The sequence below is a fragment of the Phyllobates terribilis genome, unplaced genomic scaffold (genome assembly GCF_046119375.1).
Source record: "Phyllobates terribilis strain yellow unplaced genomic scaffold, ASM4611937v1 Scaffold_3__8_contigs__length_932513732, whole genome shotgun sequence".
Classification (NCBI taxonomy): domain Eukaryota; kingdom Metazoa; phylum Chordata; class Amphibia; order Anura; family Dendrobatidae; genus Phyllobates; species Phyllobates terribilis.
This window is the reverse complement of record NW_027362763.1, coordinates 518,255,904-518,327,992: the sequence shown is the minus strand read 5'-3', so window position 1 is coordinate 518,327,992 and position 72,089 is coordinate 518,255,904.

Genomic DNA, 72,089 nt, shown 5'->3' with positions numbered 1-72,089 from the left:
GGTGCCTTATATATGGGAAGTCCTCCGGCCATTGGCTGGGGACTCCTTAGGACGGTGCGCGCGGACCCTTTAAGAGGGAGGGAGCACGCGCGCCATAAGCACAGTACCCAGGAAGCTGCGCGCGCCGGCAGCGGCAGTGGAGCAGGAAGACGCCGGGGCAGGAGCGCGGCGGTAAGGGGGACAGCGTCTCTGTCTGGCAGAGGGCAGAGACGCCGATGCTACAACGGTGCTATACATAATAAGAGATGCAGGGATTGTCTAACAAACAGGCAATCCCTGCATGTGTTTCAGCTGTGTAACAGCTGCAACACATGCAGCCACGGTGACTCGAACATAGTTGTCGAGCACACCGAAAATACTCGGTCAGTATCTGAGCGTGCTCAGTGAAAGGGTTAACAGCGCGCTTGCTCATCACTAGTTACAACCACTAACAGCTGACTAACTGTCACTATATTTGTGACCATTTGCTAATATTACTACACCTACTACATATTAGGATAGGAACTTAGAGATGAGAATACTCCTTTAATGACTGTGCTATACATAATAAGGGAGTACACTATACAATAAGGGACGGTGCTGTATATAGTAAGGCTACATTTCTGTATCAGTGTGCTGCTCAATTTTCTTTTTCTCTCGAACAGCACACAGACCCACTGAGTAAGTCCTATTCTGATCTTCAAAATCAGATCAGAAACAGGACATGCCCCGAGTCTCGCAGACCTCATTCTCGGATCCATGATTTTCACAGATAAGTGAATGGATCTATGAAACCCTGAGTCCATGTGCCATCCAATAAAAAAATCTGGCAGCTCACAGACATTTCACACAAATGTGAGAAAGTGGCCTAAGCAATTTTACAAAGAACAGTATTACTCCAAGTCATACACACCAGAATAAATACTTACATCTCGTCTGATTAGAGCCATTTTCTGTTGTTTCTTCTCAATCTGGTCAGACCTTCATGTCGACATCTTCCACCCACGACGCGTCTTGTCACACTGATCACCGCAGCCCTGAAAATAATAAGGTCACATATATGTATATATATATATATATATATATATATATATATATATATATATATATATATATATATACACACACACACACACACACATGTCTCCATCACATTGCTCCCCTGAATACAAATATGTATCCCACATATATAATCAGCCACGCACCGTTAAAAATATAAACTGATACGTAATCTAGCTCTGTGCCCCCCCCCATTAACTATAATTTCCGGAGCCCAATAAATAAATATTAGTCAGGGTCTAACATTCCCCCAACTAATTTCAAGGCTATGTGCACATGTTGCATCAAATACGTATCATTTTACTGTACCAGCAAATTGAATGTGAATCCTGAAGTCATGCACACGCTGCCTATTTTTTCCTTACAGATTTGCAGCAGATTCAAATCTGCATAATGTCAATTCTTGCAGCATATTTCACCCATTCCAATGAGTGGAGAAAAATCTGCAACAAAATCGCCTTTTAAAAGCACAGCAAAAAAGCGTATTTTATGCAACGTTTTTCCTGCCAACACATTAGGATTTGCAGTAGAATTTTCTGCTGGAAATCCAGAATGTGTGCACATAGTCTTAGTCCCTGCCCTGCATCCATCCCCCCATTCATTATACATACTGTTCAAAATAATCGCAGTCTAATATGACTAATCAGATTAATCACTGTTTTTGGTATAAATTATATTACCACATATCAAACAATTTACCAGTTGGTGCAGTAGATTCTAAGAAAACCAACAGACTCGGCATTCATGATCTGCATGTTTTTGAGTCTGTGTATTTTAATAATTAATTGAAAGGGGGTGTGCTCAAAATAAATAACATTGTGGAGTTCAATTAGTCAGGTCAATCATTCTGTGAAGAAAAAGGTGTGAATCAGGTGGCCCTTATTTAACCCCTTAAGGACCAGAGCTTTTTCCGTTTTTGCTTTTTCGTTTTTTGCTCCCCTTGTTCCCAAAGCCATAGCGTTTTTATTTTTTGGTCAATATGGCCATGTGAGGGCTTATTTTTTGCGGGACGAGTTGTACTTTTCAACGCCATTACTAGTTTTGCCATATCTTGTACGGGAAAACGGGAAAAAAATTCCAAGTGCAGTAAAATTGCAAAAAAGTGCAATACCACAGATGTTTTTTATTTATTTTTTTACCACGTTCACTGAATGCTAAAACTGACCTGCCGTTCTTATTCTCCAGGTCATTATGAGTTCGTAGACACCAAACATGTATAGGTTCTTTTATATTTAAGTGGTGAAAAAAAATTCCAAAATTTGGTAAAAACAAAAAAATAGCGCCATTTTGTAAGACCTGTAGCATCTCCATTTTTGGGATCTGGGGCTGGGTGAGGGCTTATTTTTTGTGCGACGGGCTGACGTTTGTATTGATAGCATTTTGGGGTAGATCCGATGTTTTGATCGCCCGTTATTGCATTTTATTGCAATTTTGCGGCGACCAAAAATGTAATTCTGGCGTTTAGAATTTTTTCTCGTTACGCCGTTTACCAATCGGATTAATTATTTTTTTATATTGATAGATCGGGCGATTCTTAACGTGGCGATACCAAATATGTCTATGTAGGTTTTTTTTTTAAATATTTTATTTTGAATGGGGCGAAAGGGGGGTGATTTAAACTTTTATATTTTATTAATTTTTTTTATATTTTTAAAAACTTTTTTTTTCACTTTTTGCTTGCTTCAATAGTCTCCATAGGAGACTAGAAGCAGCAACTGTCCGATCGCCTCTCCTACATACAGGGATCAGCAGATCCCCTGCATATAGCAGAATTGGTCCTGTGCTATGAGCGCCGACCACTAGGTGGCACTCATAGCGACCAGCTCATGACAACCACAGGCGTCTGCTGCAGACCCTGAGTTGTCACGCCCACCCATCGGTGACCAGCGATCACGTGACGTGGGTCGCCGATGGGCGGGGCTTAGGACGTGCTTCCTGGAAGTGCGCGTTAAATGCCGCTGTCGGAGATTGACAGCGGCATTTAACATGTTAACAGCCGCGGATGGATCGCGATTCCACCTGCGGCTGTTGCGGGCACATGTCAGCTTTAAGAATCAGCTGACATGTGCTCGGTTCAGTGCGGGCTCAGTGCAGCCGCCCTCACTGAACGGGGGGATTGCAACTTATGCGTACTAAAAGGCCATGGGTTGCAAAGGGGTTAAGGATGAAGCCAGCACATGTTGTACATGCATTTCTCATTGAAAGCCTGAGAAATATGGGTTGTTCGAGACATTGTTCAGAAGAACAGCGTACTTTGATTAAAAAGTTGATTGGAAAGGGTAAAACTTCTAAACAAGTGCAGACAATGATAGGCTGTTCAGCTAAAATGATCTCCAATGGTTTAAAATGGATCGAAGAATAGCCATAATGGCAAAGGCACAGCCAATGATCAGCAAGTTACCTATGAGTACTATGACAGTTAGAAGAGGCTAATCTCTTAGCAAGAAGTCCCTGCAAAGTCCCATTGTTAAGAAAAACACATGTACTGAAACGGATACAATTTGCAAAATAACACATCAACTTGCCTAAAGAGAAATGGAGAAACATTGTCGACTGATGAAAGTAAAATTGTTCTTTTTCCGTCCAATGGCCGCAGACAGTTCGTCAGACGACCTTTAAACTCTGAATTCAAGCTCCCATTCTGCCTCCACATCTCCTCTACATTCTGCCCCCATTTTCTTGCTCCATCCAGCCCCCATGTGTCTCCTCTCCATTTTGCCCCATGTGTCAGCTCCCATTCTGCCCCATGTATCATCTCCCATTCTCCCCCCATGTCATCTCCCATTCTACCCTCATGTCTCATCTCCTATTCTGCCTACCATGTGTTATCTCCCATTCTGCCCCCATGTATCATCTCCCATTCTGCTCGCATGTATCATCTCCCATTCTGCCCCCCATTTCTCATCTCCCATTCTGCCCTCAAGTGTCATCTCCCATTCTGCTTCCATGTCTCAGCTCCCTTTCTGCCCCCCATGTCTCATCTCCCATTCTTCCCCCCTGTCTCAGCTTCCATTCTGCACCCCCATGTGTTAGCTCCCATTCTGACCCCCATGTGTCAGCTCCCATTCTGACCTTCATGTCTCATCTCCCATTCTTCCCCCATGTCTCATCTCCCAATCAGCCCCCATGTCTCATCTCCCATTCTGGCTCCCATTTCTCATCTCCCATTCTGCCACATGTGTCATCTCCCATTCTGCGTACATGTCTCATCTCCCATTCTGCCTTCCATGTGTCATCTCCCATTCTTCCCCCATGTGCCATCTCCCATTCTGCCCCCCATGTCTCATCTCCCCTTCTGCCCCATGTCTCAGCTCCCATTCTGCCTCCACGGCTCCTCTACATTTTGCCCCCATTTTTTTGCTCCATCCAGCCCCCATGTGTCTCCTCTCCATTTTGCCCCATGTGTCAGCTCCCATTCTGCTCCATGTATCATCTCCCAGTCTGTCCCCCATGTCATCTCCCATTCTGCCCCCATATCTCATCTTCCATTATGCCTACCATGTGTCACCTCCCATTCTGCTTCCATGTGTCATCTCCCATTCCGCCCCCCATGTCTCATCTCCCATTCTGCCCCATGTGTCATCTCCCATTCTGCTTACATGTCTCATCTCCCATTCTGCCTTCCATGTGTCATCTCCCATTCTGCCCCTGTCTCATCTCCCATTCTGCCTACCATGTGTCATCTCCCATTCTTCCCCCATGTGTCATCTCCCATTCTGCCCCCCATGTCTCATCTCCCATTCTGCCCAATGTCTCAGCTCCCATTCTGCCTCCACATCTCCTCTACATTCTGCCCCCACTTTTTTTGCTCCATCCAGCTCCCATGTGTCTCCTCTCCATTTTGCCCCATGTGTCAGCTCCCATTCTGCTCCATGTATCATCTCCCATTCTGCCCCCCATGTCATCTCCCATTCTGCCCCCATGTCGCATCTCCCATTCTGCCTACCATGTGTCATCTTCCATTCTGCTTCCATGTGTCATCTCCCATTCTGCCCCGCATGTATCATCTCCCATTCTGCCCCCTATGTCTCATCTCCCATTCTGCTTCAATGTGTCATCTCCCATTCTGCTTCCATGTGTCATCTCCATTCTGCTTACATGTCTCATCTCCCATTCTGACCTCCATGTCTCATCTCCCATTCTGACCTTCATGTCTCATCTCCCAATCTGCCCCAATATGTCAACTCCCATTCTGGCTCTCATGTCTCATCTCCCATTCTGCCCTCATGTCTCATCTCCCATTCTGGCCCCCATGTCTCAGCTGCCATTCTGCCTCCATGTCTCAGCTCCCATTCTGCCCTCATGTCTCAGCTCCCATTCTGCCTCCACGTCTCCTCTACATTCTGCCCCCATTTTTTTGCTCCATCCAGCCCCCTTGTGTCTCCTCCCCATTTTGCCCCATGTGTCAGCTCCCATTCTGCCCCATGTATCATCTCCCATTCTGCCCCCATGTCATCTCCCATTCTGCCCCCATGTCTCATCTCCCATTCTGCCTACCATGTGTCATCTCCCATTTTGCCCCCCATGTATCATCTCCCATTCTGCCCCCCATGTGTCATCTCCCATTCTGCCTCCATGTGTCATCTTCCATTCTGCCCCCATGTCTCATCTCCCACTCTGGCTCCCATGTTTCATCTCCCATTCTGCCCCATGTGTCATCTCTCTTTCTGCTTCCATGTCTCATCTCTCATTCTGCCCCCATGTCTCATCTCCCATTCTGCCCCCATGTCTCATCTCCCATTCTGCCCCCATGCCTCATCTCCCATTCTGCCCCATGTGTCATCTCCATCCTGCCCCCTTGTCTCATCTTCCATCTTGCCCCATGTGTCATCTCCATCCTGCCCCCTTGTCTCATCTCCCATCCTGCCCCATGTCTCATCTCCCACTCTACCCCCATGTGTCATCTCCCGTTCTGCCCCCCATGTGTCATTTCCCATTCTGCCCCCCATGTGTCATCTCTCATTTTGCCCCCATGTCTCATCTCCCATTCTGCCCCATGCCTCATCTCCCATTCTGCCCCATGTGTCATCTCCATCCTGCCCCCTTGTCTCATCTTCCATTCTGCCCCATGTCTCAAGAAAAAAAAAAAGTTCCTACTTACCTTGCTGAAGCTCCATAGCAATAGATTTAAAGTAAACCTGCGTCATAGGATGCAAGTTCAGTTCACTGGGGCCTGGTGAGCAGGTGCGGAGGGCCCGTCCGGGTTCCTATGCTCACCGTGCCCCATAAGCCAGTAAGGGCAGTAATGCCCTGATGATGGCCCTGCTGCATTGTGCCATCTGTAAAGTTTGATGGAGGAGGATAATGCTATGGGGTTGTTTTTCAGAGGTTGGCCTTGGACTCCTAGTTCCAGTGAAGGGGAGTTTTAATTCTTCAGCCTAGAAGACATTATGGACAAATGTATGTTTCCAACATCGTGGGAGCAGTTTGGAGAAGGCCCTTTTCTGTCTCATCACGACTATGCTCCAGTGCAGAAAGAGAGTTTGATGTGGAAGAACCTGTCTGGTTGCACAGACCTCTGACCTCAACCCCATCCAACACCTTTAGAATGAACTAGAATGGAGATTGCTAGCCAGGACTGTAGAACGAGCAAGAAAGCTTGTAAAAGAACTTCAACATGACGTTTCAAGGATGGAGCGAGACTGCCATCTACTGGCCAGAGACAGTCAAGCGGAACCAAAATATACAAGGGAAGTTGCAGGGAGGGCAGATTCAGACGCTGGACCCGATCTGGTGACTTCCAGGAAGGAGTTCAGAGAGATAAGAGGCCAGCGCGCCAAGCCTGAGGGGTCTTTGGCGCCAAGCAGCAGAGAGGAGCAGACGTGCTCCCTGCGTCCTGAGAAACCCCACGTGACAGGCCAAATCCAGAGGCCTGAGAGGTGCTCCAGCCGGGCACCGGTAAAAGAGCTCCGGATCTCTCGCAGTTGTGACTCGAGTGCTGTGCCTGCTGAAGATACTAGGAACCTGATCTCGGTGCTGAGTGAGTTTGCGGAACCCGACGTCGGCCGCTGACAGACGAAGCCTGGACCCCCCTATCCAAGGCTCGAGAGACTGCCTCCAGCGGCCAAGCAGAGAGGAGCTGCATACGTGAGCAGGGCCGTCACTTCCACTGCTCACCCACGGTACCGGGGACAATTGGGTTTAAGTACTCAGGTTGGGAGGGGAACGGTTGGGGCTAAAGTAGCGCAACGTGATTTAATTGAATTCATCCGGAAAGAGACTCACGGCCTAGCAGGATTAACCGGTGACCCCCGCTAGGGCCAAATTTACGGTTAAAGAACTTGTGTGGTGTCTCTCATGCTTGAGGGCATCACCTTACTTTAAGAGACTGCGCCTTATTTTAAGAGACTGCGCCTTATTTTAAGAGACTGTGCCTTACTTTGAGAAATTTCGTATTTTTCTGATATTTCAAACCACTGTTCATTACCCTTGTTGCTAATCCCTTGTTTCAGTATACCTGTTGTATAAAACTGTTTACAAACATCTCTGACTGTTCTCGCCTTGTGTCTCTGTGCGTTGCATTCCGGCACCTGCATTACATTTGGCGTAGTCGGCAGGATGCAACATTCAGACGCAGAGATGGCGGATCAGTCTGTGGCTGGGTCCGGCCGTAGCCATATACCCCTGGGGGCTATGCTCAGCCATCTTCCCAAGTTTACAGGGGATGGCATGTCACTTTGGGACTGGGCAGAAAGACTGAGAAGTATGCTACGTATGTATCCCCTTGACCCTCTGGCCCAGGCGGAGCTGGCCCTCCTAACCCTTGATGGAGAGGCCCGACAGACTGTGTCGTACCGCCCACCTGGGGACCGTGACACCGTAGATAAAGTGATAAAAATTCTAGAGGACATGCACGGTGACACTACAAATTTGGGACACTTGCTCTTACGGTTGTTTCAGCGGGTCCAAGGGGAAAATGAGACTGTAAATCAGTATGTTAATGCATTACAGGAAGTGACAGCCCATATCACTAAGAAAACTCGAGATGGGAACCGAGGACTGGGACCATTGGATGAGGTGTTGCATGACCAACTGATTGCTGGCTTGAAAGACCCTTCCCTGAGGCAGATCCTGAAGGAGCGGCAGCGATTGAGCCCTGATATGGGCTTCCTGGAGGTAGGGGCTGAAGCTAGAGTCCTGGAGAGAGAAGTTCCTGTTCTCAAAGCCACAGTTAGAAGTCATGAGGCAATTGCTCCTGGATCCACCATCCAAGAGCCTGACTGGGTATGGGAAATACGTCAGGAAATTCGAGACATTCGGGGTGAGCTGAATTCTATTAGGAAGACTCCTACTGCCCCCTTGCCGACGGACCGTACTGCTCAATGCGGACGGAGACCAGAACGAGAAAGACGTTCCTCTCCGGCCCCAGCACGACATGTACCCGACCTATCGGCAGAACGAGGACCGGAGTGCTGGACCTGCGGAGGTAGGGGGCATATCTCCAAAGACTGTCCCAACCGAGAAAGGAGGAGGGGACAGCTGTTAAACTAAAATGCCCCACGGTTGTGGAGCATACCGTGTGGTCTCGAGCTTCAGAGAGTAGAAGGGGGAGCTCTGAAGACATTGTCTCCGAGAGGCCCATTATCTGGGCTGAATTCAATGGGCAGCGGATCCGCTGTTTGATGGACACTGGGTCTCAAGTGACCACTATGCCTGAGACATACTTCCAAAGTCACTTTCCTGAAGTCACTCGTTCCTGCCGGGAACCCACTGTCAAACTGTTGGCGGCTAATCAACTACCTATCCCAGGAGCAGGAGTAGTATGGATGTCCATGCGGGCATGTGGAAAGGACCTCGGTTGAAAAGGGATCGTACTGACCACCGGGCCCGGAGGCGATGGGCCCATTGTAACCCTGGGCATGAATGTGCTGAAAGAAGTCGGACAGTTCCTGGCTGAGGGCTGTAGCAAAAACAACTGGACCCGCGCCACTCGAGACCCAGCTAACAAGAGAGTGTTCCAGCACCTTGTGCGGGTCAGTCAGATTCAAAAGTTGCCCACTACCTCCCAGTACCTTGGTAAGGTATCGATACTGCCCGAAGCCACAATGACACTGCCGGTGGGACAGACTGTACTTACTTTGCCGGTGCTGGCACATGTGTCCTTAGAGGGTGTGGACATTCAAGTTGAACCAATGGAGGGAGAAGTAGCGCCCTTTGGACTCCTGATTGCTCGAACTCTGGCCACCGTGCGGCACGGTCGAGTACCCGTGCGCTGCATCAATTTAAGTGGCACCAGTTTACAGTTGTTGCCGCGACAAGAGGTGGCGCAAGTGTGCGTAATGCCAGAGGCCCTTACTAGAGCTGACGCTATAGGGCTGGCACCTGTGGAAGGAAAACCATGGACCCTAGAGGTGTCCTTCAATAGCCAGGAACATGGAAGAGAACCGTTGGCTGGATGCCACCTCCTGGAAGAAATGGAAGCTAACCTGACTGAGTTTTCTGCTGGACAAGTAAGGCAGATCTAACAACTTCTACAGCGATATCAGGGAGTGTTTGCACAGCATGAAGATGATTTTGGGTGCACTCGGGACATTCAGCGCGAAATACCCACCGGAAATACTGCTCCCATCCGAGAGAGATATCGGCAGATCCCGCCTCAAATGTACCAGGAGGTGAAAGAGCTGTTGGCCCACATGTTGCGGAACGGTGTGATCCGTGAAAGCCGTGCTGGTCCGAAAGAAGGACGGTACCCTGAGATTCTGCGTAGACTATCGAAAGCTGAATGCCTGTACAGTACGGCACTCCTATCCACTCCCCCGAATCGAAGAGTCTCTATCTGCACTAGAGAGCACCAAATTCTTCTCCTCCCTCGACCTGGCCAGTGGCTATTGGCAGGTCCCAGTAGCTGAGAAGGATCGTCCGAAGACAGCTTTTGTTCTCCCTATGGGCCTGTTTGAGTTCAATCGAATGCCGTTCGGACTAACAAATGCGCCAGGAACCTTCCAACGGCTGATGGAGAGATGCTTGGGGGGACCTCAACTTTGAAGCCACTTTAATATATCTGGACGATATAATTATCTATTCCGCAACGTTTGAGGATCATCTCCGCCGATTGGAACAAGTGTTCGAACGGCTATAAAGGCACGGCCTGAAAACTAAGCCTCGTAAGTGTCGTCTCTTCAAACGAGAAATTGAATATCTGGGGCTCACTGTGTCCAGTGCAGGGGTGCACCCCACTGCGGAGAAAGTAGCTGCCGTGCAGAAGTGGCCCACACCCGCCAATCTAAGGGAACTAAGGGCATTCCTGGGGCTTGCTGGATACTACCGCAGATTCATTAAAGACCTCGCTAAGATTGCGATCCCGCTCAATGAATTGCTGAGAGGAACAGCCGGGGGAGCCAAGTGGCAGCCCATTCAGTGGGGCCCACGACAAGAAGAGGCATTCCGAGCATTGAAAATGGCGCTAACAGATGCCCCGATTCTGGCCTACGCTGACTTTTCGCAGCCTTTCATGTTGTACACTGATGGAAGCTTGCATGGGCTGGGAGCAGTGCTGGCTCAAGTACAAGGAGGGAAAGAGCGAGTGATCACGCATGCCAGCAGGTCACTCCGAGATACGGAGAAGAATCCGGACAACTACAGTTCGTTTAAGCTAGAACTACTGGCACTGGTGTGGGCCATGACCGAGATATTTGCTGAGTACCTGTCAGGGTCAGAAGTGCAAGTGCGGACAGATAACAACCCTTTGGCCCAGTTGGGAACGCCAAACTGGGCGCGTTAGAACAGCGGTGGGTCGCAAGGATGTCCAAATTCCAGTATAAAATCGCCTATCGGTCCAAGGCCCTGAACACACATGCAGATGCCCTGTCCCGGGTCACTCAGGCAGGGCCGAAGAAGGACAGAGATGAGGAGCTCGAAGGCGACGAGATCCCGGATTTCAGCCAGTTCGCCGCTGCTGTGGTCGACGCCCAAGAGACCAGAGAGGAGCCGAGGCCCACTCAGATTCTGGGCCGGTCAAGAGACGAATGGATACATCTGCAGCAATCTGACCCGGAGCTAGCAAAGTTGAGAGAATGGGTCGCCCTTAATCAGAGACCGGACCAGGAAACCAGAGCCGCTTCACTTCCAACTACCCTACAAATCCTAGGCCAGTGGGAGAGGCTCCTCCTGAAGGACGGCTTGCTATGCCGAAGAATCCAGCTGCCTCGAGAGTTTGATGTTACCTGGCAAGTGGTAGTTCCAGGAGCGCTAGTAACACAGCTAGCCCAAGAAGCTCATAGAAGAGGTGCTCACTTCGGAGTAAAAAAGACCTTCCAGTGGTTGCAACGGCTGGTGTATTGGCCTCAACTGCGACAAGAAGTCGAGGGGGTCTGCCGAACATGTCGCCAGTGTGAGTTGAACAAGCCCCTGGAGCAAAGAGCTCCCATTCAGACCATCCGAACTTCTGCCCCCTTGGAAGTCTTGATGATTGACTACTTGATGGTAGGAACTTCATACAACGGTTATGGACACTGTTTAGTTATGACTGATCACTTCACCAAGTTTGCAGTAGTGACGCCCACTAAAGATCAGACGGCAGAAGCCGCAGCCAAGGCCATCTGTCAAGATTTCATCCGGATTTATGGGTGCCCGAAGCGAATACATTCTGACCAGGGGGCCTGCTTCCAAGGACGAGTGATGGATGAGCTATACCGCATCTATGGGATCGACCGTTCCTGGACAACGCCCTACCACCCGCAAGGGAACGGTGCATGCGAGCGCTTTAACCGAACCCTGTTGAATATGTTGCGAACACTGGAAGCGGACAAAAGGATGAAGTGGCCCGAATTCGTGTCTGAGCTGGTGTGGGTATATAATAATCGAGTTCATGCAACCACCGGCTACCCCCCCTACATGTTGCTGTTTGGAAGAAGTGGCCGAGAAATCACCGAACTGGAGCTAGACTCAGAAGACCCCGGTCCGGACAGTAGCCCAAGTACCTGGATTCGAGAACACCAGCGTCGACTCCATACCGTGAGAAGACTGGTTGCTCAGAAGTTTCAGGAAGTAGAGCATGCAGTTCAGCCCCCGACCACAGGTGGATCGCTTCAGCCAGGAGACCGAGTGCTGGTGAGGGCTGAACGATTTGGGAGTAAGCTGAACCATCGTTGGGAGGCAATACCATATCGGGTGGTGAAGAAGGTTCACCCAGACAACCCCGTCTACGAGGTTAGGTCCGAAGGGGATGACACCGCGACATCCAGGGTGTTGCACCGTAATATGTTGCGACCTTGCTCCTCTGAAGCAGAAGTCTGTAACGGTGCTGGGCCCTCAGACGTGTTGGCTGAAGTGCCACATACAGGAACCTTGGGGGATGAAGAAGGGTGGGCCACAATGCAGTTGGGCCCGTCAGAACCGTTGGTGCCACTCCCGAGTGGAAGTCAGAATGAGTCAGGAAATGATTTGCAATCCCCAGTAGTTGATTCCTCGGATCTCCCGGAGTCTCCTCCGCAAGAAGAGCCCCGCAGAACTGAGCGGGCTAATGCCAGAATTCCTCCTAACCGGTATGCTCAGGAAGAGTTTATCTGGTCTCGAATCCAACAGAAAAAATGCAGGAGTGTGCCCAACTCCTGTCTGAGCTTGCATTGCCTGGAAGGAGGCATCAATTCTGCGAGGAGTCCACTCGCCCGAGGACTGGCGAGCAAAAAGGAAGGAAGAATGTAGAACGAGCAAGAAAGCTTGTAAAAGAACTTCAACATAACGTTTCAAGGATGGAGCGAGACTGCCATCTACTGGCCAGAGAAAGTCAAGCGGAACCAAAATATACAAGGGAAGTTGCAGGGAGGGCAGATTCAGACGCTGGACCCGATCTGGTGACTTCCAGGAAGGAGTTCAGAGAGATAAGAGGCCAGCGCGCCAAGCCTGAGGGGTCTTTGGCGCCAAGCAGCAGAGAGGAGCAGACGTGCTCCCTGCGTCCTGAGAAACCCCGCGTGATAGGCCAAATCCAGAGGCCTGAGAGGTGCTCCAGCCGGGCACCGGTAAAAGAGCTCTGGATCCCTCGCAGTTGTGACTCGAGTGCTGTGCCTGCTGAGGATACTAGGAATCTGATCGCGGTGCTGAGTGAGTTCGCGGAACCCGACGTCGGCCGCCGACAGACGAGGCCTGGACCCCCCTATCCAAGGCTCGAGAGACTGCCCCCAACAGCCAAGCAGAGAGGAGCTGCATACGTGAGCAGGGCCGTCACTTCCACTGCTCACCCACGGTACCGGGGACAATTGGGTTTAAGTACTCAGGTTGGGAGGGGAACGGTTGGGGCTAAAGTAGCACAACGTGATTTAATTGAATTCATCCGGAAAGAGACTCACGGCCTAGCGGGAATAACCGGTGACCCCCGCTAGGGCCAAATTCACGGTTAAAGAACTTGTGTGGTGTCTCTCATGCTTGAGGGCATCACCTTAATTTAAGAGACTGCGCCTTATTTTAAGAGACTGCGCCTTACTTTGAGAAATTTCGTATTTTTCTGATATTTCAAACCACTGTTCATTACCCTTGTTGCTAATCCCTTGTTTCAGTATACTTGTTGTATAAAACTGTTTATAAACATCTCTGACTGTTCTCGCCTTGTGTCTCTGTGCGTTGCATTCCGGCACCTGCATTACAGGACCACCCATGCAGAATCAGTGTATGAAGTCTCAAATGCTCTTCTGAATGAAGGGGCAAAAATTCCCCCATATACCTCCAAAATCTTGCAGAATGGGACCAACTCCAAATGAATGCCTATGAATTTAGAATGGTATGTCATAAAAGTCTGCATCCCTATACTTATGTCCATATGATGTATATGTATAATAACAATATAAGAAAAACATTGGATTGTAAGATGCGTCCATATATATGTTCAAGGTATGTGTGTGTATGTGTTTGTGGAGGGGGGTGTTGTTTCTAACAATTTGCTGTATCCGATTATTTACATACAATTATAAAGCCTCCATAGACTTTATTATATATAATTATATTGAATATCATTGGCTGTAGGGCTTGCAGGGCACATTCTAGAATGTTGTGACGTTACAGGACCGGCGCCATGGTCACCTCTGCCTGGACATTATGACATCATGAAGGTTATATAAGCAGCTGCTCGCCCGGAACTCCTTTGAGGGTTATAGAAGAAGTTCTACAGTGAGTATCTGTGTCTTACACTTCTGTCCTATCCTGTTATTATTTCCCATTTCCTATCTATATAAGTTTCTGATTTCTTATCACAAGCTTCCTCTACTTCCCAATTCTCATATCCCAAATATTTTTAATGAGAAAACTTTATATTTGTTCATTAGTTATGGCAATATGTACTACTAATAAAACTGGGATTTAAGATCAGGATACTTATAAGAAAACCTCTCTATTTGTCCATTTAGGTATTTGTGATTATTATATCTGCTAGAAAAATGTCGAGAAAGCAACGGAGAGCAATTTATGTAAGTCCAAAATAAGAAAAGATATAGATAAAAATGAATTTCTGTTGTCTCACGTCCATTCTTTATGCACTGCCAAATGCCTGGCCCAATCAGGTCAGCATGATTATTACGACACCAAACTTGACTTTGTTTTCTTTAAATGGGATATCCGGGACTTTGAAAAAAAAATGTGCCTACACACTAACAGGCGGCTAGTTGCTCGCTACCTGTCTGTTGTGCCCAGCGCCATGCTTCGCTGGCACATTCAACTGTCGGCCTCTGCTGACGTCACGCTGACAGATTGGCAGTTTCTTCTCTGCTCTGTTGAGGAGGTGTGACTGCCGACATCATGCTGATTGACAGCCGGCCCCCCAGTTAACTAGGAGGTGCCGAGGCAAAAAGAAAACGATATATGGCCCATTGTAATGAAAATATGAAAAAACTTTATTATAAATATCATACAGGAAATTCAGGGTGAAGGAGGGCAGAAAATACATACAGTCATGGCCAAAAGTATTGAGAATGAGACAAATAGTAATTTTTCCAAAGTTTACTGCTTCATTTTTTGTAATGGCAATTTGCATATACTCCTGAATGTCAAAGAGTGATCAGCTTAACAGCAATTACTGTACTTGCAAAGTCAATATTTGCCCAGAAAATGAACTTTAACCCCCAAAACACATTTCAACATCATTGCAGTCCTGCCTTAAAAGGAGCAGCTAGCATCGTTTTAGCGATTTATCCATTAACACAGGTGTGGGTGTTGATGAGGACAGGGCTGGCGATCAATCAGTCATGATTAAGTAAGAATGACATCACTGGACACTTTAAAAGGAGGCTGGTTCTTGGTATCATTGTTTCTCTTCAGTTAACCATGGTTATCTCTAAAGAAACACGTGCAGCCATCATTGCACTGCACAAAAATGGCCTAACAGGGAAGAGTATCGCAGCTACAAAGATTGCACCTCAGTCAACAATCTATCGCATCATCAAGAACTTCAAGGAGAGAGCTTCCATTGTTGTCAAAAAGGCTCCAGGGCGCCCAAGAAAGACCAGCAAGCGCCAGGACCGTATCTTAAAACTGTTTCAGCTGCGGGATCGGACTACCAGCAGTGCCGAGCTTGCTCAGGAATGGCAGCAGGCTGGTGTGAGTGCTTCTGCACGCACTGTGAGGCGGAGACTCTTTCAGCAAGGGCTGGTTTCAAGGAGGGCAGCAAAGAAGCCACTTCTCTCCAGGAAAAACATCAGGGACCGACTGATATTCTGCAAAAGGTACAGGGAGTGGACTGCTGAGGACTGGGGCAAAGTCATTTTCTCTGATGAATCCCCTTTTCGATTGTTTGGGACATCTGGAAAACAGCTTATTCGGAGAAGAAGAGGTGAGCGCTACCACCAGTCTTGTCTCATGCCAACTGTAAAGCATCCTGAAACCATTCATGTGTGGGGTTGCTTCTCAGCCAAGGGAATCGGCTCACTCACAGTCTTGCCTAAAAACACAGCCATGAATAAAGAATGATACCAGAATGTCCTCCAAGAGCAACTTCTCCCAACCGTCCAAGAGCAGTTTGGCGCCCAACAATGCCTTTTCCAGCATGATGGAGCACCTTGCCATAAATCAAAGGTGATAACTAAATGGCTCATGGAACAAAACATAGAGATTTTGGGTCCATGGCCTGGAAACTCCCCAGATCTTAATCCCATTGAGAACTTGTGGTCAATCATCAAGAGACGGGTGGACAAACAAACACCAATAAATTCTGGCAAAATGCAAGCATTGATTATGCAAGAATGGACTGCTATCAGTCAGGATTTGGTCCAAAAGTTGATTGAGAGCATGCCAGGGAGAATTACAGAGGTCTTGAAGAAGAAGGGGCAACACTGCAAATATTGACTTGCTGCATTAACTCATTCTAACTGTCAATATAACCTATTGGTACTTATAATATGATTGCAATTATATTTCTGTATGTGATATAAACATCAGACAAACACTAATAAAAACCAGAGGCCAGCAGATCATGTGTAAATATAATTTTGGTGTCATTCTCAAAACTTTTGGCCATGACTGTACATTTGCATTAAAAATTCCTTAAAAACAAACAGGTAACATGTCAGATGCAGGTATAGCACCTCTCTAGGATCATGCTATGCCACAACTATAGTGCAGTAAAGAAGCTGCTACCAGCAGAGAAGAGGAGACATATGCACATGATATATACCATCTAATTACATTATTTATCTATATCGATGTCCCTCATATCCTATATGGCCACCATCGGCCGTCATAACCTTAATAGAAGAAGTGGAACCTGCACCACATGTCTTTCACCACACGTCTTTGGAGACTGCCCTGAGTTGTCAGCAGAGACCGCCCTGAGTTGTCAGCAGATACCGCCCTGAGTTGTCAGCAGATGCTGCCCTGAGTTGTCTGCAGATGCTGCCCTGAGTTGTCAGCAGATGCTGCCCTGAGTTGTCAGCAGAGACCGTCCTGAGTTGTCAGCAGAGACCGCCCTGAGTTGTCTGCAGTTGCCGCCCTGAGTTGTCTGCAGTTGCCGCCCTGAGTTGTCTGCAGATGCCGCCCTGAGTTGTCAGCAGATGCCGCCCTGAGTTGTCTGCAGATGCCGCCCTGAGTTGTCAGCAGAGACCGCCCTGAGTTGTCAGCAGATGCCGCCCTGAGTTGTCTGCAGATGCCGCCCTGAGTTGTCAGCAGATGCTGCCCTGAGTTGTCAGCAGAGACCGCCCTGACTTGTCAGCAGAGACCGCCCTGAGTTTTCTGCACATGCCGCCCTGAGTTGTCAGCAGAGTCCTCCCTGAGTTGTTCTCACATGCCACCCTGAGTTTTCAGCAGAGACCGCCCTGAGTTGTCTGCAGATGCCACCCTGAGTTTTCAGCAGAGACCGCCCTGAGTTGTCAGCAGAGACCGCCCTGAGTTGTCTGCACATGCCGCCTGAGTTGTCTGCACATGCCGCCTGAGTTGTCTGCAGATGCCGCCCTGAGTTGTTCTCAGATGCCACCCTGAGTTGTCTGCAGATGCCGTGTTCTCTTACCAGGCGTGCTCTTTATGATCTATATGAATGCTGCCTGGGGCACGGACTGGCACTTTGCTCATAGACTGTACTAGTATTAATATATTTATTTTGTGCAATAATTTAAAACCCTTTCATTATCCGGTGTAATAGAAGCTTATGAGCATGTGATGTACAATGTAAGAAGCTGAAATATTTCATGGTCTTTATACATTTCTCTGTTTTACTATTACAGGTTGCAGTGAACAACATCCCACGTAAGTATTAACATTCTCACATGCAATTATAGCATTTATATCTCGCGGTGTTCCCTTAGCGCCCTGCTCTGGTCTGTGCAGCCTGGGGCCTGAGGCTTTGCACAGCAGGTGCTATCTAGTGACGTAATGGCGCCTGCTGAGCTGAGTCTCAGAGACACAGGGGCAGGCTGAATGGTGGAACAGGAACAGTTAAATAGTGATGATGGATGGGTGATGGGGGAACAGAGCCAGCGCTCCCTAAGACTCCCGGGCCGTGTGGTCTGCCGCTATGGATGCAACACCCCTGCACACCAGTAGTTACAGTACAGTCGAAACCTGAATGTCAGATCAGATGGATCCGATTTTAAGGAAGTCTCTGTGCAATAACGTTGGAAAGGAACGGCTCATTCACATATTTGTTCTTGCACCAGATGTGCTGCCAGTATTTTTCACTGGTCCTTATATTCTGTGGAGCTAGTAACATGTCAGCTTTGGGGCGAATTATGCACCAAACTCACCCATTGACTGACTACTAGGAGAAACTTAGGAAGCTTCCTTCAGCTTTTTTTCTGCATACAAGAGAAATGGATGAGATACTAATAGTAAAAATTAACACATAGACCAAAAAAAAGATGAACATTGCATGCAGGAAACTAATGAAAATTAGTTGGTTTGGTTTTGTGCAGATGAGAAAAAAAATGACATGTGAACACGGCCTAAAATAAGTCATCTACTGCAAATGAGCTTTTATTAAATAGTTCAATAAATCTAATTGTAAATTGTTGCTTGTTTTTCAGCTGCAGCTCCAGACCCCAGGTAAAGTCTTTCTTCTCATTGTATAGTGGTGTGCATGCGAGACCTCGGCTCCATCCTACAGGGCATTTCAGAGCCGGAAGTTCCAGCGGACGGATCCCCAGCAATCAGCAGCTTATTCCCTATACTGTGGGACATCTTTTTTAATCAGGATCCAAGGGGTAACCTTTCTCCTTGTGGTGAGGGACATGCCAAGGTGAGGAAACTTTTAAGCAATGCATTCACCTCTGGGAAATTAAATATGCAAATTGCCTCTTCAGAAAGGTAGAGGACTATAACTCTAGTGCCACCTATTGGAAGCAGCAATCCTAAATGTCAATATCGACCCTTTAACGAGCCTTGTCATATGACTTGGGGTAAAAGCCAAAAGCCAGTCAGATGACTCTCACCCAGCCAAACCAGATCTCACACTTTGCACCCCGAAACACAGTGTCTGCAAACTGAGATTCTGGTTTGGCTTTTATTCTAAGTCATGTGAAAAGCCTTGTTAATGAGTTGATATTGACTTTTAGGATTGCTACTTCCAATATGTGGCACCAGAGTTCTAGTCCTCTCTGAAGAGGCAATTTGCATATTTACTTTTCATGAAGAGCATTGCAAGGCTTAAAAGTTTCCTAACCTTGGTATGTCACTCTCGACATGTCACTCTCCACAAGGAGAAACATTACCCCTTGGATTCTGAACAGACCAGATCTCACATTTTGCACTGAAGAGTGGCGACACATTGAAACATGGTGCTTGCAAATTGAGATTATAGCTTGGCTTTTATCCTAAGTCATCTGGCAAGGCTCGTTAAAGGGTCGATATTGACTTTTAGGCTGTGTGCCCACGATGCGTTTTTTAAGCATTTCATCAGCGGCAAAAACGCTGCAGAAACGCTTAAAAAACGCATGGTAGAAGGCCTGCCATGTTCCCCAATGATAATCCGCATGTACTGTGCACATGCTGCAGAAATTTCCGCTGCGGATTATCATTGCGGAAAAAAACGCAGCACTACCAATTATTTTGCGGAGGCGCTGCGTTTTTGCAACCATTGACTTGCATTGGAACGCATGGATTCCGCATCACTGGATCTGTACATGCGGAATCCAAGCGTTTCGATGTGTGGATGGTACCCGGGTGTGGAGGAGAGGAGACTCTCCTCCGGACCTGGGTACCATAGAACCTGTGAAAAAAAGAATAAAATAAAAAATAAATATTACCTTCTGATGGCCCGCGGTGCGCTTGTCTTCCCTTGCTGGCAGCTCACGGTGGACTGAAGGACCTGCGTTGACGTCATTTAGTCATGTGACGGTAGGTCCTTCAGTGTAGTGTACCGCGAGCTGCCGGCAAGCCAGGACGCATCGGATAAAAATACCGGGGGCCATCAGACGGTAAGTATAGATTTTTTTTTTTATTTTTTACCATTCTTTTGGTCACACTATATAAAGCCATACCGGTTGCATGGATTTATATAGTGTGACCAAGTTGTCAAGCACTTTCCAAGTGATGGTAAAATCGGTTGGAAAGCGCTTGTCAACCCGCATGCAGAAATGCATGTGAAGAACGCTTCACATCCGCATGTCCCTGGCAGGAAAGACGCATGTACAATCCGCATGTACAATCCGCATGTACAATCCGCATGTACAATCCGCATGCGTTTCTTCTGCCAGGGAGATGCTGAAATGCTCAGGAAAAAATCCGGAGCATTTCTGCATCGTGGGCACATAGCCTCAGGATTGCTACTTCCAGTAGATGACACTAGAGTTCTAGTCCCCTTCCTCTCTGAAGAGGCAATTTGCATATTTTTTTAATTTATCATATCAATTACTAGTGTTACAAAAATTCCTAGTTTAACCCTTACCTAACATACACATTGATATGTTTTCTTTGTACTACAGTGCGGAGGTCCATAGAATATGCGAATTGATTCGGAAGAAAAGTACAGCATCGAATGGTGTCGCATATATGTAAGAGAAAAAGATATAATGAACTAATATAAGCAAATCTTATGGATTACATACTGTAATCCATTATAGATGTTTCCTTATCTCTGATTCATTTTATTCAGGTAGAGAAGTTATACTTTAAAATCTGTCTGCACACACAAAATATCTTAATGTCTATACATATAATTGCCATTTATTGGGTACCAGTCATGTATCATATTTTACAGTACAAAGATGTCGCAGTACAGGAATTATTATTTAACTTGTTAAATGGGTACGAGAAGAAAACACACACGAGCCGCTATGTAGTATGACTTCTTTAGAAAGAAAGGACCTATACCTTCTGTAGTGATCTGTATACAGAGCTTATCTGACAGTTTTCCCAGTGAACAGCACTGAGCAGCCTGCAGTGTATTAGAATGTATGGAGGCTGCAGAAGACAAAATGCAAAATAACTAGAATATTCCTATTTTTTTGCTGTCAATGTATAAAATATTAACTTTGTGGTACATACAGTAGTTAGAAAATCACCAGTACATTAAATTAGTTATGTCTGGAATAATCGATTGTAAATGTAAAAAAGGGAAATAATATAGACAAGATAGACCATGCGGTATTTTTGTGCCAACAATCTTCTAGGTCTCTAGGTATTCCCATACAGAACCCCCCCTCTATTGGAAGCTGCTGGCAAACAGAATATTAGGATTTCAAAGGAATCTATCATCAGGTTTTTAATACCTCATCTAAAAGCAACAATTCCAGCAATGTGTCGCTTACTGGGCTGCTTTTGGCAGTTTTTATAAAATCACTGTTTTATCTGCTGCAGATCTCCCATTTCTCTGAATGCTGAGCTCTGTATTACCCCACACACCACTGATTGGCAGCTTTCTGTGTACACTGTGCATGGGAAAAGACTGCCAATCAGGGGTGGGTACAGAGTTATACAGAGCTCATGAATATGGAGGACTACATGGCAGCAGGTTTACTAGTTCTCTAGTGATAATCTACTGCTGATATAACAGCAAGCAGCCCAGTAAGTGACACATCCCTGGATTTAGGGTCTCTATATCAGATTAGGTGTCAAAAACCTGGTGACAGATTCCCTTGAAATCAGATGTATGCATTGTAGTATAGTGTATAATGAGTGAGATATGACACGAGCCCTCATATATGAAAACTGTTTTCTGTTACAGACCTGAAAAAATAGAGACACAGAGATGGCCTCACCAGCACCCAGCCATTAAGTATGTATATTATATCAGAGAATATAGTATTATATGTAAATTAGAGTGCAATTGCACAGAGGGCGGGATGATTTTGGTCTGGTTCACATATTCTGCACTTTTAGATCTAAGACAATTGCTGCAGTTTTGATGAAATCACTGTTTTATCTGCTGCAGATCTCCCATTTCTCTGAATGCTGAGCTCTGTATTACCCCACACACCACTGATTGGCAGCTTTCTGTGGACACTGTGCATGGGAAAAGACTGCCAATCAGGGGTGGGGGCAGAGTTATACAGAGGTCATGAATATGGAGGACTACATGGTGACGCGCCCCCTGGGCCATATTCTTTAGGGGAATACCCGGAGCCGGATCAGATGGGGGTTGTAGTCTTCCGAGTGGCTGTGACCCGGTCCGTGCCCAGGGTGTCAAGCTCAGAGTATGTGGCAGTCCTACAGATGTTATCAAGTTCTTAATGTCGACTACGCCACCCGTTGTATTGCGGTCACTACGGCCGCCGCTGCAGCAGGGTCCGCTGAGGCTGATGGTGTTGGTGCAGCTTTTGATTGTATAACCCCCAACGGGTGGGGTATAGCCTCAGGGGGTCAGGTGCAGAGGATGGGGGTTGTGGTGGTGCAGCATAGATGTTAAATGAAGACAGAGTCGGGTTGTGCAGTTTAGGGTATTTACTCACTGCTGATGTTCCGGTCACTCCAGCTTCAAGTGACCACCCGAGCCGTGCTGCGTCCACCAGGTCCTGGATTCAGCAAACCCCCAAACAAGTCCGGAGCGTGACCCTGAGCTCTCCTTCTGTCCTTTCCTCTGGCCGTCCCCACTAGTGATCCACCTAGGTCCAGCTCCCTCGGGCCTTCTGTTGGGAGACCCTTGGCCTTGGGTTCCCTGACCCTCCACGTGGTTTGCCTTCGGGGTGGATGTGGTGGGTGGCCGTGGCAGATCCTGCCCACGGCCTCCGGTCTCTGGCTAGGGTGTGCTTTTGCCCCTACCAGTTTGGGATCCGGTACCCTATTGCCGACTCTTCACCCGGGGATTGAATTTGGGTTCTCAGAGTCCTCTCTTTGTCTCCTCTGGGTCTTTCCTTCTCTGCTCCACTCTCTCTCTGCAGGCTCATCTGGACCTCTGCTTCTTACTCTGACAGACTGACCCTGATCTAAGATGGTGCCCACCTTATATACTCCCTCTATGTGTGAGCTCAGGTGACCAGCACCCAATGAGCTCCTATCTTTACCCAGGCTGCTCCCCCTATCTGCCCCTACACTACTTGGGATGTACCACCCCCCTCCCACTCCAGCCAGGAACAGACTCGGTCGTACCTGCACATTTCTAAGTGGGAGTACCGTTGGTCTGCTCCTCGGAAATGGGATGTGTGTAGTGCATGCAGCCTACCGAGCTCAGGTCCACACTCCATCCTTACCCGGGAGTGGAATATCACACCTCTGGGTTGAGGTGCAATACCCCTGTAGCAGCCGAATCCTCAGGGTGCTACATTCCCCCCTGGTAAATCACAGCACGTCCTCGGGCTGTAAGAACAAAACACCACAAAACATACAAATTTTTGCATAAACATATAAAACATCATACAAAACATTATATATATATATATCAATAAAACTTTTCATATAAAACACTCTTGTAGACTTTTCTTCGCTTCTAGCTCCTCCTCCGGTCACTGTGCAACGCGTGACCGGGTAAAGTGCGACAGTCTTTTCTTGAAAAATGGTTTTCCTATAAAACCGGTAGGGGGCGCTTTAGGACGCGCAACTATATACAAAGCATATGGCCGCTCTCAGTCCTCGGCCAGGTAATGGGAATAGGGATGACCGCTCTCAGTCCTCGGTCAGTGGGATTAAAGGGATAAACGGGTAAACAGTTCACACATGCTGGTCCCAACGGGGACTATATTAGCCGCAGTAACAGTTCACTGTGCCCCGACGGGCAACTATATACAGCTTGTACTCTGCTGTACTTAACGACGACGTCCTCCTGCTCTTTCTTTATGGTTTCCTTTAGCTTCAGACCTGTCCAGGCACGTATGCTGGGCGAACAGGTCCTCTCCCAGATGCGGCACTCTTGGTCTTATGGGCGCGATGGTGTTAGCGCCCGGGTTGCCCGGGCCTTGCGGCCAGGCCTGGGGTATCTGGAAGGTGAAGGGCACCGTAAGGACGGCGGCGCCCTGGGCTACTTGGCCCTGCGACCAGGCCGGGGGCTCCGCGGAGGTAGGGGGCGCTGTTGGTATTGCGGCGCCCGGGGGTACTAGGCCTTGCGACCAGGCTGGTGGTACTTCCTGCTTGGTCACGCTCGGGGTCGAGGCGTGTGACGTCACAGGGGTCGCGGCTCCCGTTTGAGGCCTAGTCTGCGGCGGTGACGTTGCCGCGACGGGCACGGCAGGATAGACTTCGGGCTCTGCGACGGGGAGCTGGGGCAGGTACGCGGTTTCCCGGTTTGGGGTATAGACGTCCCCTTTACCTGCCTCCACTCGTTCGGCTCCCTTCTCGGCGACGTCTCCGGCCTTGAGTCCTCCCGCGCCATCCTCAGAGGCGGTCTGTCTCCTCGTCTTGGGTGGCGTGCTCCGCTGACGGGTCTCGGTCTGCTGGGCCATCTCTCGGCTCCACTCCGCCAACGTCTCTCGTTGCACCCGGGCCATCCTCCGTGCGAGGCCCTCCAGCGCGGTCTGCGCACACTCCCGATCTCGGGGGAGCTGTGCTAGGACCTCCACTAGGCCTAGTGGGGTCGTTGCTTCCAGCAGGCTCCTGACCAACGGGTCGGTGCTGCTCTGCTCTCCTTCTGTTGTTTCCAGCAGGCCTTCTGGAGTGGCGACCGGCAACAGGCTCCTGACCACTGGGTCGGTGCTGCTCTGCTCTCCTTCCTCTGTTTCTAGCAGGCTCCTGGCCAACGGGCCGGTGCTGCTCTGCTTTCTCGCCATCTCCGGGTAAGCTCCTCCGATACTCTTCTCCAGGCTTCTTGCCTCCGGGTGCGCTCGCTCCAGACTGCTCCAGGCGACACCCATCTTTGCTCTCTCCTTCTCAGTCCTCCCACTTCGAGGGCGGTCCCGGGGCCACTTGGTGATTGTCAGCTCCAGGGGCAGTTCTTTCACGCTGACAGACACCTCTAGCATCACAGTCTCTGTTGGTGGGGGCAGTTTCCACTTTTGGCGCCATTTTCGGTCCTGGCCCACGATGGGAGGTGGCCTCTTGCCATCCTCTGGCACGCCCATAATGGCGTCCGCTCTGACAAGGCGGGAAACCTTTGGAAATGGCGGGAATCGTCTCCCAGTGGCGGGAAACTCTGCAGATGGCGGGAAAAAGCTGTTAATGGCGGACAACCGGCGGGAATCGATCTGTGATGGAGTCCGATGGCGGGGACCCTCCGGAACCGGCAGGAGACTTCTTTTTGAGGTAAACTTGTTCTTTTCTTCAGGCACGCAGTACCCGGGTGTTGCGGGCACGTTATCCTGCCGACTACGCCAAAGTTGACGCGCCCCCTGGGCCATATTCTTTAGGGGAATATCCGGAGCCGGATCAGATGGGAGTTGTAGTCTTCCGAGTGGCTGTGACCCGGTCCGTGCCCAGGGTGTCAAGCTCAGAGTATGTGGCAGTCCTACAGATGTTATCAAGTTCTTAATGTCGACTACGCCACCCGTTGTATTGCGGTCACTACGGCCGCCGCTGCAGCAGGGTCCGCTGAGGCTGATGGTGTTGGTGCAGCTTTTGATAGTATAACCCCCAACGGGTGGGGTATAGCCTCAGGGGGTCAGGTGCAGAGGATGGGGGTTGTGGTGGTGCAGCATAGATGTTAAATGAAGACAGAGTCGGGTTGTGCAGTTTAGGGTATTTACTCACTGCTGATGTTCCGGTCACTCCAGCTTCAAGTGACCACCCGAGCCGTGCTGCGTCCACCAGGTCCTGGATTCAGCAAACCCCCAAACAAGTCCGGAGCGTGACCCTGAGCTCTCCTTCTGTCCTTTCCTCTGGCCGTCCCCACTAGTGATCCACCTAGGTCCAGCTCCCTCGGGCCTTCTGTTGGGAGACCCTTGGCCTTGGGTTCCCTGACCCTCCACGTGGTTTGCCTTCGGGGTGGATGTGGTGGGTGGCCGTGGCAGATCCTGCCCACGGCCTCCGGTCTCTGGCTAGGGTGTGCTTTTGCCCCTACCAGTTTGGGATCCGGTACCCTATTGCCGACTCTTCACCCGGGGATTGAATTTGGGTTCTCAGAGTCCTCTCTTTGTCTCCTCTGGGTCTTTCCTTCTCTGCTCCACTCTCTCTCTGCAGGCTCATCTGGACCTCTGCTTCTTACTCTGACAGACTGACCCTGATCTAAGATGGTGCCCACCTTATATACTCCCTCTATGTGTGAGCTCAGGTGACCAGCACCCAATGAGCTCCTATCTTTACCCAGGCTGCTCCCCCTATCTGCCCCTACACTACTTGGGATGTACCACCCCCCTCCCACTCCAGCCAGGAACAGACTCGGTCGTACCTGCACATTTCTAAGTGGGAGTACCGTTGGTCTGCTCCTCGGAAATGGGATGTGTGTAGTGCATGCAGCCTACCGAGCTCAGGTCCACACTCCATCCTTACCCGGGAGTGGAATATCACACCTCTGGGTTGAGGTGCAATACCCCTGTAGCAGCCGAATCCTCAGGGTGCTACAATGGCAGCAGGTTTACTAGTTCTCTAGTGATAATCTACTGCTGATTTTATATAAACTGCAGCAAACAGCCCAATGAGTGACACACCGCTAGAAGCAAACATTTCATCTCTGCATTATACTGCTCTCAGGTTAGGTGTCAAAAACCTGGTGACAATTTCTCTTTTAATGGAATCTGTCACGATGTTATTGCAATGTAATCTGAAAACAGCATGATGTATTGACAGAGATCCTGATTCCAGCAATGTGTCACATACTGGGCTGCTTGCTGCAGCTTTAATCAAAATTACTACTTCCTATGCTACAGATCTAACAGTTCTCTGAATGCTGAGCTCTGTATAATCACCCACCCCACTGATTGACAGCTTTCTGGGTAAATTGTACATTGACAAAAAACTGCCAATCAGTGAGGGTTATACAGAGATTATGAATATAGAGGACTACATGGCAAAAGGTTTACTAGTCCTCAAGCCTCCTGCTGATAGAACAGCATGCAGCCCAGTAAGTGAAATATCACTGGATATATGATCTCTATATCAGATTAGGTGTCAAAAACGTGTTGACAGATTCCCTTTAAATCAGATGTAAGTATTGTAATATAGTGTATAATGAGTGAGATATGACACGAGCCCTCATGTATGAAAACTGTTTTCTGTTATAGTCCTGTTAAAACAGAGACAGGGGAAAGATTTCACCAGCTTACAGCCATCACGTATGTATATTATGTCTCTGAATATAGTATTACATGTAAATGAGAATGCAAGTACGCGGAGGGAGGGACAATTTCAGTCTAGTGCATGTATTCTGCACTTTTAGATCCAAGATAATTTTTTGTATACTATCTGTAGTGATCTGTATACAGAGCTTATCTGACAGTTTTCCCAGTGAATAGCATTGAGCAGCCTGCAGTGTATTAGAATGTATGGAGGTTTCAGAAGACAAAATGACAAACAACTGCAATATTGCTATTTTGTTTGCTATCAATGTTTACAATAAACTGAACCAGGGGCGTACCTAGAAATGATGGGGCCCCATAGCAGAAGTTCTAATTGGGTCACCCCTTCCCCCCCCCAAAAAAAAATAATTGTTGGGGTCACAGAAGACCATATCACACAACTTTGCAGCCCTTACATAGTAATATTCCTCCTGTTGAGGTCCTAGATTTCTTTTTCATTGCCCCCATATAGTATGATGCCAACAAAAGTGCCCACCAAATACAGTATGATACCCCCATGGTGAATTCCTCCACATCAGCCTCCACATGCACAGTATAATGACCCTATTGTACCCCACCTCAACTCCTAAGACAAAGTATGGTGACCTCAACATAGTTTGATCCCCCATTACGGACACACAGACCTTCATGCAGTATAATGGGCCTGCATACAGTATAATGGCGCTACAACTCTTCAAACAGTATAATGGCCCCACACAGGCCACCACACAGTATAATAGCCCCCAGACAGCCCCCCACACAGTATGAAGGACCCCACACAAACCTTCACAATATATAATTGCTTGTATACAGTATAATGGCCCCCACATAGCCCTCCAAATATTATAATGGCCCCACATTACCTTACATATAGTATAATTGACCTCATATAGTCCTCCATATAGTATAATGCACTCCCCATGGTCCTCCAATGAATATCAACCACTCCCCATGGTCCTCCATACAATATAATGCACTCCCCATTGTCTTCCTTACAATATAATGCACTCCCAATGGTCCTTCATAGAATATAATGCACTCACCATGGTCCTTCATAGAATATAATGCACTCATATAATGCACTCCCCATGGTCCTTCATAGAATATAATTCACTTCCCTGGTCCTTCATAGAATATAATGCACTCCCCATGGTGCTTCATAGAATATAATGCACTCCCCATGGTGATTCATAGAATATAATGCACTCACCATGGTCCTTCATAGAATATAATGCACTCATATAATGCACTCCCCATGGTCCTTCATAGAATATAATGCACTCCCCATGGTCCTTCATAGAATATAATGCACTCCACATGGTCCTTCATAGAATATAATGCACTCCCAATGGTCCTTCATAGAATATAATGCATTCCCCATGGTCCTTCATAGAATACAATGCACTCCCCATGGTCTTACATAGAATATAATGCACCCCGCATGGTCCTTGATACTCTAATATGGCCACCAGTCACTGATGTAAAAAAAATACAATACTCACCTCTCCTCATTCCACCCGATGCTCCTCTCTGCTGAGCATGTGGTGTGAAGTGCTGTACATCTCAGTACAGCGGGCGCTCTGTAATGATGCCATCATGCTCGCTGCTCTGACACGTCAGACGCCGAGGAAGAATGATGGGGTGGAAGCGTCTGCTGATACGCCCTCCTCCATCATCATTGCTCACCCTGACAGACGGATGGGGGCCCAGTGCGAGCGCTGACACCGAGCCGTGACACCGAGCCCCATAGCAGTCGCGTGGCCTGCCGCCATTGCCGATAAGCCACTGTTCAGAACCAAAGATGAAACGAAAGGAGTTTTCAGCACTTACATCCATACAATCAATCTTTTTTGAAAACAGGAGGATCCATCATCAGGATTAAACCATACACTATGCTCTTAGTCATAGGACTAATGCTAAGGGCCTAGTGTACCCCAGAAACACTTAAGGTTTCTTCCTCATGATGGATCCTCCTGTTTTTAAGTGAATCTCTAATAAAAAGATTGATTTTATGGATGGAAGTGTCAAAGACTCATTTTTCCCTTCTTGGGTTCTACAATAGCTGAGCTTCACCAGCAGGAATTGGCGCCCGTCATCAATATTCCGGTAAATCCTGAGTGATAGTGGCGTGGTGAGCTTCTGTATTTCATTGTTCACAATATTCACTTTCTGGTATATAGTAAGAAAATCGCCAGTACGTTAAATTAGTTATGTCTGGAATAATCTATTGTAAATATAAAAAAGGGAAATAATATATTTTTCTGCCAACAACCTTCTAGGTCTCTAGGTATCCCTATATAGAATATGCCTCTATTGGCAGCTGCTGGCAGATAGAATTTTAGAATTTCAACAGAATCTATCTTCAGGTTTTTAATACCCCATCTAAAAGCAACAATTCCAGCGATGTGTCCCTTACTGGGCTGCCTGCTGCAGTTTTGATAAAATCACTGTTTTATCTGCTGCAGATCTCCCATTTCTCTGAATGCTGTGTATTGCCCCCCACACACAACTGGTTGGCAGCTGTGTACACTGTGCATGGGCAAAAGACTGCCAATCAGGGGTGGGTGCAGAGTTACACAGAGCTCATGAATATGGAGGACTACATGGCAGCAGGTTTACTAGTACTCTAGTGATAATCTACTGCTGATAAAACAGCAAGCAGTCCAGTAAGTGACACATCCCTGGATTTAGGGTCTCTATTTTATGCTGCTCTCAAATTAGGAGTCGAAAACCAGATGACAGATTCCCTTGAAATCAGATGTATGCATTGTAATCTAGTGTATAATGAGTGAGATATGACACGAGGCCTCATGTATGAAAACTGTTTTCTGTTACAGACCTGAAAAAATAGAGACACAGAGATGGCCTCACCAGCGCCCAGCCATTAAGTATGTATATTATATCAGAGAATATAGTATTATATGTAAATGAGAGTGCAAGTGCTCAGAGGGCGGGATGATTTTGGTCTGGTGCACATATTCTGCACTTTTAGATGTAAGACAATTGCTGCAGTTTTGATGAAATCACTGTTTTATCTGCTGCAGATCTCCCAGTTCTCTGAATGCTGAGCTCTGTATTACCCCACACTCCACTGATTGGCAGCTTTCTGTGTACACTGTGCATGGGCAAAAGGATGCCAATCAGGGGTGGGGGCAGAGTTACACAGAGGTCATGAATATGGAGGACTACATGGCAGCAGGTTTACTAGTTCTCTAGACATAATCTCCTGCTGATTTTATATAAACTACAGCAAACAGCCCAATGAGTGACACACCGCTAGAAGCAAACATTTCATCTCTACATTATACTGCTCTCAGGTTAGGTGTCAAAAACCTGGTGACAATTTCTCTTTTAATGGAATCTGTCACGATGTTATTGCAATGTAATCTGAAAACAGCATGATGTATTGACAGAGATCCTGATTCCAGCAATGTGTCACATACTGGGCTGCTTGCTGCAGCTTTAATCAAAATTACTACTTCCTATGCTACAGGTCTAGCAGTTCTCTGAATGCTGAGCTCTGTATAATCACCCACCCCACTGATTGACAGCTTTCTGGGTAAATTGTACATTGACAAAAAACTGCCAATCAGTGAGGGTTATACAGAGACTATGAATATAGAGGACTACATGGCAAAAGGTTTACTAGTCCTCAAGCCTCCTGCTGATAGAACAGCATGCAGCCCAGTAAGTGACATATCACTGGATATAGGATCTCTATATCAGATTAGGTGTGAAAAACCTGATGGCAGATTCCCTTGAAATCAGATGTAAGTATTGTAATATAGTGTATAATGAGTGAGATATGACACGAGGCCTCATGTATGAAAACTGTTTTCTGTTACAGACCTGATAAAATAGAGACACAGAGATGGCGACACCAGCGCCCTGCCATTAAGTATGTATATTATATCAGAGAATATAGTATTATATGTAAATGAGAGTGCAAGTGCACAGACGGCGGGATGATTTTGGTCTGGTGCACATATTCTGCACTTTTAGATCTAAGACAATTGCTGCAGTTTTGATAAAATCACTGTTTTATCTGCTGCAGATCTCCCATTTCTCTGAATGCTGAGCTCTGTATTACCCCACACACCACTGATTGGCCGATTTCTGTGTACACTGTGCATGGGCAAAAGGATGCCAATCAGGGGTGGGGGCAGAGTTATACAGAGCTCATGAATATGGAGGACTACATGGCAGCAGGTTTACTAGTTCTCTAGTGATAATCTACTGCTGATATAACAGCAAGCTGCCCAGTAAGTGACACATCACTGGATGTAGGATCTCTATATCAGATTAGGTGTCAAAAACGTGTTGACAGATTCCCTTTAAATCAGATGTAAGTATTGTAATATAGTGTATAATGAGTGAGATATGACACGAGGCCTCATGTATGAAAACTGTTTTCTGTTATAGACCTGTTAAAACAGAGACAGGGGTAAGATTTCACCAGCTTACAGCCATCACGTATGTATATTATGTTTCTGAATATAGTATTACATGTAAATGAGAATGCAAGTACGCGGAGGGAGGGACAATTTCAGTCTAGTGCATGTATTCTGCACTTTTAGATCCAAGATAATTTTTTGTATACTATCTGTAGTGATCTGTATACAGAGCTTATCTGACAGTTTTCCCAGTGAATAGCATTGAGCAGCCTGCAGTGTATTAGAATGTATGGAGGTTTCAGACGACAAAATGACAAACAACTGCAATATTGCTATTTTGTTTGCTATCAATGTTTACAATAAACTGAACCAGGGGCGTACCTAGAAATGATGGGGCCCCATAGCAGAAGTTCTAATTGGGTTACCCCTTCCCCCCCAAAAAGTAAAATAATTGTTGGGGTCACAGAAGACCATATCACACAACTTTGCAGTCCTTACACAGTAATATTCCTCCTGTTGAAGTCCTAGATTTCTCTTTCATTGCCCCCATATAGTATGATGCCAACAAAAGTGCCCACCAAATACAGTATGATACCCCCATGGTGAATTCCTCCACATCATCCTCCACATGCACAGTATAATGACCCTATTGTACCCCACCTCAACTCCTAAGACAAAGTATGATGACCTCAACATAGTTTGATCCCCCAACACAGACACACAGACCTTCATGCAGTATAATGGGCCTGCATACAGTCTAATGGCGCTACAACTCTTCAAACAGTATAATGACCCCACACAGGCCACCACACAGTATAATGGCCCCCAGACAGCCCCCCACACAGTATGAAGGACCCCACACAAACCTTCACAATGTATAATTGCTTGTATACAGTATAATGGCCCCCACATAGCCCTCCATACAATATAATGCACTTGCCATTGTCTTCCTTACAATATAATGCACTCCCATTGGTCCTTCATAGAATATAATGCACTCCCCATGGTGCTTCATAGAATATAATGCACTCCTCATGGTGCTTCATAGAATATAATGCACTCCCCATGGTCCTTCACAGAATATAATGCACTCATATAATGCACTCCCCATGGTCCTTCAAAGAATATAAAGCACTCCGCATTGTCCTTCATAGAATATAATCCACTCCCCAAGGTCCTTCATGGAATATAATGCACTCCCCATGGTCCTTCATAGAATATAATGCACCCAGCATGGTCTTTCATAGAATATAATGCACTCCCCATGGTCCTTCATAGAATATAATGCGCTCCCCATGGTACTTCATAGAATATAATGCACTTCCCATGGTCCTTCATAGAATAAAATGCTCTCCCCATGGTCCTTCATAGAGTATAATGAACTTCGCATTGTCCTTCATAGAATATAATGCACTCCCCATGGTCCTTCATAGAATATAATGCACACCCCATGGTCCTTCATAGAATATAATGCACCCCGCATGGTCCTTCATAGAATATAATGCACTCCCCATGGTCCTTCATAGAAAATAATGCACTCCCCATGGACCTTCATAGAATATAATGCACTTGCCATGGTCCTTCATAGAATATAATGCACTCCCAATGGTCCTTCATAGAATATAATGCACTCCCCATTGTCCTTCATAGAATATAATGCACTCCGCATTGTCCTTCATAGAATATAATGCACTATCCATGGTCCTTCATAGAATATAATGCCCTCCCAATGGTCCTTTATAGAATATAATGCACTCCCCATGGTCCTTCATAGAATATAATGCACTCCCCATGGTCCTTCATAGAATATAACGCACCCCGCATGGTCCTTGATACTCTAATATGGCCACCAGTCACTGATTTAAAAAAAATACAATACTCACGTCTCCTCATTCCATCCGATGCTCCTCTCTGCTGAACATGTGGTGTGAAGTGCTGCACATCTCAGTACAGCGGGCGCTCTGTAATGATGCCATCATGCTCGCTGCTCTGACACGTCAGACGCCGAGGAAGAATGATGGGGTGGAAGCGTCTGCTGATGCGCCCTCCTCCATCATCATTGCTCACCCTGACAGACGGATGGGGGCCCAGTGCGAGCGCTGACACCGAGCCCCATAGCAGTCGCGTGGCCTGCCGCCATTGCCGATAAGCCACTGTTCAGAACCAAAGATGAAACAAAAGGAGTTTTCAGCACTTACATCCATACTATCAATCTTTTTTGAAAACAAGAGGATCCATCATCAGCATTAAACCATACACTATGCTCTTAGTCATAGGACTAATGCTAAGGGGCTAGTGTACCCCAGAAACACTTAAGGTTTCTTCCTCATGATGGATCCTCCTGTTTTTTAGTGAATCTCTAATAAAAAGATTGATTTTATGGATGGAAGTGTCAAAGACTCATTTTTCCCTTCTTGGGTTCTACAATAGCTGAGCTTCACCAGCAGGAATTGTCGCCCGTCATCAATATTCCGGTAAATCCTGAGTGATAGTGGCGTGGTGAGCTTCTGTATTTCATTGTTCACAATATTCACTTTGTGGTATATAGTTAGAAAATCACCACTACATTAAATTAGTTATGTCTGGAATAATCTATTGTAAACGTAAAAAAGGGAAATAATATGTTTTTCTGCCAACAACCTTCTAGGTCTCTAGGTATCCCTATATAGAATATGCCTCTATTGGCAGCTGCTGGCAGACAGAATTTTAGAATTTCAACAGAATCTATCTTCAGGTTTTTAATACCCCATCTAAAAGCAACAATTCCAGCGATGTGTCCCTTACTGGGCTGCCTGCTGCAGTTTTGATAAAATCACTGTTTTATCTGCTGCAGATCTCCCATTTCTCTGAATGCTGTGTATTACCCCCCACACACAACTGGTTGGCAGCTATGTACACTGTGCATGGGAAAAGACTGCCAATCAGGGGTGGGTGCAGAGTTACACAGAGGTCATGAATATGGAGGACTACATGGCAGCAGGTTTACTAGTTCTCTAGTGATAATCTACTGCTGATAAAACAGCAAGCAGCCCAGTAAGTGACATTTCCCTGGATTTAGGGTCTTTATATCAGATTAGGTGTCAAAAACCTGGTGACAGATTCCCTTTAAATCAGATGTAAGTATTGTAATATAGTGTATAATGAGTGAGATATGACACGAGCCCTCATGTATGAAAACTGTTTTCTGTTACAGACCTGAAAAAATAGAGACAGGGGTAAGATTTCACCAGCTTACAGCCATCACGTATGTATATTATGTCTCTGAATATAGTATTACATGTAAATGAGAATGCAAGTACGCAGAGGGAGGGACAATTTCAGTCTAGTGCATGTATTCTGCACTTTTAGATCCAAGATAATTTTTTGTATACTATCTGTAGTGATCTGTATACAGAGCTTATCTGACAGTTTTCCCAGTGAATAGCATTGAGCAGCCTGCAGTGCATTAGAATGTATGGAGGTTTCAGAAGACAAAATGACAAACAACTGCAATATTGTTATTTTGTTTGCTATCAATGTTTACAATAAACTGAACCAGGGGCGTACATAGAAATGATGGGGCCCCATAGCAGAAGTTCTAATTGGGTCACCCCTTCCCCCCAAAAAAGTAAAATAATTGTTGGGGTCACAGAAGACCATATCACACAACTTTGCAGCCCTTACATAGTAATATTCCTCCTGTTGAAGTCCTAGATTCCTCTTTCATTGCCTCCATATAGTATGATGCCAACAAAAGTGCCCACCAAATACAGTATGATACCCCCATGGTGAATTCCTCCACATGCACAGTATAATGACCCTATTGTACCCCACCTCAACTCCTAAGACAAAGTATGGTGACCTCAACATAGTTTGATCCCGCAACACAGACACACAGACCTTCATGCAGTATAATGGGCCTGCATACAGTATAAAGGCGCTACAACTCTTCAAACAGTATAATGGCCCCACACAGGCCACCACACAGTATAATGGCCCCCAGACAGTCCCCCACACAGTATGATGGACCCCACACAAACTTTCAAAATGTATAATTGATAGTATACAGTATAATGGCCCCCACATAGCCCTCCAAATATTATAATGGCCCCACATTACCTTATATATAGTATAATTGACCCCATATAGTCCTCCATATAGTATAATGCACCACCCATGTTCCTCCAATGAATATCAAACACTCCCCATGGTCCTCCATACAATATAATGCACTCCCCATTGTCTTCCTTACAATATAATGCACTCCCATTGGTCCTTCATAGAATATAATGCACTCCCCAAGGTGCTTCATAGAATATAATGCACTCCCCATGGTCCTTCATAGAATATAATGCACTCATATAATGCACTCCCCATGGTCCTTCATAGAATATAATGCACTCCCCATGGTCCTTCATAGAATATAATGCACTCTGCATTGTCCTTCATAGAATATAATGCACTCCCCATGGTCATTCATAGAATATAATGCACCCCGCATGGTCCTTCATAGAATATAATGCACTTCACATGGTCCTTCATAGAATATAATGCACTCCCCATGGTCATTCATAGAATATAATGCACCCCGCATGGTCCTTCATAGAATATAATGCACTCCACATGGTCCTTCATAGAATATAATGCATTCCCCATGGTCCTTCATAGAATATAATGCACTCCCCATGGTCCTTCATAGAATATAATGCATTCCCCATGGTCCTTCATAGAATATAATGCACTCCCCATGGTCCTTCATAGAATATAATGCACACCGCATGGTCCTTCATAGAATATAATGCACCCCGCATGGTCCTTCATAGAATATAGTGCACTCCCAATGGTCCTTCATAGAATATAATGCACTCCCCATGGTCCTTCATAGAATATAATGCATTCCCCATGGTCCTTCATAGAATATAATGCACTCCCCATGGTCCTTCATAGAATATAATGCACTCCCAATGGTCCTTCATAGAATATAATGCACTCCCCATTGTCCTTCATAGAATATAATGCACTCCCCATTGTCCTTCATAGAATATAATGCACTCCGCATTGTCCTTCATAGAATATAATGCACTATCCATGGTCCTTCATAGAATATAATGCACACCGCATGGTCCTTCATAGAATATAATGCGCCCAGCATGGTCCTTCATAGAATATTATGCACTCCCCGTGGTCCTTAATAGAATATAATGCACCCTGCATTGTCCTTGATACTCTAATATGGCCACCAGTTATTGATTTAAAAAAAATACAATACTCCCCTCTCCTCATTCCACCCGATGCTCCTCTCTGCTGAACATGTGGTGTGAAGTGCCGCACATCTCAGTACAGCGGGCGCTCTGTAATGATGCCATCATGCTCGCTGCTCTGACACGTCAGACGCCGAGGAAGAATGATGGGGTGGAAGCGTCTGCTGATGCGCCCTCCTCCATCATCATTGCTCACCCTCACAGACGGATGGGGGCCCAGTGCGAGCGCTGACACCGAGCCCCATAGCAGTCGCGTGGCCTGCCGCCATTGCCGATAAGCCACTGATCAGAACCAAAGATGAAACAGAAGGAGTTTTCAGCACTTACATCCATACAATCAATCTTTTTTGAAAACAGGAGGATCCATCATCAGGATTAAACCATACAGTATGCTCTTAGTCATAGGACTAATGCTAAGGGCCTAGTGTACCCCAGAAACACTTAAGGTTTCTTCCTCATGATGGATCCTCCTGTTTTTAAGTGAATCTCTATTAAAAAGATTGATTTTATGGATGGAAGTGTCAAAGACTCATTATCACCTTCTTGGGTTCTACAATAGCTGAGCTTCACCAGCAGGAATTGGCGCCCGTCATCAATATTCCGGTAAATCCTGAGTGATAGTGGCGTGGTGAGCTTCTGTATTTCATTGTTCACAATATTCACTTTGTGCTATATAGTTAGAAAATCACCACTACATTAAATTAGTTATGTCTGGAATAATCTATTGTAAATGTAAAAAAGGGAAATAATATATTTTTATGCCAACAACCTTCTAGGTCTCTAGGTATCCCTATATAGAATATGCCTCTATTGGCAGCTGCTGGCAGACAGAATTTTAGAATTTCAACAGAATCTATCTTCAGGTTTTTAATACCCCATCTAAAAGCAACAATTCCAGCGATGTGTCCCTTACTGGGCTGCCTGCTGCAGTTTTGATAAAATCACTGTTTTATCTGCTGCAGATCTCCCATTTCTCTGAATGCTGTGTATTACCCCCCACACACAACTGGTTGGCAGCTATGTACACTGTGCATGGGAAAAGACTGCCAATCAGGGGTGGGTGCAGAGTTACACAGAGGTCATGAATATGGAGGGCTACATGGCAGCAGGTTTACTAGTACTCTAGTGATAATCTACTGCTGATAAAACAGCAAGCAGTCCAGTAAGTGACACATCCCTGGATTTAGGGTCTCTATTTCATGCTGCTCTCAAATTAGGAGTCAAAAACCTGGTGACAGATTCCCTTGAAATCAGATGTATGCATTGTAATATAGTGTATAATGAGTGAGATATGACACGAGCCCTCATGTATGAAAACTGTTTTCTGTTACAGACCTGAAAAAATAGAGACACAGAGATGGCCTCACCAGCGCCCAGCCATTAAGTATGTATATTATATCAGAGAATATAGTATTATATGTAAATGAGGATGAAAGTGCACAGAGGGAGGGATGATTTTGGTCTGGTGCACATATTCTGCACTTTTAGATCTAAGACAATTGCTGCAGTTTTGATAAAATCACTGTTTTATCTGCTGCAGATCTCCCATTTCTCTGAATGCTGTGTATTACTCCACAAACCACTGATTGGCAGCTTTCTGTGTACACTGTGCATGGGAAAAGACTGCCAATGAGGGGTGGGTACAGAGTTACACAGAGGTCATGAATATGGAGGACTACATGGCAGCAGGTTTACTAGTTCTTTAGTGATAATCTACTGCTGATATAACAACAAGCAACCCAGTAAGTGACACATCCCTGGATTTAGGGTCTGTATATCAGATTAGGTGTCAAAAACCTGTTGACAGATTCCATTTAAATCAGATGTAAGTATTGTAATATAGTGTATAATGAGTGAGATATGACACGAGCCCTCATGTATGAAAACTGTTTTCTGTTATAGACCTGTTAAAACAGAGACAGGGGAAAGATTTCACCAGCTTACAGCCATCACGTATGTATATTATGTCTCTGAATATAGTATTACATGTATATGAGAATGCAAGTACGCGGAGGGAGGGACAATTTCAGTCTAGTGCATGTATTCTGCACTTTTAGATCCAAAATAATTTTTTGTATACTATCTGTAGTGATCTGTATACAGAGCTTATCTGACAGTTTTCCCAGTGAATAGCATTGAGCAGCCTGCAGTGCATTAGAATGTATGGAGGTTTCAGAAGACAAAATGACAAACAACTTCAATATTGCTATTTTGTTTGCTATCAATGTTTACAATAAACTGAACCAGGGGCGTACCTAGAAATGATGGGGCCCCATAGCAGAAGTTCTAATTGGGTCACCCCTTCCCCATCCAAAAAAAAATAATTGTTGGAGTCACTGAAGACCATATCACACAACTTTGCAGCCCTTACATAGTAATATTCCTCCTGTTGAAGTCCTAGATTTCTCTTTCATTGCCCCCATATAGTATTATGCCAACAAAAGTGCCCACCAAATACAGTATGATACCCCCATGGTGAATTCCTCCAGATCATCCTCCACATGCACAGTATAATGACCCTATTGTACCCCACCCCAACTCCTAAGACAAAGTATGGTGACCTCAACATAGTTTGATCCCCCAACACAGACCTTCATGCAGTATAATGGGCCTGCATACAGTATAATGGCGCTACAACTCTTCAAACAGTATAATGGCCCCACACAGGCCACCACACAGTATAATTGCCCCCAGACAGCCCCCCACACTGTATGATGGACCCCACACAAACCTTCACAATGTATAATTGCTTGTATACAGTATAATGGCCCCCACATAGCCCTCCAAATATTATAATGGCCCCACATTACCTTATATATAGTATAATTGACCCCATATAGTCCTCCATATAGTATAATGCACTCCCCATAGTCCTCCAATGAATATCAAGCACTCCCCATGGTCCTCCATACAATATAATGCACTCCCCATTGTCTTCCTTACAATATAAGGCACTCCCAATGGTCCTTCATAGAATATAACGCACTAACTATGGTGCTTCATAGAATATAATGCACTCCCCATGGTCCTTTATAGAATATAATGCATTCCACATTGTCCTTCATAGAATATAATGCACTCCCCATGGTCCTTTATAGAATTTAATGCACCCCGCATGGTCCTTCATAGAATATAATGCACTCCCCATGGTCCTTTATAGAATATAATGCACCCCGCATGGTCCTCCATAGAATATATGCACTCTCCATTGTCTTCCTTACAATATAATGCACTCCCATTGGTCCTTCATAGAATATAATGCACTCCCCATGGTCCTTCATAGAATATAATGCACTGCCCATGGTGCTTCATAGAATATAATGCACTCCCCATGGTCCTTCATAGAATATAATGCACTCATATAATGCACTCCCCATGGTCCTTCATAGAATATAATGCACTCCCCATGGTCCTTTATAGAATTTAATGCACCCCGCATGGTCCTTCATAGAATATAATGCACTCCCCATGGTCCTTTATAGAATATAATGCACCCCGCATGGTCCTCCATAGAATATATGCACTCTCCATTGTCTTCCTTACAATATAATGCACTCCCATTGGTCCTTCATAGAATATAATGCACTCCCCATGGTCCTTCATAGAATATAATGCACTGCCCATGGTGCTTCATAGAATATAATGCACTCCCCATGGTCCTTCATAGAATATAATGCACTCATATAATGCACTCCCCATGGTCCTTCATAGAATATAATGCACTCCCCATGGTCCTTCATGGAATATAATGCACTCTCCATGGTCCTTCATAGAATATAATTCACCCCGCATGGTCCATCGTAGAATATAATGCACTCCCCATGGTCCTTCATAGAATATAATGCACTCCCCATGGTCCTTCATAGAATATAATGCACCCCGCATGGTCCTTCATAGAATATAATTCACCCCGCATGGTCCATCGTAGAATATAATGCACTCCCCATGGTCCTTCATAGAATATAATGCACTCCCCATGGTCCTTCATAGAATATAATGCACCCCGCATGGTCCTTCATAGAATATAATGCACTCCACATGGTCCATCATAGAATATAATGCACTCCCCATGGTCCTTCATAGAATATAATGCACTCCCCATGGTCCTTCATAGAATATAATGCACTCCCCATGGTCCTTCATAGAATATAATGCACTCCCCATGGTCCTTCATAGAATATAATGCACTCTGCATTGTCCTTCATAGAATATAATGCAATCCCCATGGTCATTCATAGAATATAATGCACCCCGCATGGTCCTTCATAGAATATAATGCACTTCACATGGTCCTTCATAGAATATAATGCACTCCCCATGGTCATTCATAGAATATAATGCACCCCGCATGGTCCTTCATAGAATATAATGCACTCCACATGGTACTTCATAGAATATAATGCATTCCCCATGGTCCTTCATAGAATATAATGCACTCCCCATGGTCCTTCATAGAATATAATGCATTCCCCATGGTCCTTCATAGAATATAATGCACTCCCCATGGTCCTTCATAGAATATAATGCACTCCCAATGGTCCTTCATAGAATATAATGCACACCGCATGGTCCTTCATAGAATATAATGCACCCCGCATGGTCCTTCATAGAATATAGTGCACTCCCAATGGTCCTTCATAGAATATAATGCACTCCCCATGGTCCTTCATAGAATATAATGCATTCCCCATGGTCCTTCATAGAATATAATGCACTCCCCATGGTCCTTCATAGAATATAATGCACTCTCAATGGTCCTTCATAGAATATAATGCACTCCCCATTGTCCTTCATAGAATATAATGCACTCCGCATTGTCCTTCATAGAATATAATGCACTATCCATGGTCCTTCATAGAATATAATGCACACCGCATGGTCCTTCATAGAATATAATGCGCCCAGCATGGTCCTTCCTAGAATATTATGCACTCCCCGTGGTCCTTCATAGAATATAATGCACCCTGCATTGTCCTTGATACTCTAATATGGCCACCAGTCACTGATTTAAAAAAAATACAATACTCACCTCTCCTCATTCCACCCGATGCTCCTCTCTGCTGAACATGTGGTGTGAAGTGCTGCACATCTCAGTACAGCGGGCGCTCTGTAATGATTCCATCATGCTCGCTGCTCTGACATGTCAGACGCCGAGGAAGAATGATGGGGTGGAAGCATCTGCTGATGCGCCCTCCTCCATCATCATTGCTCACCCTGACAGACGGATGGGGGCCCAGTGCGAGCGCTGACACTGAGCCCCATAGCAGTCGCGTGGCCTGCCGCCATTGCCGATAAGCCACTGTTCAGAACCAAAGATGAAACAAAAGGACTTTTCAGCACTTACATCCATACAATCAATCATTTTTGAAAACAAGAGGATCCATCATCAGGATTAAACCATACACTATGCTCTTAGTCATAGGACTAATGCTAAGGGCCTAGTGTACCCCAGAAACACTTAAGGTTTCTTCCTCATGATGGATCCTCCTGTTTTTAAGTGAATGTCTAATAAAAAGATTGATTTTATGGATGGAAGTGTCAAAGACTCATTTTTCCCTTCTTGGGTTCTACAATAGCTGAGCTTCACCAGCAGGAATTGTCGCCCGTCATCAATATTCCGGTAAATCCTGAGTGATAGTGGCGTGGTGAGCTTCTGTATTTCATTGTTCACAATATTCACTTTGTGGTATATAGTTAGAAAATCACCAGTACATTAAATTAGTTATGTCTGGAATAATCTATTGTAAACGTAAAAAAAGGAAATAATATGTTTTTCTGCCAACAACCTTCTAGGTCTCTAGGTATCCCTATATAGAATATGCCTCTATTGGCAGCTGCTGGCAGACTGAATTTTAGAATTTCAACAGAATCTATCTTCAGGTTTTTAATACCCCATCTAAAAGCAACAATTCCAGCGATGTGTCCCTTACTGGGCTGCCTGCTGCAGTTTTGATAAAATCACTGTTTTATCTGCTGCAGATCTCCCATTTCTCTGAATGCTGTGTATTATCCCTCACACACAACTGGTTGGCAGCTATGTACACTGTGCATGGGAAAAGACTGCCAATCAGGGGTGGGTGCAGAGTTACACAGAGGTCATGAATATGGAGGGCTACATGGCAGCAGGTTTACTAGTACTCTAGTGATAATCTACTGCTGATAAAACAGCAAGCAGTCCAGTAAGTGACACATCCCTGGATTTAGGGTCTCTATTTCATGCTGCTCTCAAATTAGGAGTCAAAAACCTGGTGACAGATTCCCTTGAAATCAGATGTATGCATTGTAATATAGTGTATAATGAGTGAGATATGACACGAGCCCTCATGTATGAAAACTGTTTTCTGTTACAGACCTGAAAAAATAGAGACACAGAGATGGCCTCACCAGCGCCCAGCCATTAAGTATGTATATTATATCAGAGAATATAGTATTATATGTAAATGAGGATGAAAGTGCACAGAGGGAGGGATGATTTTGGTTTGGTGCACATATTCTGCACTTTTAGATCTAAGACAATTGCTGCAGTTTTGATAAAATCACTGTTTTATCTGCTGCAGATCTCCCATTTCTCTGAATGCTGTGTATTACTCCACACACCACTGATTGGCAGCTTTCTGTGTACACTGTGCATGGGAAAAGACTGCCAATGAGGGGTGGGTACAGAGTTATACAGAGCTCATGAATATGGAGGACTACATGGCAGCAGGTTTACTAGTTCTTTAGTGATAATCTACTGCTGATAAAACAGCAAGCAGCCCAGTAAGTGACACATCCCTGGATTTAGGGTCTGTATATCAGATTAGGTGTCAAAAACCTGTTGACAGATTCCATTTAAATCAGATGTAAGTATTGTAATATAGTGTATAATGAGTGAGATATGACACGAGCCCTCATGTATGAAAACTGTTTTCTGTTATAGACCTGTTAAAACAGAGACAGGGGAAAGATTTCACCAGCTTACAGCCATCACGTATGTATATTATGTCTCTGAATATAGTATTACATGTAAATGAGAATGCAAGTACGCGGAGGGAGGGACAATTTCAGTCTAGTGCATGTATTCTGCACTTTTAGATGCAAAATAATTTTTTGTATACTATCTGTAGTGATCTGTATACAGAGCTTATCTGACAGTTTTCCCAGTGAATAGCATTGAGCAGCCTGCAGTGCATTAGAATGTATGGAGGTTTCAGAAGACAAAATGACAAACAACTGCAATATTGCTATTTTGTTTGCTATCAATGTTTACAATAAACTGAACCAGGGGCGTACCTAGAAATGATGGGGCCCCATAGCAGAAGTTCTAATTGGGTCACCCCTTCCCCATCCAAAAAAAAATAATTGTTGGGGTCACTGAAGACCATATCACACAACTTTGCAGCCCTTACATAGTAATATTCCTCCTGTTGAAGTCCTAGATTTCTCTTTCATTGCCCCCATATAGTATTATGCCAACAAAAGTGCCCACCAAATACAGTATGGTACCCCCATGGTGAATTCCTCCAGATCATCCTCCACATGCACAGTATAATGACCCTATTGTACCCCACCCCAACTCCTTAGACAAAGTATGGTGACCTCAACATAGTTTGATCCCCCAACACAGACCTTCATGCAGTATAATGGGCCTGCATACAGTATAATGGCGCTACAACTCTTCAAACAGTATAATGGCCCCACACAGGCCACCACACAGTATAATTGCCCCCAGACAGCCCCCCACACTGTATGATGGACCCTACACAAACCTTCACAATGTATAATTGCTTGTATACAGTATAATGGCCCCCACATAGCCCTCCAAATATTATAATGGCCCCACATTACCTTATATATAGTACAATTGACCCCATATAGTCCTCCATATAGTATAATGCACTCCCCATAGTCCTCCAATGAATATCAAGCACTCCCCATGGTCCTCCATACAATATAATGCACTCCCCATTGTCTTCCTTACAATATAATGCACTCCCAATGGTCCTTCATAGAATATAACGCACTAACTATGGTGCTTCATAGAATATAATGCACTCCCCATGGTCCTTTATAGAATATAATGCATTCCACATTGTCCTTCATAGAATATAATGCACTCCCCATGGTCCTTTATAGAATTTAATGCACCCCGCATGGTCCTTCATAGAATATAATGCACTCCCCATGGTCCTTTATAGAATATAATGCACCCCGCATGGTCCTCCATAGAATATATGCACTCCCCATTGTCTTCCTTACAATATAATGCACTCCCATTGGTCCTTCATAGAATATAATGCACTCCCCATGGTCCTTCATAGAATATAATGCACTGCCCATGGTGCTTCATAGAATATAATGCACTCCCCATGGTCCTTCATAGAATATAATGCACTCATATAATGCACTCCCCATGGTCCTTCATAGAATATAATGCACTCCGCATTGTCCTTCATAGAATGTAATCCACTCCCCATGGTCCTTCATGGAATATAATGCACTCTCCATGGTCCTTCATAGAATATAATTCACCCTGCATGGTCCATCGTAGAATATAATGCACTCCCCATGGTCCTTCATAGAATATAATGCACTCCCCATGGTCCTTCATAGAATATAATGCACCCCGCATGGTCCTTCATAGAATGTAATGCACTCCCCATGGTCCATCATAGAATATAATGCACTCCCCTTGGTCCTTCATAGAGTATAATGCACTCCGCATGGTCCTTCATAGAATATAATGCACTCCCCATTGTCCTTCATAGAATATAATGCACTCCCCATGGTCCTTCATAGAATATAATGCACCCTGCATTGTCCTTGATACTCTAATATGGCCACCAGTCATTGATTTAAAAAAAATACAATACTCACCTCTCCTCATTCCACCCGATGCTCCTCTCTGCTGAACATGTGGTGTGAAGTGCCGCACATCTCAGTACAGCGGGCGCTCTGTAATGATGCCATCATGCTCGCTGCTCTGACACGTCAGACGCCGAGGAAGAATGATGGGGTGGAAGCGTCTGCTGATGCGCCCTCCTCCATCATCATTGCTCACCCTGACAGACGGATGGGGGCCCAGTGCGAGCGCTGACACCGAGCCCCATAGCAGTCGCGTGGCCTGCCGCCATTGCCGATAAGCCACTGTTCAGAACCAAAGATGAAACAAAAGGAGTTTTCAGCACTTACATCCATACAATCAATCTTTTTTGGAAACAGGAGGATCCATCTTCAGGATTAAACCATACACTATGCTCTTAGTCATAGGAATAATCTCTTGTAAATGTAAAAAAGGGAAATAATATATTTTTCTGCCAACAACCTTCTAGGTCTCTAGGTATCCCTATATAGAATATGCCTCTATTGGCAGCTGCTGGCAGACAGAATTTTAGAATTTCAACAGAATCTATCTTCAGGTTTTTAATACCCCATCTAAAAGCAACAATTCCAGCGATGTGTCCCTTACTGGGCTGCCTGCTGCAGTTTTGATAAAATCACTGTTTTATCTGCTGCAGATCTCCCATTTCTCTGAATGCTGTGTATTACCCCCCACACACAACTGGTTGGCAGCTATGTACACTGTGCATGGGCAAAAGACTGCCAATCAGGGGTGGGTGCAGAGTTACACAGAGCTCATGAATATGGAGGACTACATGGCAGCAGGTTTACTAGTTCTCTAGACATAATCGCCTGCTGATTTTATATAAACTACAGCAAACAGCCCAATGAGTGACACACCGCTAGAAGCAAACATTTCATCTCTACATTAAACTGCTCTCAGGTTAGGTGTCAAAAACCTGGTGACAATTTCTCTTTTAAGGGAATCTGTCACGATGTTATTGCAATGTAATCTGAAAACAGCATGATGTATTGACAGAGATCCTGATTCCAGCAATGTGTCACATACTGGGCTGCTTTCTGCAGCTTTAATCAAAATTACTACTTCCTATGCTACAGATCTAGCAGTTCTCTGAATGCTGAGCTCTGTATAATCACCCACCCCACTGATTGACAGCTTTCTGGGTAAATTGTACATTGACAAAAAACTGCCAATCAGTGAGGGTTATACAGAGATTATGAATATAGAGGACTACATGGCAAAAGGTTTACTAGTCCTCAAGCCTCCTGCTGATAGAACAGCATGCAGCCCAGTAAGTGACATATCACTGGATGTAGGATCTCTATATCAGATTAGGTGTGAAAAACCTGATGGCAGATTCCCTTTAAATCAGATGTACAGTACAGACGAAAAGTTTGGACACACCTTCTCATTTAAAGATTTTTCTGTATTTTCATAACTATGAAAATTGTACATTCACACTGAAGGCATCAAAACTATGAATTAACACATGTGGAATTATATACTTAACAAAAAAGTCTAAAACAACTGAAAATATGTCTTATATTCTAGGTTCTTCAAAGTAGCCACCTTTTGCTTTGATGACTGCTTTGCACACTCTTGGCATTCTCTTGATGAGCTTCAAGAGGTAGTCACTGGAAATGGTTTTCACTTCAGAGGTGTGCCCTGTCAGGTTTAATAAGTGGGATTTCTTGCCTTATAAATGGGGTTGGGACCATCAGTTGTGTTGTGCAGAAGTCAGATGGATACACAGGTGATAGTGCTACTGAATAGACTGTTAGAATTTGTATTATGGCAAGAAAAAAGCAGCTAAGTAAAGAAAAACGAGTGGCCATCAATACTTTAAGAAATGAAGGTCAGTCAGTCTGAAAAATTGGGCAAACTTTGAAAGTGTCCCCAAGTGCAGTTGCAAAAACCATCAAGCGCTACAAAGAAACTGGCTCACATGAGGACTGCCCCAGGAAAGGAAGACCAAGAGTCACCTCTGCTTCTGAGGATAAGTTTATCCAAGTCACCAGCCTCAGAAATCGCAGGTTAACAGCAGCTCAGATTAGAGACCAGGTCAATGCCACACAGAGTTCTAGCAGCAGACACATCTCTACAACTGTTAAGAGGAGACTTTGTGCAGCAGGCCTTCATGGTAAAATAGCTGCTAGGAAACCACTGTTAAGGACAGGGAACAAGCAGAAGAGACTTGTTTGGGCTAAAGAACTCAAGGAATGGACATTAGACCAGTGGAAATCTGTGCTTTGGTCTGATGAGTGCAAATTTGAGATCTTTGGTTCCAACCTCCGTGTCTTTGTGCGACGCAGAAAAGGTGAACGGATGGACTCTACATGCCTGGTTCCCACCATGAAGCATGGAGGAGGAGGTGTGATGGTGTGGGGGTGCTTTGCTGGTGACACTGTTGAGGATTTATTCAAAATTGAAGGCATACTGAACCAGCATGGCTACATCAAACATCTTGCAGCGGCATGCTATTCCATCTGATTTGCGTTTAGTTGGACCATCATTTGTTTTTCAACAGGACAATGACCCCCAAACACACCTCCAGGCTGTGTAACGGCTATTTGACCAAGAAGGAGAGTGATGGGGTGCTACGCCAGATGACCTGGCCTCCACAGTCACCAGACTTGAACCCAATCGAGATGGTTTGGGGTGAGCTGGACTGCAGAGTGAAGGCAAAAGGGCCAACAAGTTCTAAGCATCTCTGGGAACTCCTTCAAGGTTGTTGGAAGACCATTTCCGGTGACTACCTCTTGAAGCTCATCAAGAGAATGCCAAGAGTGTGCAAAGCAGTCATCAAAGCAAAAGGTGGCTACTTTGAAGAACCTAGAATATAAGACATATTTTCAGTTGTTTCACACTTTTTTGTTAAGTATATAATTCCACATGTGTTAATTCATAGTTTTGATGTCTTCAGTGTGAATGTACAATTTTCATAGTCATGAAAACACAGAAAAATCTTTAAATGAGAAGGTGTGTCCAAACTTTTGGTCTGTACTGTAAGTATTGTAATATAGTGTATAATGAGTGAGATATGACACGAGGCCTCATGCATGAAAACTGTTTTCTGTTACAGACCTGAAAAAATAGAGACACAGAGATGGCGACACCAGCGCCCAGCCATTAAGTATGTATATTATATCAGAGAATATAGTATTATATGTAAATGAGGATGCAAGTGCGCGGAGGGCGGGACGATTTCGGTCTGGTGCACATATTCTGCACTTTTAGGTCTAAGATAATTTTTTGTTAAAAGAATTTTCCCAATTCAGAAAGTGATGATGACTTACGATTAGTGTTGAGCGAGTATGTTCTGTTAACCCTTTCGCCGAGTATGCTCGGGCCGAGCTCCGAGTATTTATAGCTGCTCGGTGATATGCTTGAATCACTCCCGTGCATGATTTGCGACTGTTTGACAGCTTTATTACATGGGAGGAATGTCTATTTCTTACACATTCCTCACATGTAATAAAGCTGCCAAACAGTTCCAAATCATGCACACGGGAGCGATTTAACCTTATCACCGAGCAGCTATAAATCCTCGGAGCTCGGCCCGAGCGTACTCGGCGAAAGGGTTAACAGAACATACTCGCTCAACACTACTTACGATCTGTAGGATATGACAATATTATCAGGTTGGTGACAGTTTAAAAAAAAAGCTGACCCTACAGCATACGACTGACCCCACCCCAAAAAATAAGGTGATGAAAAACACCACATGGAATGAAATGAGCTTTATTCCCCTGGCAGCTTCTGGCTTACACTCATAGGGGTCGGCCAGTGTGGCTTCAGTCACCGCTCCATAAATAGTGAACAGCAGCTGTAGCACGTGCCGGCACTGACTGACAGCCGGCTCTGCACTGGTGCATTGATGAACGAGCTGTCAATCAGTGCTGGGGCACAGTTACAGCATTGTGATTGGTGACTGTAATTGACTGACAGCTGGCTCTGCACTGGTGCATTGATGAGCGAGCTGTCAATCAGTGCTGGGGCACAGTTACAGCATTGTGATTGGTGACTGTAATTGACTGACAGCCGGCTCTGCACTGGTGCATTGATGAGCGAGCTGTCAATCAGTGCTGGGGCGCAGTTACAGCGCTGTGATTGGTGACTGTAATTGTTTGACAGCCTGCTCTGCACTGGTGCACTGATGAACGAGCTGTCAATCAGTGCTGGGGCACAGTTACAGCATTGTGATTGGTGACTGTAATTGACTGACAGCCGGCTCTGCACTGGTGCACTGATGAGCGAGCTGTCAATCAGTGCTGGGGCACAGTTACAGCGTTGTGATTGGTGACTGTAGTTGACTGACAGCCGGCTCTGCACTGGTGCACTGATGAGCGAGCTGTCAATCAGTGCTGGGGCACAGATACAGTATTGTGATTGGTGACCGTAATTGACTGACAGCCGGCTCTGCACTGGTGCATTGATGAGCGAGCTATCAATCAGTGCTGGGGCACAGTTACAGCGTTGTGATTGGTGACTGTAATTGACTGACAGCCGGCTCTGCACTGGTGCACTGATGAGCGAGTTATCAATCAGTGCTGGGGCACAGTTACAGCGCTGTGATTGGTGACTGTAATTGTTTGACAGCCGGCTCTGCACTGGTGCACTGATGAGCAAGCTGTCAATCAGTGCTGGGGCACAGTTACAGCATTGTGATTGGTGACTGTAATTGACTGACAGCCGGCTCTGCACTGGTGCACTGATGAGCGAGCTGTCAATCAGTGCTGGGGCACAGTTACAGCGCTGTGATTGGTGACTGTAATTGTTTGACAGCCTGCTCTGCACTGGTGCACTGATGAGCGAGCTGTCAATCAGTGCTGGGGCACAGATACAGTATTGTGATTGGTGACCGTAATTGACTGACAGCCGGCTCTGCACTGGTGCACTGATGAACGAGCTGTCAATCAGTGCTGGGGCGCAGATACAGTATTGTGATTGGTGACCGTAATTGACTGACAGCCGGCTCTGCACTGGTGCACTGATGAGCGAGCTGTCAATCAGTGCTGGGGCACAGTTACAGCATTGTGATTGGTGACTGTAATTGACTGACAGCCGGCTCTGCACTGGTGCACTGATGAGCGAGCTGTCAATCAGTGCTGGGGCACAGATACAGTATTGTGATTGGTGACCGTAATTGACTGACAGCCTGCTCTGCACTGGTGCACTGATGAGCGAGCTGTCAATCAGTGCTGGGGCACAGTTACAGCATTGTGATTGGTGACTGTAATTGACTGACAGCAGGCTCTGCACTGGTGCACTGATGAGCAAGCTGTCAATCAGTGCTGTGGCACAGTTACAGCATTGGGATTGGTGACTGTAATTGACTGACAGCAGGCTCTGCACTGGTGCATTGATGAGCGAGCTGTCAATCAGTGCTGGGGCTCAGTTACAGCATTGTGATTGGTGACTGTTATTGACTGACAGCAGGCTCTGCACTGGTGCATTGATGAGCAAGCTGTCAATCAGTGCTGGGGCACAGTTACAGCATTGTGATTGGTGACTGTAATTGACTGACAGCCGGCTCTGCACTTTGTAACATTAATGAGAAACATGACACCGGTGAGGGAAAATACCTAATTGAGCACAATTTGGCCATTTTCACTTAGGGGTGTACTCCCTTTTGTTGCAAGCGGTTTAGACATTAATGCCTGTGTGTTGAGTTTCTTAGAGAGCACACCAAATTTACACAGTTATAGAAGATGTTCACTGACTACTTTTGCGACTTTAATGCGCTTTAACATTATTATTTGTTATATTACCAACCAGCCTTGATACCACCAACCAGCCTTGATACCACCCAACCAGCCTTGATACCACCAACCAGCCAGCCTTGATACCACCAACCAGCCAGCCTTGATACCACCAACCAGCCAGCCTTGATACCACCAACCAGCCAGCCTTGATACCACCAACCAACCAGTCTTGATACCACCAACCAACCAGCCTTGATACCACCAACCAACCAGCCTTGATACCACCAACCAACCAGCCTTGATACCACCTACCAGCCTTGATACCACCAACCAGCCTTGATACCACCAAACAACCAGCCTTGATACCACCAACCAACCAGCCTTGATACCACCAACCAACCAGCCTTGATACCACCAACCAGCCTTGATACCACACAACCAGCCTTGATACCACCCAACCAGCCTTGATACCACCAACCAGCCAGCCTTGATACCACCAACCAGCCAGCCTTGATACCACCAACCAACCAGTCTTGATACCACCAACCAACCAGCCTTGATACCACCAACCAGCCTTGATACCACCAACCAACCAGCCTTGATACCACCAACCAGCCTTGATACCACCAACCAACCAGCCTTGATACCACCAACCAGCCTTGATACCACCAACCAGCCTAGATACCACAAACCAGCCTAGATACCACAAACCAGCCTTGATACCACCAACCAACCAGCCTTGATACCACCAACCAACCAGCCTTGATACCACCAACCAGCCTTGATACCAACCAACCAGCCTTGATACCAACCAGCCTTGATACCACCACCAACCAGCCTTGATACCACCAACCAACCAGCCTTGATACCACCAACCAGCCCTGATACCAACCAACCAGCCTTGATACCACCAACCAACCAGCCTTGATACCACCAACCAGCCTTGATACCAACCAACCAGCCTTGATACCAACCAACCAGCCTTGATACCACCAACCAGCCTTGATACCAACCAACCAGCCTTGATACCACCAACCAGCCTTGATATCACCAACCAACCAGCCTTGATACCACCAACCAGCCTTGATACCAACCAACCAGCCTTGATACCAACCAACCAGCCTTGATACCACCAACCAGCCTTGATACCAACCAACCAGCCTTGATACCACCAATCAGCCTTGATACCACCAACCAACCAGCCTTGATACCACCAACCAGCCTTGATACCACCAACCAACCAGCCTTGATACCACCAACCAGCCTTGATACCACCAACCAGCCTAGATACCACAAACCAGCCTAGATACCACAAACCAGCCTTGATACCACCAACCAACCAGCCTTGATACCACCAACCAACCAGCCTTGATACCACCAACCAGCCTTGATACCAACCAACCAGCCTTGATACCAACCAGCCTTGATACCACCACCAACCAGCCTTGATACCACCAACCAACCAGCCTTGATACCACCAACCAGCCTTGATACCAACCAACCAGCCTTGATACCAACCAACCAGCCTTGATACCACCAACCAGCCTTGATACCACCACCAACCAGCCTTGATACCACCAACCAACCAGCCTTGATACCACCAACCAACCAGCCTTGATACCACCAACCAAACAGCCTTGATACCACCAACCAGCCTTGGTACCAACCAACCAGCCTTGATACCAACCAACCAGCCTTGATACCACCAACCAGCCTTGATACCACCAACCAGCCTTGATACCACCACCAACCAGCCTTGATACCACCAACCAACCAGCCTTGATACCACCAACCAACCAGCCTTGATACCACCAACCAACCAGCCTTGATACCACCAACCAACCAGCCTTTTTTATTTTTTTAATGCCAATTTTGGATGGCAGCACAATAAACTTTGTTTTTGATTTCTACCTTTCATTACTCCTGAATTTCTTTGTATTTGCTGCACCCTGTTTACATGCTGCTCTCCAGACTAGGTTGAGCTCCCTGTGCTTTTTTTTGTAGACTCAGAACCAGAGCTAGCACTGCCTGGCTTAATTGTCCAGCACTTGCTTCTGCCCGTCCAATACTCACTCATTGGCTGTTAGTAATCCGCCCCAGCACTGACCTCATTCATTCCAGCATTGGAACTGACTGAGCAGTGATCCTGTGCTTTTATCTGTGGCAGTGCAGCACCGATCACTTCATCTCACACCCCATCCACAATGATGTTAGAATCATCACATGTCCTCTACATTACCCAGGGGCGTAATGATTGCGCTCTCATAAAGTGCAACTGGGCCCATATGACTACTTCAGTCGGATGTGCACTTCAGGACGCACAATCAGCTGAAGTGTGTTGCGGTGCAGAGAATCGTTGAGTCCCTGCACTGCGATACAAGCTGCCGGCCAATCAGAGGGCAGCAGCTGACGTTGATGTGCCAGACATTGGCGTCGCATGGCAGTGACATTAGCCCACACACATGGTCTAGCCTATGCTGGGGCTACACAAAGTTTGGTCACAACATAGGTCAAGCTGCCAAACTTCGTTCTATGCCGCTGCTGCATGGTAGCGTGATGCAGGTGAGTAGGGTCACATTGCGACTCCTGCGGTGACAAGCTCCAATTTTTTTTAATCTGCTTGTTGCAGTACGTAATGTGACCCTATTCACTTCATTTCTGCTGCTATGTAATGTAGCAGTAGTTTACAATGATTTTAAGCCGCACAACCTGCGCCATGGCCAAAATCACTGGATAACCAGCATCAATATATAATAGTGTAATGTAAAGGGGAACAAAAAGATTCACAGGACTCCATGGGAATCGAATCAGAGGCAAATAAAGTTATTCAGTCGATCAAGAACTAGTGGGCCCTTGTATTAAATGCCACATACATCCAAGATGCTTCAGTCTGAATACCAGCCGAAGAAGTTTTACAATAGATCCTGCCAATTGGCTCGAGTCTGTATATTTTACACTAATATATATGAAGACAAATCTATGCAGTTTTTGTTTTACATATAAAAAATGTAACCATATAGCTAGAGATTCATATAGGAAAAAAAAGAGAAAAAAGCAGCACAAACAAACAAAATGTGAATGGGTGGGTGCCCGTCCTCCAGGTAAATACCAAACCTTCTTACATATGGAAAAAATAGTAGAGACAGCTCTCCAAAAATAGATGATTTATTAGCTCAGCAAGAGCTGTGGCAATGTTTCGGCTAGATATAGCCTTTTTCAAGCAAAGTGCAGAATATACAGGTGAGGTATATATTAGATCAACCATTTCTAGGACAATTATATTATAAAGTGCAAAAAGTGCAACGTGCAAAGTGCATAAAAACATACAATACATATACATAGATAGATCATAATGTATATAAATTTCTGTGATTCATAACAATACATACACATCATGTGGTCATAATATGGCTCAATTCATAATAAATTACATAATAGATACAGGTGTCCAGGATCAAAGAAATCAAGATTGACCCACCGCATCAGCATGTGAACAACGCCAAAAGACGGCGTCCCCAGTGACAAACTGCGCATGTCAGAGTTGCTGTTGAAAAGAGGAAGTAACATAGTAACATAGTTTTTAAGGTTGAAGGAAGACTAAGTCCATCTAGTTCAACCCATAGCCTAAGTTGTTGATCCAGAGGAAGGCAAAAAAAAAACATGTGGCAAACACTAAGCTCCACATTGGGGAAAAAAATTCCTTCCCGACTCCATACGACAATCAGACTAGTTCCCTGGATCAACGCCCTATCAAGGAATCTAGTATTTATAACCAGTAATATTATTGTTATGATCTGCTACAGGGACTAAGGAAAGACAGGAGAACTGTCCCTACAATAGAACTAAACTAGATCCCTACGATGTAACGGGGAACCTGATCCTGCGATCAGACCCGCTAAAGTCCTCGGCTAGTCTGAACGAAGACCTATAGATGTGAGGGAGGGATCCCTACAAGAACTAGGGACTGGGATAAGTTGGACACCTCCTAGCAGAAATAGTAGCAGTCAAAGACAAACACACAACAAAAAGCATAGAGGTCAGAAGACCTAGCAAAACTAACAGAGAACGGCAACAGAGCACCAAGCTAGCTCAAGAGTAGTAAATACAATGAAGTCCAGCAAGACCAGGAGGGCGGAGCCGGATTAAATAGGCAAAAATGGTCATGTGACCAGCAAACTAAAAAAAACCTAACAGGAGAGTTCTAACAGTACCACCTCTTCTAAGAGGATCCTTCGGATCCCCTAGGCCCAGGCTTACCAGGAAACCTCCTGTGAAACGCTCTGACAAGTCTGGAAGCAGAAACATCATCCGCCCTCACCCATGAGTTATCCTCAGGTCCGAAACCCTTCCAAGCGACGAGATACTGCAAACTCCCTCTATACCGTCTAGAATTTAGGATGCGGGAAATTTCATATTCCCCGTCCTCCACCACCGGAGGAACAGTGGCAGAGGCGTCACCATCAGACACATCAGCTTTTTTCAACAGAGAAACATGAAACACCGGGTTAATCTTCCAGGACGTAGGAACCTCCAACCTAACAGCAGATTGGTTAACTATCTGAAGCACCTTAAAGGGCCCTACGAACTTGGGACCCAATTTTTTAGAAGGAATCCTCAATCGCAGATTCTTAGAGGACAACCAAACCATGTCACCAACAGCAAACAAAACCTCTTGCCGTTTCCTATCAAAGTACCTCTTAGATTTTTTGTTAGCCTCCTGAAGATTACCACGCACATCCGTCCAAACTCTCTCCAAATCACCGGAAAAACTCTCCTCCTCAGGCACAGCCGAAACCAATTTGGAGAATGACCCAAAAGACGGATGTCTCCCAGAACAACAAAAAAAAGGCGAACACCCAGCAGAAGAGGATGTATGGTTGTTAAGAGCAAATTCAGCAAGTGGCAGAAACTCAGACCACCCCTCTTGATTGTCTGCCACAAAACAACGCAAGAACTGCTCAACATCCTGGTTCTTCCTTTCTGTCTGGCCATTAGACTCAGGATGATATCCAGATGAAAACGACAAATGAACTCCCAACCTGTCACAAAAGGCACGCCAAAAACGAGCCACGAACTGAGGTCCCCTATCAGAAACAATGTCAGTAGGAACACCATGTAGTCTGACAATTTCCTTGACAAAGGCCTTAGCGAGTGTCTTAGCGCAAGGCAGTTTGATGAAGGGAACCAAGTGACACATCTTGCTAAAACGGTCCACGACCACCCAGATGACCGTGAAACCTTCAGAGGGGGGAAGGTCAGTAATAAAGTCCATAGCCAGATGTGTCCAAGGTGCACTAGGAACCTCCAGAGGGCAAAGCAACCCCGCAGCAGGAGCATGCGAAGACTTGGATCTAGCACACACAGTACATTGGCGCACCCACTTAATGACTTCCTTCTGCCATCCAGGCCACCAAAAACTGCGACCCACAAGTCTCTTGGTCTCAGAAACTCCCGGATGACCTGCCAACCGAGACTCATGACACTCAACAAACAAATCTCTCCTAAAGGTCCTAGGCACAAACAACCTCCCATGGGGAGTGTTAGATGGGGCATTCTCCTGAGCTTTAAGAATCTCATCCTCCAAAACGGAGTCCAAAGCAGCAATCACAACACCTTCTTGTAAAATGCTCTCCTCTTCCTCCTCAACACCGACCATGGGAGAAAAGCTGCGAGACAAAGCATCCGCTTTAACATTCTTGGTACCCGGGATGTAAGTAACGGAAAAATTAAACCGCGAGAAAAAAAGTGCCCACCTAGCCTGACGGGCATTCAAGCGCTTGGCAGCATCAAGATAGATCAGATTTTTATGATCAGTGAAAACCTGAATGGGAAATTCAGCACCTTCCAAGAGGTGACGCCAGTGTTCAAATGCGAGTTTAATCGCCAGCAATTCCCGATTACCAATATCGTAATTAAGTTCAGTCTCAGAAAATTTTTTTGAAAAAAAGGCACAGGGATGTACTCCATCCTTGTTTTCCTGAGACAACACCGCACCGACCCCCACCGAAGAAGCATCAACCTCAACCAAAAACGGCTTAGTCACATCAGGCTGCATAAGGATGGGAGCAGAGGTGAACCTCTCCTTTAGAAACACAAAAGCTTCAATGGCCTCAGAAGTCCACTGAACCGCATTAGCACCTTTCCTGGTGAGATCGGTCAGCGGTTTGACAATAATAGAAAATTTTTTTATGAATTTTCTGTAATAATTGGCGAAACCCAAAAACCTCTGTATCGATTTCAAACCAATAGGCCTAGGCCATTCCTGCACAGCTTGAACTTTAACCGGGTCCATCTCAAAACCTTCACTGGAGATAATGTAGCCCAAAAAACTAATTCTCTGTACAGCGAACTCACATTTCTCCAGCTTAGCAAAAAGCGAATTGTCCATTAATAACTGTAATACCTCACGTACGCTCCGCCAATGAGACTCCAGATCAGGCGAATAAATCAGAATGTCATCCAAATACACAACCACATTTTTGCCGATTAAAGGTCTAAGGATGTCATTAATAAGATTCTGAAAAAATGCTGGAGCATTGGTAAGACCAAAAGGCATAACCAGATTCTCAAAATGACCCACAGGAGTGTTAAAAGCAGTCTTCCATTCATCACCCTCCTTCATGCGCAACAAATTGTATGCCCCCCGGAGATCAATTTTAGAGAACCACTTGGCCCCCACTAACTGGTTAAATAAATCAGGAATCAATGGCAGTGGGTAAGGATTGCGTACAGTAATTTTATTAATCTCACGAAAGTCCAGACAAGGACGTAAACCGCCATCTTTTTTTTTTACAAAAAAAAATCCAACAGCCACAGGAGACTTGGAAGGCCTAATGTGACCGGCGGTCAAGCTTGTCTGTATGTATTCCTCCAAAGCCTTTCTCTCAGGAATAGTAAGATTAAATAAACGACTTTTAGGAAGAGTCGCTCCAGGGACAAATTCAATGGTACAATCATAGTCTCTATGGGGAGGCAAAATTTGTGACTCCTCCTCAGAAAAAACTCTCCAAAAATCCTGAATAGGTACAGGTAATTCCCCTTTTTCCACCGCAGCAATACGTCCGTTACAACACTTGTCATAACACTTAGGGCTCCAGGACTTAATTTCATTGGTAGACCAATCCAGTACAGGATTGTGCAATTTTAACCAGGGTAACCCCAATAATACTGGAGAAGGCAAATTATCCAATACCACCAAATCCAAATTTTCTTGGTGAATACCATTAATAGTGAGGGGAAATTCACAGACCTTATGAGTAACACTCTTCAAGGGAGAGCCATCAACAGAAACCACAGCAATAGGGGATGACAAAGTTTTAGGTTCTAATCTAAGTTTTTCCAAGAATCCCCCATCAATCACATTCAGAGTAGAACCATAATCCACAAATACCCGAAATTCAATTAATTCATCCTGAGCAGCAGTAGTGGCAGATAGGAATACTCGCTTAGAATTTAAACAGGCAATACGGGCATAACTGACCATTTTTTTTTCTTTCTTCAAACGAAGCACACAGTTCTTAATAAAATGACCAGAATTTCCGCAATAGAAGCACAAGCCTTCAGAAAGCCTGCGATCTTTTTCCAGAGAGTGGGGTGGCATCGCCCCAATCTCCATCGGCTCTCCATTGTCAGCACAGAGCCTCTCAAGACTCGGAGCTGACATAGCAGAGGATTTGCTCTCATTAACCCTTGCACGCAGTCTCCTGTCCACCCGTATAGCTAATTGCATAGCCTCCTGCGAGTTTCCAGGTGTGGGATAAGCAATCAGTAAATCCTTAACCCTTTCACCTAGCCCTGCAAGAAACAAGCTTTTCAAAGCTGAATCGTTCCACCCCACCTGGGCAGACCACCGACGGAAGTGAGAACAATATTTTTCCACATTACCTGATCCCTGCCTCAGACGTCTCAATTCAGACTCAGCAGATGAGACACGATCAGGATCATCATACAACAAACCCAAAGCAGAAAAAAAAACTATCCACTGATCTAAAGCACGGATCACTAGGTTGGAGAGAGAAGGCCCATCCCTGAGGATCTTTGCGCAAAAGTGACATTATGAACCCTATGCGCTGTGATTCATCACCAGAGGATCCGGGTCTCAAACGAAAATACAATAAACAAGCATTTTTAAAAGAAAAAAAATCTTGTTGTTCGCCAAAAAATAAATCAGGCAGACGTACCTTTGGTTCCACAAAATGTGCTCCAGAACAGCTACTCACGTGTTGTTGGAGCTTGGCCACCTCCAGAGAGAGTCCCTGCAAGCGTTGAGCCAAATCTTGAACCGAGACCATGATGGAAAACTGGAGGTCTTTCCTTAGAGAAAATTTTTTTTTTTCTTTTAGGGCTGGACTTACTGTTATGATCTGCTACAGGGACTAAGGAAAGACAGGAGAACTGTCCCTACAATAGAACTAAACTAGATCCCTACAATGTAACGGGGAACCTGATCCTGCGATCAGACCCGCTAAAGTCCTCGGCTAGTCTGAACGAAGACCTATAGATGTGAGGGAGGGATCCCTACAAGAACTAGGGACTGGGATAAGTTGGACACCTCCTAGCAGAAATAGTAGCAGTCAAAGACAAACACACAACAAAAAGCATAGAGGTCAGAAGACCTAACAAAACTAACAGAGAACGGCAACAGAGCACCAAGCTAGCTCAAGAGTAGTAAATACAATGAAGTCCAGCAAGACCAGGAGGGCGGAGCCGGATTAAATAGGCAAAAATGGTCATGTGACCAGCAAACTAAAAAAAAACTAACAGGAGAGTTCTAACAATTATACATCCATGCCCTTCTTAAATTTTAACAGTGAATCACTCATTACAACATCATGCGGCAGAGAGTTCCATAGTCTCACTGCTCTTACAATAAAGAATCCCCGTCTGTGATTATGATTAAACCTTCTTTCCTCCAGACGTAGAAGATGCCCCCTTGTCCCCGTCTCAGGCCTCAGAGTAAAAAGATCGTTAGAAAGGTCTTTGTACTGTCCCCTCATATACTTGTACATAGTAATAAGATCACCCCTAAGCCTTCTTTTTTCCACAGTAAATAACCCCAAGTGTAATAACCTGTCTTGGTATTGCAGACCCCCCAGTCCTCTAATAACCTTGGTCGCTCTTCTCTGCACCCGCTCTAGTTCAGCTATGTCTTTCTTATACACCGGAGACCAGAGCTGTACACAGTATTCTAAGTGTGGTCGCACTAATGACTTGTATAGAGGTAAAATTATGTTCTCCTCATGAGCATCTATGCCTCTTTTAATGCATCCCATTATTTTATTTGCCTTTGCAGCAGCAGCCTGACACTGGCCACTAAACGTGAGCTTGTCGTCCACCAATACACCCAGGTCTTTTTCAGTTACAGTTTAGCCCAGTGTTTTACAATTAAGCATATAATTATACATTTTATTTCCTCTGCCCAAGTGCATTACCTTACATTTATCCCCATTAAAGCTCATTTGCCATTTATCAGCCCAAGCTTCTAGTTTACATAGATCCTCCTGTAATATAAAATTGTCCTCCTCTGTATTGATTACCCTGCAGAGTTTAGTGTCATCTGCAAATATTGAAATATTACTCTGTATGCCCCCTACAAGGTCATTAATAAATATGTTAAAAAGAAGGGGGCCCAATACTGACCCCTGTGGTACCCCACTGTTAACTAAGACCCAGTCTGAGTGTGTTCCATTAATAACCACCCTTTGTTTCCTATCACTGAGCCAATTCTTAACCCACATACATATATTTTCCCCTATCCCCATTGTTCTCATTTTATGTATCAACCTTTTGTGTGGAACCGTATCAAAAGTCCATATACACAACATCCACTGCATTTCCTTGGTCCAGTCCAGAACTTGCCTCCTCATAAAAGCTGATCAGATTAGTTTGACAAGAACGGTCCCTCGTAAACCCATGTTGATATTGGGTCATGAGATTATTCTTCTTCAGATACTCTAGTATAGCATCTCTTAGGAAACCCTCCAGGATTTTACCCACAGTAGACGTTAAGCTTACCGGCCTATAATTTCCAAGTTTGGTTTTTGTCCCCTTTTTGAATATGGGCACCACATTTGCTATAAGCCAGTCCTGTGGTACAGACCCTGTTGTTATGGAATCTTTAAAGATTAAAAATAATGGTCTATCTATGACATTACTTCATTCCTGCAGTACTCGCGGGTGTATCCCATCCGGACCCGGGGATTTGTCAACTTTAGTGATTTTTAGACGCCGCTGTACTTCCTGCTGGGTTAAGCAAGTGACATTTACTGGAGAATTTTTGTTATCACTAATCATATTTTCTGTCATGCGATTTTCTTGTGTAAATACGGTTGAAAAAAAATCATTTAGCATATTGGCTTTTTCCTCATCCTCATCCACCATTTCACCCAGACTATTTTTAAGGGGGCCAACACTATCATTTTTTAGTTTTTTACTATTTATGTAGTTAAAGAATATTTTGGGGTTATTTTTACTTTCTCTGGCAATGATTCTCTCTGCCTCAATCTTTGCTGCCTTGATTTGTTTTTTTACATAATTTATTTAATTTTCTATATTTATTTAATGCCTCATCACTACCTACTTGCTTTAGTTCTCTAAATGCTTTCTTTTTGTCACTTATTGCGCCCCTTACAGCTCTATTTAGCCACACCATAAGTTTGTCCCCTTTTATGCCCATAGCAGCCAGAGATGCAGATGTTTTATATGCAGCATGAGATGGGGCATTATCATCATGAAATAATCTCGATGGTCCAGATGGATGGAGTGGAGGATGGCTGGTTGATGGACACCCCATGCAAACACGGTTACAGCGCCAACAAGGAGGAGGTGGAGTAATGTTTTAGGCTGGAATCATGGGGAGAGAGATTGTCAGCCCTTTTAGGATCCCTGAAGGGGTAAAGATGAACTCCATAATGTATGTTGAGTTTCTCAAACAGCACTTCCTTCCATGGTTCAAGAAGAAGAACCGTGCATTCCGCAGCAAGATCATTTTCATGCATGATAATGCTCCGTCTCATGCTGCACATAACACATCTGCATCTCTGGATGCTATGGGCATAAAAGGGGACAAACTTATGGTGTGGCACCCATGCTCCCCTGACCTCAACCCCATTGAGAACCTCTGGAGCATCATCAAAAGGAGTGTCTATGATGGCGGGAGGCAGTTCACATCTAAGCAACAGCTCTGGGAGGGTATTCTGTTCTCATGCAAAACAATTAAAGCAGAAACCATCCAAAACCTGACAAATTCAATGGACGAGAGAGTTCAGAAGCTCCTTTCGAACAAGCGGTCCTATGTGCAAATGTAACATCACCTAGAATAAAGTTTTGAGTTGAAAACTGTTTGATTTCAGTTTGTAATAACCTGCTAATGCTTATAATTTCAAAAATGACCATTTTTTTGTTCTTTATTAAAATGAAAAGGTCGAAAACTCTGCTGTGCATAATAATTTGGAACATGCATTTTGAGTGCAGTTTGAGTTTTTTATTTTTTTAAAAATATACTGTTATCATAGGCAGTTTGTACAAAAACCTTTCAATTGTACTCTAATAGTTATTTGACTGGAAAATTACAATGACTGCAATTCATATAGGTAATTTGGGAAAATCTGAGAAAATATTATTTGCATAATAATTTGGAACACAGTGTATATGATTATGTTGCATCAGCGCCATTTTTGTTATGGTATGCCCACAAGAATCGTATCTATTGGGCTATTACCATACATTATAGGGTAAGTAGAGTCTGAACTATGAAGCCTAAATATACATAGCGCATGGCAATAATAACGGACAATAAGGGCAAAAGCCAGGTAATAGTGCGGCATTATATATTTTTATATTTATAATGGGAACACAGTAGGATACTGTTGGATGACACCCCCCATTAGCTGGGGTTGGTAAGCCCAACATCTGAGCAAAAAGGGGAGCCACTCACCTGGTTAGGGGCAAGTTACTCAACCCACTATGCCCTATGTATCCAATCCCATGTTATATGCACATACCAAGCAGCAACCGTGCCCTTTAACCCCTTTGAGGACCAGGGCATGCTAATACATATCTGTGCCCTGGGCCTTATGGGCCTGATACGCATTAGCATGCCCTGGCGATTTCGCCCGCACACAAGTGGTGCGGGCGAGATCGCCGCCGGGTTATTAGCTGATTGTTACAGCTGACACCCTGTGCTATGTGCAGGGAGCGGTCCTGCACCGCTTCCTGCACATTAACCCCTGAAATGCTGTGATCAAAATCAATCGCAGCATTCCGGTGGCAAGAGGAGGTAAGCGCTATACTTACCTTCTCTGCCGGCATCCCGCGGTGTCTCAGTCCGGTTCCGGATGTTGCCATGATGACCCAATGTCATTATGACAACATCCGGGTCACCAGGAGGCAGGAAGTTGCTTTGGTCATGCGCAGTGCACGACCAAAGTAACTTCCCCCTGTGCAGCGCTGACAGCCTGCATAGCACAGGCATGGTTCTGCATTCCTGTGCTATACAGCCGACCAGCCTGCAAAAAGTGAAAGTCCCATAGTGCGACAAAGTGTAAAAGTAATAAAAATGTCAGAAAGTGAAAAAAAAATAAAAATATATTGTACCCATAAATAAATAATCTTATGGAAAAAAAAATAAACCAATAAAAGTACATATATTTGGTATCGCTGCGTCGGGAATGACCTGACCTATAAAACTGTTCCACTAGTTAACCCCTTTAATGAACACGGTAAAAAAAAAAAACAAACGAAACATAGAATGATTTTTTTTTCATCATACCGCCAAACAAAAAATGGAATAAAATGCCATCAAAAAGACGAACGTAAATAAAAATGGTACCGCTGAAAACGGCATCTTGTGCCGCAAAAAACAAGCCACCATACAGCTCCAGCAACCAAAAATTAAAAAAGTCATAGCTCTCAGAAAAAAGCGATGCAAAAACAATTTTTTTTTCTATAAAATAGTTTTTATTGTGTAAAAGCACCAAAATATAAAAAATATATATAAATGCGGTACCGCTGCAAATGTACTGACCCAAAGAATAATGCTGCCTTATCAATTTACCACACGCAGAACGGCATAAAGAAAAAACCAAAAAAACAATTCCTGAATTGTTGGTTTTTGTTCATTCTGCCTTCTAAAAATCAAAATAGAAAGCGATCAAAAAATGTCACGTGCCCGAAAATGGTACCAATAAAAACATCAACTTGTCCTACAAAAAACAAGCTGTCACATGACTCTGTTGGCCGAAATATGGAAAAATTATAGCTCTCAAAATATGGTGATGCAAAAACTAGTCTTAGCAAAAAAAATGCGTCTTTTAGTGTGTGACAGCTGTCAATCATAAAAACCCAATATGAATCTGGCATCGCTGTAATTGCACCGACCCAAAGAATAAAGACGTATAATCACTTATACCGCATGAGGAAAGGCGTAAAAAATAAACTTTAGGGTTAGGGTTGTGCTGGGGTTAGGGTTGTGCTAGGGTTAGGGTTGGGCTAGGGTTAGGTTTAGGGTAGGATTAGGGTTGGGCTAGGGTTAGGGTTGTGCTAGGGTTAGGGTTGTGCTAGAGTTAGGGTTGCGCTAGGGTTAGGCTAAGGTTAGGGTTAGGCTAGGGTTAGAGTTGGGCAAGGGTTGGGCTAGGGTTAGGGTTGGGCTAAGGTTATGGTTGGGGTTGGGATTTTTTCAGAAGTAAAGAAAAAAAATCACGGCGATATGGTGACTATGTTGAGCGCAAGTGCTCGCTACTTGAGTTTGCATCGGGTTTTCGGATATGCACCGAGTTTTTTGGATGTCTAATAACCGTGAAACAGGGGCAGGGACTCGAGCATGTCACTTGAGCACCCACGATACTTGGTGCATACCCGAGCACCCGATGCTAACTCAAATAGCGAGCACTTGCACTCAAGACTAATGACAACTTATTCAATATGAAGACCTAATGTTATCAAATTCTGTGTCGTATCTCTGGGTTCAAAATGTTCACTATACTCCTTGATAAAATCCTGGAGGGGTGTAGTTTCCAAAATGGAGTCACTGGGGGGAGGGGGGCTGGTTTCCACTATTTAGGCACATCAGGGACTCCCCAAACGCAACATGGCGTCCGCTAATTATTCAAGCAAATTTTACATTCAAAAAGCCAAATGGCGCTCCTTCCCTTCCGAACCCTGCCGTGCGCACAAACAGTGGTTTTCCCCCACATATGGGGTATCGGCTTACTCAGGAGAAATTGCACAACAAATTGTATGGTGCAATTTCTCCCGTTACCCTTATGAAAATGCAAAATTGGGGGCTGAGAAACATTTTTGTTGAAAAAATATGAAAATTTTATTTTATTAATGTTATAAACTTTTGTGAAGCGCCTTGGGGTCCAGGGTGCTCACCACACATTTAGATAAGTTCCCTAAGGGGTCTAGTTTCCAAAAATGGTGTCACTTGTGTTTTTTTTTTACTATTTAGGCACATAAGGGGCTCCCCAAACGCAACATGGCGTATGCTAATTATTCAAGCAAATTTTACATTCAAATAGTCAAATGGCGCTCCTTCCCTTCCGAGCCCTGCCGTGCGCTCAAACAGCGTTTTTTCCTCACATATCTGCGTGCTCAAGGGAAATTGCACAACAAATTTTGGGGTCCATTTTTTCCTGTTACCCCTGCGAAAATAAAAAAATTTGAGTCTAAAGTAACATTTTTGTAAAAAAAGTTAAATGTTGATTTTTTTCTTCCACATTCCAAAAATTCCTGTGAAGCACCTGAAGGGTTAATAAACTTGAATGTGGTTTTGAGCACCTTGAGGGGTGCAGTTTTTAGAATGGTGTCACTTTTGGGTATTTTCTGTCATAAAGGCCCCTGAAAGTCACGTCAAATGTGATGTGGTCTCTAAAAAAATAGTTTTGTAACTTTTGTTGTAAAAATGAGAAATCGCTGGTCAATTTTTAACCCTTATAGTTCCTACTAAAAAAAAAATGTTGGTTCCAAAATTGTGCTGATGTAAAGTAGACATGTGGGAAATGTTATTTATTAACTATTTTGTGTGACATATCTCTCTGATTTAAGGGCATGAAAATTCAAATTTTGAAAATTGCAAAGCTTTCAAAATTTTCGCCAAATTTCCGATTTTTTCACAAATAAACGCAAGTGATATTGAAGAAATTTTACCACTATCATGAAGTACAATATGTCATGAAAAAACAATTTCAGAATCAGGGGGGATCCGTTGAAGCGTTCCAGAGTAATTACCTCATAAAGTGACAGTGGTCAGAATTGTAAAAATTGGCCTGGTCGTTAACGTGCAAACCACCCTCGGGGGTAAAGGGGTTAATAAATGAACCATGTTGGCTATTGTTAGAAACACTATGAGGAACATATAGTAAAGACTCATATATATGGTGATCACATAATGATCCAAAGTTACAACAATAAACACTGACATTCACATTTTCTTTAGAACATCTGAATTATACTGTCACATGGTGATGTAGAGGTGAATCCTGTAGAAAACATAATTCACTTTTTCCAAAGATCTATAAAAAATAGAAAACAATCACTATTAGTTGAAATTCCACAAGATGAAAAACCATATAACACATCAGACAACGATTCAAATCCAAGCGGAAGATCAGAAATACATTCAAAGAGCTGCTAATTCAATTTTGAAATCCACATTTAGTCCTTTGGGACGTAACGGGTCCAATTTCCTTATCCATTGTAATTCTTTGATCTTAAGCATTTTAACGCGGTCTCCTCCCCTCCTCAGGGGAGGCACGTGATCAATGATCCTAAATTTCAGCTGTTTTTCATTGTGTAGAGATTCATATAGATATTTATTTATAGTGAAATACAGCAAAAAAATGGCAGCACTCCATCCGCGAGATAGTAAAAGCACTGATCTTTATTCACCCGTGTAGGTGCGACATTTCAGCTCTTTATACGGTGAGCCTTTCTCACGCCATGAACATTCACAGTGCATAAACAAGGTATATAGAAGATATACTCCATAATCAGTGATTAATCACCGTACATCAGGAAATCATAGTGCAATAATATTAATCTCCTCATATAACAATAATTCATTTTTATTCTGTGCCACTTCACATGTATTTGCATATAGTGATAAAAAGCCTTAATTGCATCAGAATGATAATGTGCCAACACTTGTGTTACAATTAAAAACTGCTCACCCAACAGCTCAAGTATAAGTAATATACATAGTATGGCGTCCCAGGGATGGCCTTGCATGTGCTCTAGGCTCAGCTGTGATGTCAGGGACCCCCAGCTACTCACTGCACCAGGGGCGGACATATGTCTGATGCAGCTGGAGGGGGCCCGCCGATACCAGCGACTATTTCAGCTTGATGTGCATCATCGGACACACATTCAGCTGAAATGTATTACGGTGCAGGGACCCGCCGACTCCCTGCGCTGCAATACATGCCGGCAGCCAATCAGTGCGTGACTGGAGACACAGGTCCTCTGTTGTTGTATTATGTTTTGCACATACACATACATACATATATATATATATATATATATATATATATATATATATATATATATATATATATATATATATATATATATATACCACCGTCCAAGGGCGGACACTAAAAGGTTGGGGCCCATGTTCAAGAGATGTGTCTGGACCCCCATCCTTTTGTGGCGACAAAGCTATATATATGTAATCTAATTTTACATAGTGTCCTCTCTTGTCCTTTACATATCAGATTCTCAATATTTTGGTGGCCCGTCCTTATTTCATTGCGTTCACTCTTGTTAGAAATAAACTAAGATGACAGCTGATGGAGCATGGGAAAGCTTTTTTTCTAATGGAAGCGTATGATGGACTGATCTCCTGGTCAGATGCTGCTTCATCAGCAGTCATTATATATCTAACAAGCGAAAGCCATGTGATAGAGAGAGGGCGCAGTGATTATCAAAACTAACAAGAATATGCTATGTAAGGGACGGTTGTTATGGATCCAGGTGGTGGAACCTCTGTACTGCGGTGCAAGGAGGGACCAGAGGGGCGTGACTAAGTATCTACTCGGCCTGACCAAGGTTGCACGGCGGCTCAATCGATTCCATGAACCAGGGAAGGACCGAGCAGAGGGACCAGGTGCCACTCTGGGCCAGACCTTGTATGAGAGCAGGTGAATCCCACGGGTCAGATGGCAGGAACTGACCGGGACAGTAGATGAGCACGGCAGGCAGGCTGACGGGTGGTCCAGGTAGACAAACTGGTGGACACCACGGGTAACTGGCAGGAGCCTCCAGGTAGGCAGTCTGGTAGGCACGGCAGGTAACAGGCAGGAGCATCCAGGTAGGCAGACCGGTAGGCACGGCAGGTAACAGGCAGGAGCCTCCAGGTAGGCAGGCTGGTAGGCAGGGCAGGTAACAGGCAGGAGTCTCCAGGTAGGCAGACAGGTATGCACGGCAGGTAACAGGCAGGAGCCTCCAGGTAGGCAGGCTGGTAGGCACGGCAGGGAACAGGCTGGAGCCTCCAGGTAGGCAGGCACAGCAGGTAACAGGCAGGTTACTGGTAAGTTCTTTGAGTAGGCAGACTGGCCGAGCCCATAGACAGACTGGCGGACTGGACTGGAAGCAGACTGTAGGGCTGGACTGGTAATCAGGCTGGCGAACTGGACTGGTAGTCAGACTAGTGGACTGGACTGGTAGTCAGACTGGCAGCGGGACCTGAGGGCTGAAGCAAAGTTTAATACACAGAGCAACAACCGTGCACGGGCACCTCCATTTTGGAGGAGGTGCCTTATATATGGGAAGTCCTCCGGCCATTAGCTGGGGACTCCTTAGGATGGCGCGCGGCCCCTTTAAGAGGGAGGGAGCACGCACACGCCCTAAGCACAGTGCCCGGGAAGCTGCGCGCCAGCAGCAGCAGGGGAGCCGGAAGACGCCGGGGCAGGAGCACGGCGGTAAGGGGGACGGCGTCTCTGCCTGGCAGAGGGCAGAGACGCAGATGTTACAGTACCCCCCCTTTTACGCCCCCTCTTTTTTAGGCCTGAAAGAAAATCTTTAAGAAGAAGGGGGGCCTGGGTGTTCTCCCTAGGTTCCCAAGACCTCTCCTCTGGGCCAAACCCCTTCCAATCCACCTGTAAAAAGATTTTTCCTCTTACCCTTTTGGTGGCCAGAATGTTCTCTACCTCATAGACATCCTCAGCGGAGACCGGACCTGGGATGGTACCTGGATCGTCAGAAAAAGAATTAAGAACAACTGGTTTAAGGAGAGATATGTGGAAGGAGTTGGGGATCCGTAAGGTGGCCAGGAGTTTTAACTCCACGGGATTGATTTGCTTGAGAACTTCAAACAGACCGATGAACCGTGGACCCAACTTATACGATGGTATTTTGAGATGAACATGTTTGGAGGAGAGCCAGACCTTGTCTCCCGGACGGAATTGAGGCGGATCCAGACGTCTCTTATCGGCATGTCTCTTCATCCGCTCGGAGGATTGAAGAAGTGCGGATCTAGTGTCCTCCCAAATAGAAGAAAATTCGCTGACCAGAGACTCCGTGGCAGGATTGTCCACTGAAGCGGAGACGGGAAACGGAATCCGGGGGTGTTGACCGTAGATCACAAAGAACGGGGATTTGGAAAAAGACTCGCTCTCATGGTTGTTATAGGAGAACTCGGCCCATGGTAGGAGCTCTACTCAATCGTTATGGTGAGCGTTGACGAAGTGCCGGAGAAAGCTGGTAAAGATTTGTTGATACGTTCCACTTGACCATTGGACTGAGGATGATAATCAGAGGAGAAATCCAAGGAGACATCCAGCAGTTTACACATAGCTCTCCAGAAGCGCAAAGTGAACTGGACCCCTTGATCAGACACAATGTGGAGGGGTAGGCCGTGGAGACGAAAGATGTGATGGATGAAGTCCTTAGCCAGAACAGATGCAGACGGGAGATCAGGCAGAGGGATAAAGTGGGCCATTTTAGAAAAGCGGTCAGCGAACACCCAAATGACAGTACAACCGTCAGAAACAGGGAGATCCGTAATAAAGTCCAAGGCTATGTGCTGCCACGGGGCGGAAGGCACAGGAAGAGGAAGGAGACGCCTGGCTGGAAGATGTGTGGGAACCTTGTTATGGGCACAGGAGCAACAAGCCGTGACGAAATCCACAACATCCTTGCACAGGGAAGGCCACCAGCAATGCAGGGCAATGAGCAGGAAGGTCTTCCTCTAGCCAGCATGGCCGGCTAGTTTGGATGAATGGCCCCAGCGAAGAACCTTCTTACGATCCAGAACTGCTACAAAAGTCTTACCGTGTGGAAGACGAGAGAGGTCCAACGGGGCCACAGACATCACTTTGGAGGGGGTCGATGATATGCATAGGCTCCTCCTCTTGGTCAGAAGACAGGAAGGATCGGGACAAAGCGTCGGCTTTAATGTTCTTGTCCACAGGGCGGTAATCGGGCGAAGAACAGAGACCACCGGGCCTGACGCGGATTGAGTCTTTGAGCGTTTTGCAAATAGACCAGGTTTTTGTGGTCAGTGTAGATTACCATCGGGTGCAGAGCCCCTTCCAGCAGGTATTGCCACTCTTCCAGTACCAATTTGATGGCTAGCAGTTCTCGATCTCCTATGGAGTAGTTGCGCTCGGACGAGGAGAAGAGCTTGGAGAAGAAGCCGCAGGTTACCATTCTCCCGGACGGGGATTTCTGGGTGAGCACCACTCCGGCTCCGGAGGAGGAAGCATCAACCTCCAGGAAGAACTGTTTGTTGCTATCTGGACGGTGCAGCACAGGGGCGGAGGTGAAGGCTTGTTTTAAGGAGACAAAGGCCTCCTCCCCATTCGGAAGTCCATTCCCTGGGATTTGCTCCCTTACGGGTGAGCACAGAGATGGGAGCAGTCTGGGAGGAGAAATGCAGGATGAAGAGGCGGTAATAATTAGCAAAGCCCAGGAATCACTGAATCGCCTTCAACCCCTCCAGTCTGGGCCACTTTAAGATGGCAGAGACCTTCTCGGGGTATATCCTTAGACCAGTCTTAGAAATAATATAGCCCAGTAACGGAAGAGAGGTCTGCTCGAAGAGGCATTTCTCAAATTTTGCGTATAGGTAATTCTGCCTGAGCCTAAGCAGAACCTGACGAACATCCCTCCGGTGTGTGGGCAGGTCCGGAGAGAAGACCAAGATGTCGTCCAGGTATACCACCACGCACGAATATAAGAGGTCATGGAAGATGTTGTTTACTAGTTCTTGGAAGATGGCCGGAGCATTACAGAGACCGAAGGGCATCACACGGTATTCATAGTGGCCGTCCCGGGTATTGAATGCCATCTTCCACTCGTCTCCCTGGCGGATCCGGACCAAATTGTATGCCCCACGCAGATCAAGCTAGGTGAAGATCTTCGCACCTTTAAGGCGATCGAACAGCTCCGAGATGAGCAGCAGAGGGTACTTATTTTTGATAGTTATCTGGTTGAGTCCCCTATTATTATACAGGGACGCAGTGAGCCATCTTTCTTCTTTACGAAGAAGAATCCTGCTCCAGCCGGGGAGGTAGATTTCTGGATGAATCCCCTAGCAAGATTTTCTTTGATATACTCAGACATGGCCCGAGTCTCGGCCAGCGACAAGGTGTAGATACGCCCACGGGGTGGGGAAGCACCGGGAACCAGGTCGATGAGGCAATCATACGGCCTATGAGGTGGTAATGTCTCCGCTTCCTTCTTGTTGAAGACGTCTGCATAGGACCAATAAGGTGCAAGTATACCGGTGTAGACGGAGGTCGAGCTGGCCGGGCCGGAACCAGGCAGGAATCATGGCATTCCTGACCCCAACGAAGTACTTCACCGGATCTCCAATTCAGGACGGGTTCATGTTTCTGTAACCAGGGCAGACCAAGCAGGAGAGAGTGAGAGTGACAGTCTCCGAGTGCAGC